We start from the raw sequence: 72,089 nt of genomic DNA, 5'->3' as shown, positions 1-72,089 counted from the left end.
CTTTAACCTAGGTTTCGACCTTTAGAATTTGCACATCAATTACCAATATCCATAAAAGGTTTTGTCCGATATACTTGGTACATTGTGATTTTGAAGGATTCTTTTTCAACAGGAAATATTTAAGTGTCAACTGTCGTGTCAAGAACACGCGTGTCACCACTAGTGACTGAATGGCAGGGAGAGCTACAATGAAACGAGTAATGATTCATGCAGCTGGACCCGCTATGTTTCCAAATACTATGTGTGTATCACTTTGTAAATAAACATATTAGTATGTTTAAATAATTAGATATACCGTAGTATGCTTTGATATTGGGTTTCAATCTGAAATGCGTATGAACATACATACACAATTCTTGCCTAGAGATAAAATAAAGAAAAGTTAAATGGGATCAGTTTTATGTAATACCGTTATAGATATTAGGGGCCATCCTTAGTATCTGTATAATCAATCACTAATATTTCAGTTTGATTAGTTAGGGTTTACCGTCCTATCACCATCTAAGGTCCTTTAAAGATGTGCCTCCATGTGTGTTGTGTACGCGTGCATGTGTGTATGTATCCTGAAGGCAGGGCATATCAGTGTTATTACATCGTTATTATAGCGCGGATCTGATAACGACTGTTAACTTGATAAAATATCATGCCAAAGTCACCCAGCTAACCATTCCGCCAGGTCACATTATACTGACAACCGGTATATCAGTGATCAATGGTTCTAGACCATATCGATTAACTTTTCAGGATAATTCGCTTTTTTTACATGACAGAATCAATATTCATCATCACAGATTGATACTTTTAGTAACAACGTTATGTAACTTTTCCGTTTCAGATCAATTAACAAAAGTCAAACTTGCCCTTGTGACCACCTCTATTAAAAGACAATCTGTGTTAGGAGACCACTTTACTGTTCACTATTGTAGTGATCTCATTGTTAATCAAACTTAAAGAACTCACTGTTTAGACTGCCCGGGGTGGTCTCTTAAATCTGGATAATTCTGGACCTTATCAACTAATATATGTAGTAATACTGTAGCAGATTATACACCATAAACAAACAATTCAGTATGACACGAGGGTATGTTTAGACATACCACATGAGTTCATGTGAGTTGATGGTGTTGCTAAAAATATAGGTAATTAAGTCATTTAGAACATTTGGAAATTGGTAATTGTAGGTGAAGCATCAAATCAATATTGAGAAAACATCATATATGTTGATCTGACGAATTAATCGAAACAAATAAAAGTCCTCAATAGTTATAATTTGTTTAATATGTTGTCGAGATTATGATAATGACCATAACACTTTTCCGTCGTCCTCTTTGGAAATCTTCGGAAACACTTTGCTTTTAGTAACAACGTTATGTAACTTTTCCGTTTCAGATCAATTAACAAAAGTCAAACTTGCCCTTGTGACCACCTCTATTAAAAGACAATCTGTGTTAGAAGACCACTTTACTGTTCACTATTGTAGTGATCTCATTGTTAATCAAACTTAAAGAACTCACTGTTTAGACTGCCCGGGGTGGTCTCTTAAATCTGGATAATTCTGGACCTTATCAACTAATATATGTAGTAATACTGTAGCAGATTATACACCATAAACAAACAATTCAGTATGACACGAGGGTATGTTTAGACATACCACATGAGTTCATGTTAGTTGATGGTGTTGGTAAAAATATAGGTAATTAAGTCATTTAGAACATTTGGAAATTGGTAATTGTAGGTGAAGCATCAATTCAATATTGAGAAAACATCATATATGTTGATCTGACGAATTAATCGAAACAAATAAAAGTCCTCAATAGTTATAATTTGTTTAATATGTTGTCGAGATTATGATAATGACCATAACACTTTTCCGTCGTCCTCTTTGGAAATCTTCGGAAACACTTTGTTATAAGTTTGACTGTCATCAGTCGACATGTACCACGACAGTTATGATGTTCGGAACAGGTTACTGAGTACCAACTAAGACATGTAAACACCGTAAGCAGAGGAATCAGGTGTGGTACTTTCAAGAAGGTTTATTCGATCGATGTTGTTAATACATTTATTGTTTCATAAAACAGCACATCGTATATGTATCTGAATTTAAAATTGAAGAACGCGGCTATTTTTTTATTACCAGTCCGGAGAAGCTCGTCAATAGTTTTAGCTTTATAAGAAAAAAAAACAAATCCGTCAAAAGATGGGCAAAGTTTCTTACCATAAAGTCTACTGGAAAATCTTGCCACCAATCTCAACAGAAATATTATTTACCAGGATCAATCAGTTTCATAATATTATACCGGTTACTTCTTTGTGGCACACAATATGCTCCAAAATAATGTACAACCATACAATTATCTCGCCGTTAGCCTTTCCTCGACAAGAAAGTTCTTATAATCAATTTTGATAAAAGAAACATTTTGCGGAAGAGGATTTTCAAGATGTTCAAATGACTTGAAACTTAATTTCACAAAATCCACATTCGATACGTTCCAAATATTGCGTATGCATGTTCATGATATGATTCAAATCTTTATTCAATTATGCTGAAAAGGGTTGTTTGAAGTTTGAATAATGGTTTGGTTGAGTAACTAGAAGAGCCATCGATAGAAACGTTGTTTATAGGAATTTTTGTGTGAAGTTTTGGAACCCAATACAAACGAGACAGGTCCGTAAGATTGTTATACAGAAACGTGATAAGCTAATATTTCAATGTGCTCTGCATTGCCACTATATAACCTTACTAAACAAAATAGAAAGATATCAGATCATAATTCTCACATAATTCATTTACAATTCTCGAATGGCATCTGTATATACACCAGGTTCAACGATATTGTCAGGTAGGGAAAAACTGGTAACTGGAAAAAAATGTACAAAATAGGGATTTTGTAAATATCATAATATATCAGGGAAGATGTTAAGCAAAGTATCAATCGCATATTGATTTAAAACCTAATCACTTTTTCAAAACAACGTTTCATTAATAAGTGAAATTGCATTAATTACTGGGCATATATATAGTCATACTTCTCACTTACGTATGTCGGGAATGAGGTAAATTACCCTTTGTGTTTTGTCAAATGTAATGTATTTACTCGACAGATATGAAAAAGACACTGGACCTTTTCTTTTCGATGTTTAAATCCAAAGTAAAAGTAAGAGGTAAGAGTCCTTAGTCATTTTAATAGGTAACCATAGTAACTGTCTTCAAGCCAAACAAAAATAGATAACTGGATCATAACACTTTTTACATTAATCCATATTTCTGGTTATTTCGGAAAATTATTAACGTTATCAATAAATATGTCGTTTTTGTAATAATGAAATGTAAAACACCATATTTCAATGCAAGTTTGATCAGAGTGCGGTAAGAAATTTTGAAGAATATATTATAGTATTTGATATCATGATAAGAATTTCATATTCATATTACAGAATTTCTGTATTGAGCTACTCTATGTTAAATATCTCATGCAAATAATTTCTTATCAGGAGAAGTTCAACAAGAGGAAATACCTCGCGAACAAACTCGGGAAACTTTTTCCTCTTCAGGAGAAGATAAACCCAAGGAAATAACACCTGAACAAAGCAGCGTTATAAAAGCAATTATGCACACCAAAATAGATTCCGAATGTACTGAGGAAGTGAAGGGTTTTGTCACAATCTATGACTTTGGAGGGGAGAAGGTTTTCTACAACACACATCACTGTTTCATGTCAAGCAACATGGTCTTTGTCCTGGTATTTGACGTGGATATGTGTCTGGACCCGCACACACAAAAGGATGGTTACGGTACCGTTTAATATTAAATTAGATGCACGTTTTCATTATACAATATCTATAGTACCCAGGTAAACTATTGACACAGGGCCTTTCTGTTTCAACATAACCTTAGCGTATGTGACCATTTTAAGAACTGAAGCAGAAGATAGGTTGATAATTTACTTACGGGTCGTTCGCTTTCATGCTTTTGCATTATGGTGCAAATTACTATCTGTGAACCATTTATTGACTCAGATATGTTTCATGTCCTCTAACGTGTCACCAAGCCACTTTGGATATAATGTATACACAGATTACTGACTGAAGTACCTCTTTGGACAATTTTAAAGAGTTGTATTTTCAAATTGATTCGAAGTTGAAAATATCCAACGAGAACTTTCCCCAAGTGATTTATATGACCGATGCATGTTATATTAATGATTGATTCAAACAGGTATAATATTCCTTTCTCTTAGTCAATGATTCACATAACCCTTACATTCTGAATTTCACGAAACCATTTTAACTGTTTAGTCTGGGTCGGATGAAATATTGGTACACGCCTTATTGGGTCCTGTAATGACCTTTTTGTTATTTCATTTTCTATTCTTTTTAACAGAGCAAATCGAGTTCTGGCTGAGGAATATCGCGACCTATGCCATCGACAGAGCAGCACGCGGTAAAGGAACTCCTCCTATCATCCTTGTAGGATCTCATTTGGACCTTGTTTCTAAAAATGTAAGAATATTTAAGCGCAAACAGCATAGTATATATAGATATTGTTAATACAAATTTTCACTTTTTTATTCTATATCATATATCTTGTGTTTGGAAAACTTTAACGTACCAAATGTCCGATATTTATTGGACTGTCTCTTCTTGTTTTCAAATTCCTCTTATTTCATTTATTTATTCTAATTACTTTAATTGTCATGGTAGATACCTCCCTGAATTAGATACAACTATCCTTGACAACACATACATATATATATTAATAAATGTTTAATTTAACGAGTAGGTCATATTGAATATAATTCGATTTTAATGGCTTGCTGTTGATCAATCAGACAAACAAAGATTGAATAAGATTTCCAACAGTCCTGTGTGTTGTATGATTTGAACCGCGTAATATGATTCTATCATGTCAAGTAATGAACAGTCATTTTCCAATTAGTATAATTGAACTGAAAATAGCAATTTATTTTTTATATTCCACACAATAATGCAACTATATAAATTAGCATATACACCACCTTGGGGGGCTGTGATCCGTATCCATGAAAAAATGTTATCTTGCTCACAAGCATGGTCTTTGTGCTTAAGCAAACTTTATTTTAACTTGCTAAGTTACTTGGCGCGGTCAAAGCGTCAAAAGTATAAACTAAAGTCAGTGTTCGTCCTTCATGACACTCTACAAATCTTCCACGTCACTTTCAAAATACAAACTGTTAGTAACTTGTCATCAATGTATTTCCATGCAACAGAAACGAAACGCCGCCTTTTGAGACACGTGTCATCGCTGTTCAAATTTCGTGTTTTGGACAGTTTAGGTTTTTGTATCGCTATGTTTCAGTACAGAGGAGATCTTTCTCAAATTTGACATAAAGGTTCCCCTTGGGCTTTAGTTTTTTTGAAACTGATCGAAAAAACTAAATAGCTGAGAGTCGTTTTATAGTTATTTCTTGTGAAGTACTCAAGGGATCTTTCTCAAATTTCAATATAAGTTTTCCTTGTTCTACAGTTTTGCATTTTTACCTTCGAGACTGACCAGATATACAAATGGACCGACAGATGAAAAGTACTGGAGAGTTCGTTTTCAATTTTGATTTACAATTTCCTCGTGGACCCTATATGTACATATTTACTTTTGAGACTGCTTAGATAAGCAAACTGGCCGATTGGCGGTCATTTTAGATTTTGACAGTTGTAGTTTGTTATCGTAATTTCTCAGAAAGTACTTGTGGGATCTTTCTCAGATTTAGTATGCAAGCTTCCCTTGGTCTTTAGTTGTACATTTGTTACATGCTAATTTTTGAGACTGATCGGATAAACAAAATGGTCGACCGTTAACCATCTTAGATCTTGATAGTTTAGTTTTGTTATCTCTATTTACCAGAAAATTTGATATTTATGTTCCCTTGCTTAAAATACTCCTGGTCCTAATGATGATTTATCCCTCATTGACAGCTCCCTAATCATGTAAGAATTACAAATTTCAACCTTTTGCATATTTTCATGTAATTCTTATACAATAACATTTTTCATCGTAGCTAATTATACATTACAATACGAGATCAAAGTTAATGTTCAGGTACCCATGGCAGTGACTGGGTAAAAGTATCTGTAAAGTAAGTGTAAAAAGGTAAAAGAATAGTTTTTGTTTATCTGATTAAATGTTTTCTTTTTCATTGTGGACACAAAGAACCTTCTAGGATTTTTTTTTTATCTCGTACTTACGACTTTTTCTTATCTTTTTTTGTATGACTTCACTTCGTACGTTCGACTTTTTATCTTGGACATACGACATTTTAACTAGTTCGATTATTTTTTTTAACTTGTTTCTTACGACTTTTCATCTCGTTTTTTCGCCTTTTTATTTCGTTCATACGACTTTTTAACTCCAACTTACGACTTTTATTTTGTTCGTTTAACTTTTAAACTCGCTCCTCGTTCGACTTAAATATTTTGTTATACTTAAATTTCGTAAAAACTACACATTCACTTTATGAATGAATAAAAAGTCCATTATATACCTTATTGATATTCCTTTGTTGTACTGTAATAACTGTGACATTTCTGTCTCAGCAATAATATTCAGCCTGATTAAGATAAAAGCAAGTATGGAAAAAGCTGCTCTTGTGGTGGGCAGAAATATGTCCCTTCCCTTTATTTCATCTGACGTTCTTAGAAAAAGTCCAGGTTCAATTCCTATATGTCTTATATTCTTTCGATACAATAGTTGCTTTATATCTTATACTGACAGCAATGGTTAGTCGAAAGATTTACTGCTACTATTAGTATTGTTTAGAAGCATATTTTATTGGGAGTCCAATGCATGGTATTTTACGCAGGAAGAAGAACAGGAAAGGTTGTTTGCCTCTGTATTAGAAAAGCTGTACGAGAAACCTGAACTACGTGAAGTTATGGAAACCCACGTCCAGGAGATGTTCCCAATTGCAAATCTAAACGATTCCTCTAAAACCCAAGACGTGTACCAGCGGGTGTGGAACAGGATAATAGAAATTGCCCCACTGCAATCTCAATGGATGAAGCCAGTACCTGCAAGATGGGTTGCCTTGGAACACGAGCTGGTGACAACGAAGAATGAAGGCCGGATAATCCTGACATATGCCGATTTGTTAGAAATCAATAGCAAGCTAGCAGTGCCTTTAGCAGAACATGACATCATAAACTTCCTGTGGTAAGTAGAAATCATACTGTATCGTTTTAGCATATAATCTACCTAACTTTGCTGTCTTTTTGAAATGAAACTTGTTGTTATTTTTAGGAAACTGAAGTTCTCCGGATCTTTCCTGATCTTTGATATTCATAGCAAGAGACCGTTCATCGTTCTTCAAGCACAATGGATAATTAATGCATTCAAAGCAATCATCACTGACCCCAAATTCACTACCAAACTAACGACGAAGCAAAGACTGCAATGGTCAAAATATGAGAAATCCGGTATTTTAACATTAGACTTTATAAGGGAACTTTGGGGACGGTACAAGGAATTTCGGTTCCTGGAAGAGGAGGAAACACTCTACATTGCACTCGAAACTCTCGGTTTACTTTCCAAACCACTGTCTGTAGATTCGGAGGTGAATTACTTCGTAGTACCGAGCATTCTCCAAACTGCAGATCCCGAGATTATTCGTCAAGTTATTGATGATCCTGACACTGTCACAACCGTTGCTCTTTGCCTCAAGTTCGACAATCCATTCATCCCACAGGCCGTGTGGGACAAGATGATTGCCGCTTGTATCCACAGGTTTCATCGACTTGAAGAACCCGGTCAGGATGGATCAATATTCATCCAGCGTGGATTTGCTTGCCTGTCTGTGGATTTCCTGTGGAACATGATCATCAACTGTTGCAAAAATGGTATGAAGATCATTATGTTCAAAAGGGACACAGGCCACTCAGTACCATCAGGAACTGGAATTAACCTTCTCAACATTCTTGAATTTCTTCTCCAAAGGATTCTTGAGTTAAATCACCAAAGTCATCTACGGTACCAATTCTACCTCCACAACGACTACCGGTTCACAGCAAATGAAAAGATGGTAAAAGTGGACAATCTTCGACAGACACGACGTCTACAATGCTACGGCTCAAATGGAACTGGATGGATAGACAGCGACGACCTCTACATCTGGTTCAGGAACCCAAATCAGAAGGTATACAAAATATGCATTATTTTCGTATAAAATATTACATATGTCCTCGAAATACACGGATATCATGAAACATCAATAACCTATGTTCATCAGAATGTCCGAGGTTAAGGCGTCTTACATTCTGCTACCACTAGCCCTCCATCACTGGGTCGCAGGTTCGAAGCCTACGTGGGGCAGTTGCCAGGTACTGGCCGTATGTCGGTGTATTTTTATGAACGTCGGCTTTCCTTAATCACCATAACACGGCACGTCCTTACATGAACTCATCTGTTAATAGGACGTAAAACACAAACAAACTAAACCAAAACTGACCATTACGAGACACGCCATGACATGAATACTTCCTAGGTAAATATTAACATTGGTTTTAATGTAGCCCGTTATAGACACCTTTGTTTTACTAAGAAAAACCGACACACATGTTGGAAATACTTTATAACTGTCTTAACTATAATTAAGTCTCCTTTTTGTTTATTTAAAACTAATTCCCTGTGCAACGTTGATATAGTAAATTCATGTAGACAGGTTTTCCGAAGGAATATTCTATTGGTGTTTTTCAAATGTTTAATAAACTTCAAAAGAAGGAACATATATAGCTATGGACTCTCTTCTTCAAAAAGGTAACTTCGGTAAGTGTTTTTTTTATAATAATTTTCGATAACTGATATTTTGTCATCATGCATTATACAAAATACTGCAATCATATCTGTTTAACACTGTGTATTGCCGTGTTTCCTCACAGGTACCTTTACCAGAGATATAGTATATTAAAGTATACGTCTCATGTAAATTGTAAGAATCTTTACTCTGGAATGTACTGTCCGCATGGTGACGTCATATGTATGAATATGTATATTTTTCTATTTGATAAAAAACACATTTTCTTTGAACACACAAATTAGCAAATATAAGGGGCACAACCTTGACTCTCATGCGTTGTTTTCGAATCCTAGGCAAAAAACTTGTATACAACTAGTTATATGTGTTGTTACCTTTAAAAGTGGTACAGTTATAAGTATGTATATTCTTAATCCATATCCTATCAAACTGTATGATTGTGTTCGCTTTGGTTTGCAGACAAAACGGACTCATATGCGTGACGTTGGTAAGTCTATATTTTTCAACATACAAATTGCTGTTGATGCCGTTTATGAGGACTATAACTGGATATATTGTTCCACTTATTCGAACTCGGAAATAATTTAAATTGTACATATATTCTGTTTAATGTGATTTAAATCTATACAATATGAAATACATGAAATATTTCTGGAACAGTTAAAACCGGCCATGCCTTTGATGGGAAATTAAACAGTCATACCACGATGAATTATTTTGCCTTACAAGTCCAACCAAACAATGCTGACAAACAAAGGTAATATAACGTATTGTACAGTCCATCTAATCCCTTTTTTTTTGTTTTTACGTTATGACTATCAGAATGATGCATTTGTAGAAAACATGTTAACAGATGATTTGTAATCAGATGTCGCATGTAACTTTGGTTGTTCTTCCACAAATACTGAGTAACTGGTCTTGTGCAGTCAACATTATACGGTAAATATATATGATATACGTTTATTTGTAATGTTTAAACTATGCTATGCTAATGGTATAATACATTTTACAGACTTGACGAAGGCTTTACCGGATAGAAGGCTATCGTTCAAAGAGATTGGTAGAGTCTCGAGATATATCGGCAGTACATACCAAACCTTCTTTGCCGAGCTGGACTGTCCAGTCGCGCTAGTGGATCAGGAGATGGAAGAGCACCGTCACCTCGCCTTTAGATCTCGCATAGCAAAGATATTCGTTCATCTCCTCAAAACGAATGCTGATACTGGATTCCTTTCTATAGCAGAAGCAATGTCACGACACGGGATGGACCCCTCCATGCTCATGGACATTCTGGACTCCAACAGGAATGTGATGTTTATAGGTGTGTAATGCTGCAGTCTCTCTGTTTGTGTCTGGAACCTATCTATCTCCCCTTCCACTTTTATTTGTGTTTGTCTGCTTTTTGTCAGCAATAATTTCTCTGAATAGGTTTTTCTATATATTTAATCGTCTATGACATAACTCTTCCTTAGACATATCCTCATAGTCCATGGGTTTTCGCTTACTTAGGTTATCTACACCCTTTGCTATTCTATTGGTTTCATGAAAAAGGTAAAAATAACTGACCAGTTGCTTGGTTGACACTTTGGAATGACAGAGGAGTGTCTTCTGGATCTACTGCCAGATATTAGATGCTATCTATATGGTCGACTTGTAGAATCCACACGATGGCTTCGATTTTGTCATGATATATTACGCGGGTGGAGAGACGTAGGCGAGTATAGCCACACAAATGTACTTCAGATACATTATAATTTGTGTTTCGTTTTTAGGAGGGAATTCAATTTTTTGTGTCGTATGTTGTGTCTTTTGTTTTCCTTTCCATTCTTTTTTTAAATATGTACTGTTTTTAAAGTTTTCGAATACGTGTTTTTCTCTTACTCTGTCTCTGTTGTTGTCTTTCATTTCTTTCTTGGCCTCTCGATAGACGATTTTCAGTCATTTTATTTTTATTTGTTTTCTGTTTTTTTTTCAGACGAGACATTGCCGGAAAAATGGTTAAATAAGTACTTGTCTGTCAATGATGTTCCGATCATCGCTGATCACGTAGACATCAAATCATATTTCAATCTGTTTCTGGAACTTGGATTCACGCCCAAAAGAGTGGATGAGTTTGACGACCACTACAGAAACAAGGGAACTCCAAAGAAAATCACTGCTTTGCTGGAAGCGTTCATTAAAGGGACCACGCCATGCCCAACTGTGAATACATTACTCCTGGCGATGCAAGAATGCGACATGGACACCGAATCTCTCATTGAAACCCTTAAGCCATCATAGGTACTGTATTTGTCTTTTTTTCGAAGTGAAATTATATGTTTAAACTATCATGTTAATTACTTCTACATTTTCCTGGAGCTCAGAGTTCCCACTCTTTTACTATAGAGGACAGTGTGCCTTATTAAATCAATAATAAACCATTCACTCCGGGCAATCAAACATTGTTGCTTCTAGCTATCATTAGTAAGTATTCAACATCAAAATATCTACAAGAAAATTGTAGTTATAGTATGTTCTTTGTTAATTTTTAAGATCAATTATGGCAATAATAAATTCAATTTGTTAACATGTGATCATACGACACTTTATGTTTAAGTTCTTGGCACCGTAATTCGAATATATTTGAGATGTAACAAAGCATTTGCGTGGTCAATTGATATTACCTGCGACGGTATAACAACGATAAACCGTCAGTAAAGTTCTGATTTGCATACCATATTACCATTGTAGGTTAAGGACTTCAACATGGTTCTAAAACCCAAGAGCTGGTGTCTGCTATCATATAATTGATGGACTGCTCTAATTGTCGCTGACTGGTACTATGCGAGCTTTTTCTCTATCTGCGCGGTTTTAAAAGACGTTGAACTAAAAACTGTTTCCGAAGGACTACTTCTAGAACAATTTTAAAACGTAGTATTATCATTTTATCAAAGTCAGTATATTATGTTTAGTATATTTCAAATTACTTGCGATTGTGGTATGTCGTAAATGTGACGTTATTGTCGATGGATGATATTTGTATTTGCTGTAAAGGTTATACAAGTGTGTGCTGCGTGACAAGGATGTTTACTAACCAGAGATGTGAATACAGGTAACATAAATAAGGTGTTAGTGCGTAATGACAGGGAGACGCAATGATGTTTAGTGTAATAGAAAAAAATACTGGAATATAAATACAGACTACATAACTAGGATGTTTTCTGTATTATAACAGGGATTACATACAGGCTACTAACTAGGATGTTTACTGTGTTATAACAGAGATATAATACAAACTACATAACTAGGATGTTTACAATGTTATAACAGATATGTAATTAAACGCTGTATAACTAGGATGTTGACTGTGTTATACCAGATATATTAATAAAGGCTACAAAACTAGGATGTTAAGTATAGTATAACAGTAATGTAAATACAGGCTACATAACGAAGATGTTTACTATGTTATACTAGATATGTAAATACAAACTACTTAACTAGGATGTTTACTGTGTTATAACAGTTATGTAAACAAAAGGCTACATAATTATGAAGTTTACAATGCTATAAGTGTGACCTGAATATCGGCCTAGGAATTTTACTGTAGTATTACTAGGATGTAAATGCATGCTACATAACCAGGGTGTTTACTGTGTGATAACACATATGTTAATGAAAACTACATAACTAGGATGTTTACTGTGTTATAACAGATGTGCCAATACAGGCTAAACGACTAGGATGTTTACCGTGTTGTACCATGGATGCAAATACAGGCTACATAACTAGGATGTTTACTTTGATATAACAGATATGTAAATACAGGCTTCATAACTAGGATGTTTACTTTGTTATAACAGAGATGTAAACATAAGCTATATTACTAAGATGTAACTATAGTTTTTGTTTAGTTATTATAGGGATTTAAATATAGGCTATATGAAAGACTTTGAGTGGATATAGTTCGTCATACATAAATGCTTACAGAAAGTTATTTACCAAATAACCATTTTTTGTAGAGCTGCTTGTTTTCCAGAAGAACACATATTTGTCAAAAAAAAATCGATATATATGATATCATGATTTTTATTTTTTTTATCGATTTTATTTTATTTGTACAGTTTTTATTTGTATTGAACGTAATCACTGATAATACAAAGTAGATATTTAATGGTATAAATCTGAGGTATGATGATGCAGAAAGCCAAATAAAAGTATACTAGCAATATGGCTATGTCTTATAATTAGGATTAATTAGCGTTACCAAAGATCCTAAAGAAATATAGAAAATTATAATACACTTTTACCTGTGTAATGTAAGGAACTAACCATTTGATTTCAAACCTATGAAACAAAATGGGAAGTATCATTGTTAGTACTTCTTATTAAGAACGGTTCTTGTTATTAACTGTACATTTTAAGTCTCAAGGTCAGATGAAGTGACGACAGCATACATAATTGCCTTTGGTACATCTTCGCAGAATACGTTGTGGTGTTTATATAACTAAACAATTTCAGAATTTCATTGAAAACTTATTTAAAATTGCGTTCTTCCTTGTTAAAAATGACGTCTTTATAACCTGGCATGACTTACTACCATTCTACTTAACGACTTTTTCTGACGCATCAATATTTGCGACGTGCTGACTTTAAAAATGGAATGCATTAAACAATGGCAATCCCATTGAATACCAGTTATTTGTCACGAGTATAGTAGAATATTCCTATTATTTCCACGAGCGCAAATATCATTCACTGTCCATCACCATACATAGTTCTGTAAAACGTATATTGCACCGCCTATGAGTATTCAGATAATTTTTATGCAACATAACTGATGACTTAATTTGATTTCTATTGAAAATCACCGGTACGATCTTGTCTAATCATGTCTAGTCTGTTTTTCAAATGTATCGACATCGCTGTAGCGGTCTTGATTAACGAGGATCAATGACGTTTTGTCGCGTAGTTACATAAAGCAATATGTAGTTGTGCCATCTGAAATAAATTTGCATTCCGGACCTTTTAAAGACATTTATGCTCATTAACGTAAAAAAACAACATTTTGGTCCGGCTATTCATTTCCTTATAATCCAATACATTTCTTTGACATTTTAGTGTACCAGATGTAGTTTAGCCCCATGAAATAGTTTTGAGTTTCAGACCTTTTTATTAGAGTCATGCCCCTTTACACTCTTTTTAATATATTTCTTTGAAACTTTTTGTGCAGTGACAATACCATGCAGAGGTGCCAATCCTTCTTTTTTTGGCCTAATCCATACGACTATGCGAACATACGAAGAACGCCTTCCACCATTGCCTATTCACTGTATGATTTTGTTTTTTTTCCCCCGAATCCGGAAATTCTGCCTGTTCCAACATCGTTTAATTATAATATCCTGATAACAATCTTCTTTGTGTTTTGAATAAGCCTAGAAACTGAAGCGTAATTGAGACTGTGATCACACTTCCACTTCCTTTAACGAAATAAAATGGCGGGAAAATGTGCTCTCGACGAGAGAGATAAAATAGATAAAAAGTTCAGGAAGCCCGCTCAAAAGAATGAAAAAGAAACTTAAACCAGAATACAAAGAAGACATTTTCATTGACATTATACAACGTACTTCTATGTTGGGGGTATACGTGTCACCCCTTCCACTAGGTGACAGCTCTTGTTGGACATGTAATAGTTAAGAACATTTAAAACAATTCAGATTATTATATTATTCTGTGTGAGTTGTAACAGGGCAGATAATTATATTATCATATATAAATTGTAAAAATTCATATATTATAAATTATTCTGTATAAGATGTAATTGTTCAGATTAGTATTTTAATCGTTATAAGATGTTTTATTTCAGATATATATATATATATATTATTTTGTATAAGTTGTAAATGTTCAGGTTTATATATTATTCTGTATAAGTTTTAACAGTTCATATTAATATATTAACTGTATAAGTTGAAACAGTGCAGATACATTGTATTTATAAGTGTAAGTTTTAACAGTTCAGATTAAAATATTACTCTATATCAGTTACAGCTGTTTTAATTAAATGCTACTCTTTATAAATTGTAACAGTTCAGATCAAGATACTATGTAACCTTTCAGATTAATGTACTATTCTGTATAATTTGTTCATATTAAAAAAGATAATTGTGTTAAGTTTTAACAATTCTGATCCAAACATAATCTGTATCAATTTTAACAGTTCAAATCAATATATAACTTTGTATAAATTGTATCATTTCTGATTAAAATATTACTCTAAATAAGATGTAACAGCTAAGATTATTATACTAATCGGTGTAAGTTGTAACTGTTCAGAATAAGTTTCAACAGTTCAGATTATTATATCAACTGTATCAGTTGTAACATTTCAGAAATAAATATTAGTACCTATAAGTTTTGACAGTTAAGATTAATATATTAGTCTGTATAAGTTGCAACAGTTAATATTGCTATATCATTCTGTATCAGTTTATCAGTTTAGATTAAAATCTTTTTTTCTGAATAAGTTGGAACAGTTAAATATGTTATTTTGTATAAGTTATTACAGTCTAGATAAGTGTATGGTTTTGAATAAGTTGTTACGGTTCAGATTCATATATTATTATGTATACATTGTAACAGTTCCCATTAACATATAATTCTGTATAAGTTGTAACAGTCCAGGTTTATTTATTATTCTGTTTACGTTGTATCAGTTGGGATAAAAACATACTATGTAGGTTTTAACAGTTCATATCAAAATACTACTTTGTATCAATTGCAGCACTTTCGGTTCAAAATATTACTCTAGCAGGTTTAAAATTTTCTGATTACAAGATTATTTTATGTAACTTGTAACAGCTCAGATTTACATATCTTTGTAGAAGTTTTAACAATTCCGATTCAGAATATGATCCTTTTTAACCTGTGACATATCACATTATTAGCGTTTTAATGTATCAGCGGATATAATTGGGATTTCTGAACTTCCACTCTACTAGTTAAAACACTGCAAATTAACGAAGACTGTATTAACTAAAAGAGTTATGTCCTTCGATTTTTTTTAAAATCAGTTGTAACAGACATTCATGTATCGTTCACATATTTTTGTTGTTGTGCAGAACGGATACAAAGCGTCTGATATTACAAACGAATAAGTATTCGTGTATTCATTTCTCCATTGTCATTATTATAATGTTTGTCTCTTGATATCATATTTTAAATTGATATAACGGGATGCTTTTATAATATGTGACATATGACATCCGCGTAATGTGCATTCGTGCAATGAACATCAATTCCGTCATGATCACGATTTTGAAAATATGGTGTAATGTGAGAAATATCTCCAAATCTGAAAATATTAAAACAGAAATTTTAAAATGTCTGCGATATCATATCTAGTATTTGTATCTGTTGATGTATTTTGCAGAGAAATGAATGTAATAATACATTAATGATTTCTTAATTGAGATCAAGAAATAGAACTTGATGCGACTTGTTTGTGTTCTATTTCTAGGAACATATGCATTAAAAGCCATTTATATAAATATATATAACCTTTATTTATTTTACAACAATTATGAAACAAGTTATTCAACTTATATTAATCACTCTTTCTGGCCCGGATGTTTGCGCGTGGGGGTCTTTGTGTGGGTGGAAACCGGAGTACCCGGAGAAAACCCACGTGTTCGGGCAGGAAACACCATACCTTTTCACGTCCGATTGGGGAATCAAACCCCGGCCGCCTTGAAAAAAAGCAAGTGCGCTATCCATTGCACCACCCGACCACCTAAACTACTACACACAAAAGCCATTTAACATGAACATGATGTGTGTATGTGTATTTGCGTAAATCTATTTAAAATAACGGTGATAATATAACAATGATTAAATCATGTGTTGAAAAAATGACTTAAAAAATGTGGCTAATTACTGATGTACTAATACAAATCATCCCTGAAAATAACATCTTTACTGCTTGAAATGAAAAGACAGGCAATACAAATGTGGTTTCAAATGGTCACAGTAATAGTTCGAGTAATCTTTGTTGGTCAATTTCATATATTATCTAGTGATTTCTTGGTGCTGTTTTTAGGGCATCATTCGGTACTTTATACACACAAATAGTCTGTTCTTCACATTTTTTTTATGTCGTTATCTACAGTTAAAAAACACTAACACATTAAAGACAAATGCAACTCATCTTCGATTTCATTCAGTTCACACATTGGTTGTTTATTCAGACGCCACCAGCTTTTCTATATAGTTCGGTACATCTACATAGATTTATGGATTATTTAATTATCTTTAACACAGAGGAGTGGATTGTTATACAATTGTATCTAAACAAATTAAGGAGATGACTTTCATGATTATATCGAATAAACTTGATTTTTAAATCTCAATTAAAAGCTTCTTAATTTGTTCTGTCAGCTTTAATGACAAGAAATCGCGGATATCAAATCATCAATATGCACAATATACAAGCAATGGTAACTTCTTATTAAGTTTGGATTACACCTGTTAGCTAAACCCTCAGGTAAATATTTATAACCAGTCCCCCTCACGTCTATAGCTAATAGAAAACACAATCTTTAACACCTGTTATCATGTAGGCTTGTCATCGGTGTACTTAAAAATATTATTTTAAGTTTTTAAACATATACAAGTTAAACTGGCACACTGTGACCACTGGCTGCAGTCAGTGTCCAGAGATTGTGCCATCACATATAATATCGGTTTGATGATGAAATGAAAATTAGGCATTACGAGGCACAAGAACAACCTAATTTAAATATAGCCTCATAGGCGCTATATCGCACACGAACTTATATCTAATAACACTTGTTAGTTCATACAACTTTTTATACATTGATTGTTAATGTTAAAGTATGAATTAAGAATGGAAAGTGTTGGGAAAATATTTAACTTAGGCCGATGCGATCTTCGCTATTTTTTTCCGTTTCATAATTATGGCACCAATGTTGATTATTTCTTAATTACCAAGAACAATGTTTAAGACATGGTCGTTAGTTTTCATACGTTGGGAAGCATTGCCATTCTAATAATACACTCACCAAAGACGATATACAAATGTGATATTGATTTCCTATAGACCTAATGAAATTCATAGACCTGACTTAAACCGAGAAAAGTTTACCAAGCTTTATTTAGTTCTTTATTACATATGAAAATTAAAAAATATTGATATAGAAATAAAGTCATTTTCATCACTTTATCCCTCTCATTGCTTACATATACCATACATCTCATTGAATCATACACATCAAGGGAAATAACTTCATGCACAATCTCGTCACTAAAGTTAACAAACGTACAGACCTACAGTGTTTTTCGTGGTCATCGTCTGATAATATGAGAATAATTCATCTCATACTTGCCCGTGAAAATCAGGAATTCACCCGCGAAAAGATAAACTTGTCTTTCCCGGAAAGACAGCCCACATGCATTGTGATGTCGTAAAAGACATGATTTCGCACGCGAAAAGATGTAATTTGTCTTTCCCTCGGGAAAAAGACAGCCAACACGCGCTATTACGTCATGACGCACTTTTGCATACTTGACCTCTGACCAAAGATTGTATTCTCAGTTGTTGTTTTGATTGCATCCTTAGTACACATGTAAAATGAATTAGTTTTGTACTTATAATAAAAGATATTTGCTGATATAATAAAGTTGTTGGATATCAAATAAAGTAGTATTAATTTTGTGCTTTAAATGGATTCCTGGTTTTCATGTTCTTAGTTCACCAGCCCTATGAAATTAACATTATTTCATTCATGCGTGGCTGTCATTGAATACAATCATATGGACACGTGTAGATTGTTGACACTAGCATGTTTATTTCGGGTAGGGGGGAACAGAAAACGTTAGTATGGCCTGTGGACAAGGATACCTCGACCATCGGTAAACAGTTCGGATTAGATCTTACGATTGACAGCAAAACCCTTACACTCGGGCTGAGAACTTGCGCTGGACAGCCAAACCCTTACACTCGGGCTGAGAATTCCCCGTCCACTTACTGCATTTGAAATTATATTAGTCCACACAACAATTAAGTTGATATGACGATGCTCAAGCCAAATCATATGTACATTGATATGACGATGCTCTTCACACAACAGCTTATATGAAGACTGTGTCCGCACAGCTATGTCACAATCAAGACGAGCCCAAACAACAACAAAGATTATACAAGGAAAGTATCCACACAGTTCAGGTAATATGGCAATGATTGTCATACGAAATGTAAGTTGTTGTGAGGAAGGAGTCCACACAGCAGTTTAGATGATATGGCAATGATTGTCATACGAAATGTAAGTTGTTGTGAGGAAGGATTCCACACAACAGTTTAGATGATATGGCAATGATTGTCATACAAAATGTTAGTTGTTGTGAGGAAGGAGTCCACACAACAGGTTAGATAATATGCCAATGATTGTTATACAAAATGTAAGTTGTTGTGAGGAAGGAGTCCACACAACAGTTTAAATGATATGGCAATGATTGTCATACAAAGTGTAAGTTGTTGTGAGGAAGGAGTCCACACAACAGTTTATAGGATATGGCAATGATTGTCATACAAAATGTAAGTTGTTGAGAGGAAGAGGTCCATTCAACAGATCAGGTGATATGACGACGTAATCAACACATCAGCTGAAATGATTTGGCAATAACGTATCCACAGCAACTTAGACACAATGGTGATGTCCATAAATCCATGTTAAGTTTCCCTCATCCTGAATGTTTCAACTTTTACACGGTAGCATATGTTACATGTACACATACAGCAACCGTTCACGTTATTTTGATAACGGGTTAACGCGATGTCCCAGATAAGGAAATACCGAAACAAAATGCAAAGAAAATTTACCAAAAAATAAGTTTATCATTTCTTCGTTTATTTTTTTTCTAAATAAATGGGAGACGCGTTTAAAGGAAATACTGATTTTTCTCGTTTGTAATCATATGATGATATGTATCACATCACATCTCCAGCAAACAGTCAAGCATACACACATAGGGAGATATTAGCCAGTTGGAATAGGACTAGTAGCTAGTTCCTGATAAGGCAGGTTCTATGAATTCCTCAAAATTGTATTGATTCATGCATACGCTAATTGTATTAATTGTATATCTATGTACTGTAAAGCGCTTTAGAGTGGCTTTTGTTAGCTAGATAGGGCGCCAAATTCAGATGTTGTACAACAAATTAATAATAATATCTGATCAAATATTATAATGACAAACGCTTATCGATACATATCAGCAACCACACTATTTATTACAAGAACTTTAACACATTACATTGACTGTTCAGGGATACCCAATACAAAATTCAGTTTGAATCCGTTTGTCAGCAGTTAAGGGGTAGGTTTTCATGCAAGATGGGCAAAAAACCGGAATAAAATATTCGCCCGCAGCGCATTTTATTCGTAAACGATGACTTAAAACTATTTTAAAACAGAAATCAAGATTTCAACAGCGCACTATAGTATCTGCATGCTTATCCTAAGAGTAACGTAATTTGACGTGAACAAAGAAGTTACATAATTTACTTGTTAGCAACGCTTGAAAAAAGTGTTGGAACACAATAAGTTCAAACTAACCAATGTACTTTTATTGGATTCTGCGACTTATTGAATGCTTAAGGAATGTTTTAACAACGTTTAGCTGGTTTGATGAGCTAGCATCACCAGGAATATTGGCACTCGTGTCCTGTTAGCACCTGCCAGAACCTCTTTCCGTTATGGAGGTTAATTTCCTAAAACTTTGTTTAAAGAAAAGATTATTACATGAAAACAATCAGCAATGCCTATAAAATAACATCAATACTTACAATGACATGTAGTTAGGAGAAATATCCACCAGAGAAAACAACGCAATGCTGCGTCCATTACTGCTTGCTGCTTGAAGTCGACTCCGGTTACGGTCTATCCGTAAATGATTAAGTGACTGCAATGACCTTGTCTATCTATTGAGACTCTGCATTTGAATAATTTATAAAACTTATTTTGTGATGGAGTGTTTAATGAAACGTGTCTGTCATGATTAATTCAAGTAATTTTGTGTTGCACGAAATTGTTAGACTAAGTATGCAGTTTAACATTAAAGTTTATAGGTATGTTAATATTGACAGAAGGCAGTCATTCCTTCATGCAAGAAATTGTTGACATGTTGTTTTTAAAGATCTAGATATCAACTATGGACTTGTATTGAGGTGAATTAACGAACTAACAGGAGAAAGCGATATTTACAGAGACGAAGTCGCGGTTAGCATCCATTTTAAAGTCAATGTATTCATACATTTGCATATTCACCAGAAATAATTCCTTTATTGTCATATTATCATTAATCAGGATGAATCGTTAGTAAATCGTGAATAATAAAATATATTACCTGTAACTTAGCGAAATCGGGTTATCTCAGGCGAGGGTTAAGATTCTGTAACCAAAATCACAACGGAGGCGTAAGCCGAGGTTGGGATTTTACAGAAACTCAGCCCGAGACCGAGATAACCCGATCTTGTTCAGTTACAGATTATTATTTTTTTTCTCGCACCTTTTATTTCGAAAAAAACTTTTCAGTTTTGCTAAAAACTACAAGTATCCCACATTGAGCCTCAAATAATGATTCCCTCTTCACTGCTTAAGCTACATTTGAATGCTTCCGCGTAAAACGTAGTCCGTCCTTACATAGATTACAACGTATTTCATAGTGTAGATTATATGTTATCTACAACATCAAAACTATACAATAACGACAAAATAGAACATTTATAATGCAAATTGTCAATTTCAAGCAGTTTACGTGCGGATGAATGCATCGTAGTATCAAAATTCCGCGAAATGTCACGTATAGGTACAAGACAGATCGGACGAGATAGAAAAATCTAGTAAGTGGTATGACGTGGGATATCTGTGTCTGAGGTGCGATAATAGAAAGTACTGTATTTAGCAGAGATAAATGTGACGTTACATTTGAGGGTATGTGTTCATAAATTCTTTGTGGAACTTTTTTCAGCAGCATTTATAATAAGTAAACGAAAAGGTCAAGAAATTACTGTTAATATATTTTTAATTATTAAACGTTTTAATTTCACTGAAATCAACACGAGGAGGCATATAGTATTATTTCACACATGTGTTACCTTTTCGGTATTTAGTTTCCTATCTATCATGTCTTCTTTCTTTTTCTATCTACTTTCTGTTTTAGGCGGTGTCTGCATATGCATCCGTCCTTATATGACCATGGCTGTTTGTAGGACGATACACAACAAACAAAACACTCTCGGGAGTACTATTGTAATTTAGTTTGATTTTCACTAAACGCAGTCATTTTCAGATATGTCCAATCCAAAAAGGTCCTTTACAGTGCTGTGTCTCATTATCAATAACCTATTTTGTTTATTTGGAGAAGTAACAATCGTTAAGTCCACTGAAAAAGAAAATCTAACATAAGAAAATTTAATAAACAGAGACGGAATCCCATTTTATACAACAATGACAATCAATGGAAGATGGCTATTCTATTCATTTAAAAAACATACACGATAAATACACTTATTTGTACAAATCCTATTGAGCTCATTTTCGAAGAGGAAGAAGATTTTTTTGCGATATTACGCGAAACGTTAGCAATATAACGCTTACTCTTTTTATACGTACTTTATCTAAAACAAAGTCTGTATGTTAAACACTTCGGGGAAGATTTTGATTTTTAGTTTTGCCCATGATCCATTTCTTCTTGACAAATCTCCTTTTGAAAGAAACTATCTGAACTTGTGTGTATGGGGTTTAACGGGGTTTTTCGCGTGCTGATTGGCAAACTAAGTAATACTTTGAAATTTTAACAAACAGTTTCAATTTATTCCACAATTCAGTATCAATAAAATTGCGTATGATTTGTCTAAAGGGTGAATTAATTTTATCAATAGAAATCTGAGCAGAAAGTTAGATTTGAAACTGTTTCGATTTTTTCCCTGAAACAAATTTCGCGCATGGATACATACAGTGAACACCGTGAATCCGACCTTGCCCTCTACGAGGGAGTTATTTTTGGAAGTTAGATGAGCAGAGACAAAAAAAAAACGAATTTGTGAAGAATCGAGGCGTGAGTTTTTTTGTTGATTGTATGGGAATCTGACTACAGTCGTTAGATTCGACAATGTTTATTTACATTGGATATTGTAGTTCCGGTCGGTGTTGTATTATTACGCTAAGAACTATGTCTCGTGGTGCATGGTAGCTAAAGTACCATCAACGACACAACTTTCAAGTAGCCTATACAGTGATAATGCCATGCACATTTAAATATTTAAGCACTGAACTGTTTTTGTATGGTATATATGATCTATTTGAATGACACAGCTTTATCAACAACTAAGGGAGTTTATTCATTACTGATATTTGTGGTATTCATTGGATGGGAGGACACTAGTTGAGGTAGTTTTTTTCTGAAATCTTTTCAACAATTGGATCTAGTGAGTGGTTGGCTGGAAGTATTTCGCGCCGTTGATGGTTACTAGTAGCACATGCATTATAATTAGGTGGCAAGATGTGTGAATATTAAACCTAATGTTACCGTTTAAACCTGGCCCCTACGGAACAATTTGTAGCTTTCTTTCATTTCCGACCGTACAAGCGTACCTTTGTGAGGAGTTTGCTCGTGGCCTCATTACCTGTACATGTTTGAGCAAGATATCATAGCATTTCAATTATGTGCCTTCCTTCTCAAAAGCTTCTGTAGGGTTTCGCGTTTATGACTCTCCCTTCTCGTACTCCTTGGAACACTTCCGGTCACGGTAGTCGTCATTGCTGGTGTCCCTAAGTAGAAACTAGCACACACCACTAACGCCCTTGACATGTTTGAAGACTATCGCGCTATACCTAATGAAATGTATCTCTCAGAAAGGCAATGCAAATGAGGTGATTCCTAGATATTTCTCGAGTTTGTTTGTGATTCTCCTTGGACGTCTTTTCAAGAAGCTGCAACACGCTGTTGCCTCAAAAACCTGTAGATGTTTTTGTCTTGCCTTTTTATATGTACTGGTGTGTTACGTCTGTTCAGCCTACGTGTGTGTGTGCAATGTTTGTATCACTACTTGTCACTGATAGCACTAGCATTGGTATGATTGTTTCGAATTAATTTCCTGTGAGTAACAATACACTGAAGGAACTCGCGCGGAACGTTTTTTTGCATGTGGTAGCCATGCATTATGTTTTCACATGACAATTATCAGCAGTGCATATAAAATAACGTCAATACTTGTCACGACATTCGGGAATGAGAAACATCTACCAGAGAAAACAAAACAATGGCGCGGCCATCACTACTTCTTGAAGCTTGAAGTTGACATCGAATACGATCCATTCGCAAATGACTAAGAAGCTACAATCAACCTTGTCTTACATTTTGAAATGTTCATAGAATAATATTTGTGTAAGACGTTTCATGATAGTGATTAACACGATGATGTCTGTCGGTATTAATTCATACAACACTGTATTGGTGTGGTAAATTGTGTGGTAAATTGTGTGAAAATCGATAGACAGTGTACGTGGATTCAACAGTAAGAATAATAAAATCCATTACTTTTAACGAAGCGAGATCGGGTAACCTCGGCCAAGGCCTAAGATTATGTAAAATAGTAACGCTTTGGTTGGGAGGTTTCATAATCTTAGATAATCCGATCTTGTTCAGTTACAGATAACTGATTATTTTCTCGCACCTTTTAGTTAAAAACAATACTCAATTTGGCTATAGTCTACAAGTATCTGGTATTTGTACACTGGTATATTTATAAATTGTAATATTTTAAATAGTTTATTTGGTTTTACGGTGTTTCTATCATTGTACAAGATGGAACATTTAGAAACAGTTAAAAGAAAAATACTGCAGTGAGTAGATAGCAGTCAATTCATGAAGGCAATATTTACATATTTTTCTTCAGATATTTGCACCAATCAAATATTTACCAAAATGAGAAAAAAATCGTTTTGGTGATTATTCGTCTTTTCGTATTTTGTTTGCACTTATTTGGTACTTCGTTGGTCGTCTCTTCGTTATTTTGTTTTGTCTAAGTCGTCTTTTCGCATTGCATGTGTTACCATATAACGTTTTCAGGTCCCTATCAACACAGTGTCACAGAAATTAACGTCCTTTTTTTGTTATAATACAGATGTGTTATTGCACAACGTTACAAGATGTGCGGTATGCGCACCATATGCAAACGATAGAAAACGTGGGAGATTAGTTTGGTTTGGTTTGGGTTAGTATTGTTTAATGTCCTATCAACAGCTATGGTCATTTAAGGACGGCCTCCCCTGTGTGCAATATGCATGCGTGTAGTGTATTCATGTGTGTTTTGGGAGGCTGCGATATGTTCGTGTTTGTTCTGATGCCGATTTATAGTGCTACCACACTGAAACGTACTGCCGAAGACATCCAGTAGGACACCCCACCCGGTCACATTATACTGACAACGGGCGAACCAGTAGTCCCTCTCCTAAATTGTTGAGCGTTAAGCAGGAGTAGAAACTACCATTTTTACAGACTCTGGTATCTCTTGGCCAGGGAACAGAACCCAGAGCCTTCCTTACAGGTGCGAACGCTCAACTGAAGGCCAAAAGTGAGGCATTGTCAAGGGAGACATTAGGAAGAACAAAGTTGTTTAGAAAGAAAAGAACAGATAAGATCCCAAATTTAGTCGCCTCTTACGATCATACAATGGGGGCAGCAGGTACAATTCCTACCTTCAGGGCAAACATGGGTAATTAAGCTTCTATATAGTTGTGCGCACAATCAACGAATGGTGTGTGGTAGTAATCGTGGTTAGTGTAAATAGAGAAATAGCATACAATTTATAAAGCTGAGTGTACATGAACATGGGAGGTTTCTCGTCACCCCGAGGCAGTCCGAGGTGTGAAAATGTCAGATACGTCACACAGAGAACCTATAGTCCGACACAAATGCAATTAACATATCTGCAAGGTCGAGTTGTGTTTACATAACGGTCATATAGTATCACAGATAAGCTCAATGTATCGAACATAAGTCAAACAGAACTCCGGTCACTCTCATCAAAATGTTTTTTTCCTATTCTGTTTTTGAGAAGTAGGACTCCATCATGAACAGTTAAACAGTCTCTGTAATAGTGTGTAACACACATGATAAAAACGAACATCATACAAATGACATTGATAAGAAATTAAATAATACAATGTTCTATTTCACAAAAAAGTCTTCCGGATATTCTTCATTTCGTTATTGTTGTTATATATTTTTCGTTAATAGTATATAAATGTATGTGCGATAATCTTATTTAATGTTTTTTTTTCTTATTAATAATGAGTAATTCATATTCTATATCGTTGGTTTTCTATATGTATCTTTAATGTTATTATCTGCGCGATGCATACGGTTGATATTCTAAAACCTAATGTCATCACCATATACAAATGACGTCATTAAATTGACCGTTTGTTCAGCGGCCCATACACAGTTGGTCTCTTACATCGCCTCACGGTACGAATACAAAGGCCTGAAAGAACATTTAAAAAAAAAGTTTTTTTGTGTATGCTTAATCACCTGAGAAGTATTTTCGAAATTTCGACTTATTCACATGAAATATCGAAACACTAACTGCAAATTTCGAGATGATAACTAGAATCTTCCTGGACACAAGTCTACAATACGATAATGCATTAAAAAAAGCTAAACTAGGCGATACATTTTCACCATAGTAGCACGGTAGTCTAGTGGTAGGATACCGAGCTCGTGACCAAAGGGTTGCGGGTTCGAGTCACGGCACGGCACTGTGTTATATATTTGAGCAAGATACCTTACGCCGCTCGTTCCAGTCTACTCAGCTGTAAATGAGTACGTGGTTAGGCAGTCCTAGAAGTGTAGAATGCTAGCTGTGAACGCCGAAAAGGCAGCACCGGCTGTATGCTCCCCAGGGTGTAGAGGAAGATGTTGGCTGGCTCGAAGGCCCTAAAACCACGGATGATAATTTGTTAACCACTTTGAGACGACCTACGAACTAGGTTGTGATAAAGCGGTATATAAGAACCTCAAATTATTATTATTATAATTATTACAAGCTAGCCAGTAATAAGATTTATATATACAGTATATATATATATTTTAAATGCCGCCTTGACTCATATTGTAACAGTGATAAAGACCTAACCCTCGGGCCTGGAAAGTTATCCCAAGCAGGAACTTTCTTTGAGGAAGCACTGGATAAAGTCAGAGTGTAATCAGCCCAAGAGAAATCAAGATATTGTGCATTAGTGCATTAAACAGATTTTCTGTTTATTGACCTTTGACAACTGGACCTGAAAAGTTATCCAAAGCAGGCACTTTCTTCCAGGAAGGACTAGATAAAATCTGAGTGTAATCAGTCCAACAAAATTCAAAAAACAGTGCACAGACAGATGTTCTATTTATAGTAGGTGACCTTGACCTTTGATATCAAAGGCTGAAAAGCTCTCCAAAGGCTAAAGCAAACATTTTATTACACTGGGAAAAGTATGAGTGCACAAGGCTCAAAAGAGCTCCAAATATTGTACATGGAATGTTTTCTATTTATAGTAACATTAACCTTGAAATTTGACACCAATGCCTCAAAAGCTACAATTTGTATCCTAAGCAAATACTTTCTAAAGTAACAATGACTTTAACCTTTGACCACCAAAGCACCAACGCAGGCACTTTCTCCGAGGTAGCACTTGATACAGCTTGAGTGTAATCATCCCAACATAATTCGAAATATTGTGCCTAAACTAATTTTCTATTCATGGTACAGTGACCTTGACCTTTGACCGCCGGGCCTGAAAAGCTATTCAAAGGAAGCACTTTCTTCAAAAAAAAACACTGGATAAAGTCTGAAAGCAATCCAACTAACAGTACTGAAAATATTGTGCAGAAATTAAACCAGAAGCCCATTGGGCCTGTATCGCTCACTTGCTTATAATGCCACGTTGAAGCTGATCTAGTTCATTTATGTGGATGATAAACTCATTACCACTTTATTCAAATATAGCACATTTTACCCCTTTGACCTTGAATGTAGATCAATGTCATTCATTTGAAGAAACTTGGTAGCCCTTCATTCCAGCATGCTACAGGCCCAATATCAGGTATCTTGGCCTCTTGGTTATTGAAAAGAAATTGTTTAAAGACGTTAGCACATTTGACCCATGTGACCTTGAAAGTCGGTCAATGTCATTCATTTGAACACATTTCGTAGCCTCTTATCCAGGCATGCTATAGGCTCAATATCATGATCATCTTAGTCATTGAGAAGTTGTTTTAAGATTTAAGCACATTTTACCTCTGTGACCCTGAAATGCAGGCAAGATAATTCATTTGAACAAACTTGGTATTCATTTATTCGAGCATGCTACAGTCACAATATCAGGTCTATGAGCCCCTTGGTTATTGAAAATAAGTCGTTTACACATTCTACCTCATTTAACCTTTGTGACCTGGAAAAGTCGGGCAAGGTCACTCATTTGTACAAACTCGATAGCCCTTCATCCCAGCACGCTACAGGCCCAATACCAGGTCTCTGGGCCTCTAGATTATTGAGAAGAAGATGTTTAAAGGGAAAAGTTGACGCCCGAGGGCCGGACGATGGCCAGACGCATCACCATGGTAAAAGCTCACTTGTCATTGGCAGGCGTGCTAAAAACAGATAAAAGGACAGACAGACGGAAAACCTGATTACTAAAGATGTACAGGGGTCCTAACAACAAATTGTGTAATTGAATTGGAAAATCCCCCTTTGAAACCCCAATCCTCCCCCTAGGGAGCCAGAGTATTATGAGAGAGGCTCTCTGTTAAACGACATGAAGTATTCTTAACTAAGTAATGCTCCAGACCATTGGATTAAAAACATTATCAAGCCATACAGAAGAACTTTAAAGGATGTACTATATTAGGTGAGTTATGTCCTTGCAACAGCCAGGGTCATTTGAGGATGGGTGTCAAGGCGACACCAATAGAAGAAAACCACAATTTGAAGGAAGTGGATGTGTTGCCAGCACGTGCAACCACACAATTAAGGGTGTCATTTTGAAATAGCATGGTCACGATAATGACCATATGAAAAGCATTATGCTTTCAGTTGCTTGTTGGTTGGTTGAGGGAGCTTAACGTTAACACAACAAATGAGGTCATATGTAGATGGTATCATGAGTGCATGATACGTATTGTGTGTGCCTGTGGGTTGCCTCGAGCAATAAATAGAATTTGACATGAGGATTGAACTCGAACTGAAATCCATCATTCAATAAAAGGTCAAGCATCAAGTTACGTATTGATGTGGCAAGTGGTCGCGTAAAAAAATACAGTTTACTAATAAGAATTTCCTATGTGCAAAGGGCTATAACTCCAGAAAAATTAGAACATTGACACTGGATTCAAACTGAGAAACTGTAATCCATTATACATGTATACTAAGTCACAAATAATATGGAAAACAGTTAATTATGAGAATTTCCTATGTGCAAAGGGCTATAACTCCAGAAAAAATAGAACATTGACACTGGATTCAAACTGAGAAACTGTAATCCATTATACATGTATACTAAGTTACAAATAATATGGAAAACAGTTCATTTTGATAATTTCCTATGTGCAAAAGGGCCATAACTCCAGTCAAAAATGGAATATTAATACATGGTTCAAACTCTGAAATCTACTATGATAAAGACACAAACAAAGTTTCAAATTGATATAGAAAGCGGTAGCGAAAATAAGTAAAAAAAATAGTTAATTTTGATATTTTTCTATGTGCAAAGGGCTATAACTCCAGCAAAAAATGGAAAGTGTTCGCCATGATTCTCAGGCGGCACTACAAATAAAGGCAGGACACTGAAGAAAGAAAGGAAATATTTAAGATCCCAATTGTGTTGTAATGGGGGCAGAAGATCTATTTTGGTCTGTTCAATGTCCCCAAAGTAGTAGGCATGAAAGACAATCCCCGATTCTTCAGGGGGCTAACTTTTAGCCCCAAGTAGCGACGGAAAAAAATCTACATTTGGTAGCTATGGGAGCACCATATATATGTTATAAACATAAAAATATTGATACTTTGCAACTTATTTTATCTAAAAGGAAACTGGGAACTTATAGAAGTAACAAACTATATCCGATATATAACAGAAAGGCATATGAAAAAATCGTGTGAGGGACACAACTCCCAGGAATATTATCAAAAGGAAGACAATCAATCATAACTGCACAAATAAAGAAAACGGCTTTTAAGCAAAGGGAAATTGAAGATATTATTTTCCCTATGCTATAAGTTATTCGTATACATTGTGTTTGATCCTTATTCATCTTTGAACAGCTTCCGTTCCTCTGTCATACAATATATGAAGATGTCGTTTAATTCATATGTATAATTATCTTATTTATTGTGACAAATGTTTTATTGTTTATGTCTTTTCTTCGATATTTTTGCTTCACCCATACACGCTCTGGATCTTATAAAGATAGCTACAAAGTGAAATTTCTCAGATCAGCACGGACTTATTTTTGGTATATTATTGCTTTGGAAGACTATTTAATACGGGGTTTTATATGAAAACAATGAAGATAAAATAAACAAAACATAATCATCGTAGGTGTTCTTAGTGCAAAACAAATCAGCACTGAAAGAGCAGGATCCGAACGCACGGCTTCATATTTGTATGTAATCGCTCTTATCAACTGCACTACTTAGTCAACGAAGTAGTGCTTGCCGAAATGCGCTACAACGTTTCAGTTAGGATTGGAAAAGGACAGGACCCTGAACCAAAAAGGACTTAAATCCGGATTATCTTTCCGGTTTCCGGTTCAGCGTTTACTATACTAGACACAGGCCAATATAGATGGCGGTAAACATAATTTGGCTGTCATATTGTCATGATGTTACCTATGTATGTAAAACAATGACAAACATAACTATTACTTTCTAAGCCTTGTATTATATTGTCAATCAGGAGTTAATTATTACAAGCCATGCCATCTACTGTGAGAATGAGACCACAGTGAGGAAAAGGGTCGTTGTGTAAACACACCTTACGGTCACCTGTTGCCTGAGTCATTGTTATTGGCCTCTAATTATTGTTATAAGTACAATTAGCGACTGTAATGAGGGAAAGTTTAGTTAAGCTACGCTTCGGAGCATCTCTCTGGTTAGTTTATGGAGACAGCCAACATAATTATCGACCAACAAAATGTGCAGGGCGTCAATAAAAAGGGGAAGGCGACAATAAAAAGGGCAGGACGCCATGCATGTTATAAACATTAAGGAAGGGTGCGGCGCCCTGCTATTCATTGCTAGCTGAAACACTGAGTTAAACGAATTATGAGTAGTGTCCTTTGTAAACGACAATTAAGATGGAATCTCCGGTGTTTTGCTTGCAGTGTGACAGGGATACTTTAATCAGATAATTGTTATCATACATGTCTTTAAGTTTCAATAATTTCCCTAATAATAATTATCAACTCGTTCATTGTGGTACAAATCCAAAAACTAAATTGTCCACTGACCTTTACTGTTTGTAACTGTACTGCTTATCGTTGATTAAAGCTAACAAAACAAAAGGTAAATTCACGGGCCTCTTACAAGTGAACGGCATTGCTCAGATGGAAACTGGTCAGTGAATTTGGAACGTTATTTTGAATTTAGTTATTACACAATTCTGAATGACGGCAGTAACATTAAATGTCATAATAGTTTGGTGGCTAGATTTGGGTGATAGGTTAAGCAATGCCATTGTATGTGTACACACTTTTCATACCTACATGGTGTGCTGACTTGATTTTGTTTCTGCCTATAATAATTATTTCTAAGAATGTTATGAGCATCAATCATTGATGATAAATCTGGTCTACAAACAGAAAAGCAGGTTTAATTATCAGAATGCACAAACGTATAGAGCATCGTCTTTTGTTAAAACAAGAAAATCAGTAAAACTGATGGATTATGCTTCCCAAATAGGTCTTCGGAACTGGAGAATAGCAAATGTGTTATATTTAAACATATGAATAATTGACCTTTAATTAATTAGAATCTGACATTGGACACTAGGACCATAAAACCGTATGCAACACAACGCCTTCCCTTTCTGCATATTTCTATAAAATTTGATAGAGCTATCTTTTGCATTTTTATCCTACATGCACATATATAACTAAAACTTCATCAAAATGCTAATTTTGACTTTTGACATTAAAATGACACTGTACCTTGACCTGCGTGTATATACCTAAATCCCAATTAAGGTATTGGACACATCGCCCAGGATTTTATACTGATATTTTGAGAGAGTCAGGCGTAATAGCCTGGACAATAAATTTGATCCTTATTCTCAGCTAGACCCTGATATTGACCTTGAGCATTCAGAACAATTGGTTGTACGCAACTCCGTTTTGCTTTAATTTCCTGAAGTCATCTAGATCAGCGAGATAACCATCACCATGTAAATGCATGTGAATCTGTTAGGATATACGCGACACACCGCCTTGCTCTTCTAATATATAACCCTTAAATTTGATTGACATATGTTCAGCTAGTCAAAAGTAATGCCCTGGACGATGCATTATACATTTAATCTCACTGTGACATTGACCTTAAGGGTCAGGACCCAAAAGTGATACATAACACAACGCTTTACCATTCTGCATATATAAGTAAATTGTTATTGAGTTATCTTCATCACGACAGAAATAATGATCCAGACAACAACTCCAACATTTGATCTCAATGTAACTTTGCGTAAAACAAAACGGTTGTGTGTAATACATCGCCTTACCATCCCACATATATCACTAGAACTTCATTTGGCTATCAAGTTCGAATTTAAGGTCCCGGACAGAGTGACGTCCAGACGTCCGGAGTGAGTGGCGAATAAATGTTCTCCAAATATTTATTTTTTTATTCATTAGAACGTAAGTTGTTGTAAACTTCAAAACATTGATATTCCTGCATGGAACATATATGAATGACAGTGGACTTTGAAAGAACCTAGGGGGATTAAATTTTGAATTGAGTTTATTTATGAAATATGATTTTTTTCTGAAACTCATCAGAAATGTTTATATAAAAATGGTGTGTCAAAAACAAATACAAAATACAAGGTTTTGGTCTTGTTGTCTGGTCAGTAAACAATAATACAACATGTGAAAAACGTTTGATATGTCATGCTTTTTTATGCTGCTTTACACTCCTGTATGCAAAACATTCTTTTTCTCAATCTAATGTTGGCCAAATCTGATATTAAAGAGGACCGACATGTAATAACTACTTATCTTGTGTGGGTTTTACAGATATTAAAGCAGTGCGTATCTACAAATATATTAATAAAGTCTAACTTAAAACGTGTTTTCAATAAATAAATGACATGATCCGGTTTATCAATGTACGCATAATCGGAATGAGATCTGTCCATTAGGAAAGACTGTTACGTTAAACGGTTTTGTTGACACAGGTGCACTGTTGTTGTTTTTCCGATCTTGGTTTAGACCCCTTTAACATGGAACCAATGTATGCACTAACTCATCGACAGTGTAAGCGGTATACCAATAACGGAAAAAAAGGGATATGATGATCCCCCACTTTTTAACAAAAGTGCACAATACTGGTAAGAAAAATATGGACATTAATTTGACGATATATACATGATAAATCTCGATTAAAAACTGTGAGTAATAGTTGTTTGTTACGAGGAAATCGATGATTAATTATTTTGGTTCTGCCGACAATCAAGGGGCTGTTAACGTGGATGGTGTATTCACAACTTCTCATAACCATTTTCTTGTAATCAGCTCGCGGTCTGGAGTTAGCCTGGTATGTGGTACGTTAACAAAATTACCGTATCAAATGACAGTCTTGAAAGTCGCAGATTAAATCCTTTATAAAGTCTCTGTCGTTAATGTTATGCCAGACTAGAAATGATTATTAAAGCTGGCCCACATGTTAGGATCGTGTGATCGCGTTACTGTCTGGTATTAGTTTTAACACGATCGCTTAAGTAGGGAGCGTATATACAATCCATTAACAAGTATATGGTGAAGGAGAGAGCTCTTGATTAAGATACACAATGTACGAGGGTATTGCTTGTTTTTACGCTTCCTAAACAGGAAGTTGTGACTTTTTGGAATCAGCATTGGAGATAGAGATACAAACATAAAGAAGCTAGAGGTGTTGACAATTGACAGTTTATCTTCGATTTAATCTGAAGTCTACAGGTATGTATTTTAAAAGGCAGTTCTGTTAATACGTAGTGTGCTTATATCCGAGATGTCGTTTGCGCATTTTCCTCCAAATAATTGAATTTGAAGATACAGACAGCACTTTAAAATTTATAGTATATACAAAAAAAACAAAAACATTTTCGATTAAAGCTAAATGCTTTTTAGGAAAACATCATTTTAGTGGTTGTTCGATTGTCTAACCACACTGAAGTTAGACTTCTATTTACTACTGCAATAACATTGCGGTATTTACGACAACATCAACGAGTATTGATATTGTTTTTTGTTAACGATATCACTGATTTTTTTTATTGTATTGGTGATATATGTAGCCAAAAACGTTACTGTACAAATTTATTTATTAATACTTCAAAAAATATCTACGAGGATATTTTCAAGATTGATATTCTCAGGAAGTAGTATGACGTCAGAAACTATGGCGTCACTGAATCGTTCATTAAAGCGATACCGTCATTCGAAACTGCCATAATTTAAAATTACTTAACTAGCCTTGCATTACATGCAACTTATTTTCAATTTATTAATTGAACCTTTGGTTAGTTTATTTGTCATCAAACACAAATTAATTCCCAGGTGAATCAACTTCAAAAGGTGTCATCACTGTTAAAGTCAAGTAACCTTAGGTGCATGTTTATTACTAGCACTCGTTCAGAAAATAATGCTGCAGCGACGTCATGCATTGGATTTGTAATAAATTGATAAGTCGAGTCAGGGTTTTGTCCTTTACATTGGCTAAGCTTGAACCAGCTCCTGCGTGTTCGATGTCTGATTTTGACGCTCGATCCTGAACATGTAATAATAATAGATAATTGAAACGTTAACACTTTCCCCATCGACGCGTCTAGTATTCACTGGTGTGTTGTCGTCAGAACATATTATATTTTACAATATTGTTTCGATAATGCTTCTTATTCCAATTTCTAAGATCCTAAGAGATTAACCACTCGAATGACACACCATCACACCAACCCCCCCCCCCCCCTTTCAACGACGCAAATGGTGGTAAGGCGTTAACGAGGACGTCCCAAAACTATACGCCTCCCATCATCAACTGACAAAAATAATCTTGATTCATCCTTATAAATACCATTGTTCCATTGGTCTTTAACGTTATTATAACTGCCATTTATCAGGTATTATATGACTATTTCCGTTTACACAACGACCAAGCTATGTCCTAACGTTTTCACACCCGGCTGGGCCTGGTCGCAAGTTGGTTGTCGATCCAATTTTGTTCAACCGATCAGAAAAAAATATGTTGTATTCGGACTGCAAACATTTTTTTGCAAATTAATGTTGCAGCACGTTGCTGTGCAGTAAGGCAACATCCCGTTCCCTCTTTACTGGTTATGCGATTTGTAACTAATCAGTACCTATCTGTATTTGGATACTCACATTATCAAGGGTTTTAATAACCCCCATTCTTTTTCAACAGTACACCAATTGACATTTCTAAAGGACGGAATAGCTGCGATGCATTTTAATTCATTTTGGCATAATGTACTTTTCTGAAAGCAAAGGCATAATGAAAATGAGTTTGTGTAATGCCTGGGAAAACTCACGAGGGAAAAACTTTTAGATTACAATAGACGTTCATGCTTGAATGGTTTTAATGAATATAGTGTCACTTGGTATGCGTTCAACTCTCATGCGTATATACTACAGAAAATGACAAACTAAATAAAAATATAGTAATGAACAATACATGTTTGTAGCATGTATATTGTGCAACAATTATTATAATAGTAGTGATTACATCATGTTAAGTAAACGCTGGGTATACTGATGTACGGTAGTGATTATAGTATGCTAAATGTGTGAATATTACAATGTGGAACTTGTTCGTAAAATGTTTTATTCACACCGGAATACAATTATATATATAGGTTCTGTGATTGTTTGGTAATGTTAATTAACGTTAAATAGGTTATAAAGCTAGAACTGCAAAGTTTGAATATTTTTTCTTCTTGATTGAGCATTACGGCTCATTGACTCAAAGTAAACAGTTATAAAAGTTAACAACCAATAAAATATATAACTAGACTTCTGTACGCAATTAAATGTGTTCATCCCTGTTGTCGCCACTTGTAAAGCACACTCACGTTGAATCTCCAATTCTTATTGTGTACGACTAATTTTCATATTCAGCATATTAGAAGAAATTATGTTATATCAGTCATATTTCTTTTGTGTACGTTTTATCGTTTTTCAAATACTAAAAATAGAGGTCAGTCCTTACCGCAAACTTGTATAAAAGACTGTTGGTGATAAACATTTTTGTTCTTCTTTGTGTTATCTCGGTTAAATAGTGCTGACGTAAGGTGGCACCTTAAATGTACAGGATGATTGGATATACCTGATTAGTAAATTGTTGACTTAATTGGTGATAGTTTGTGTAAGTAATGTTAACCCTTCTTTTATCAAGTGATACATATTTATATATATGATTATGTTTAATTTGGCCTTGCGTGACTACTTGTTAACGTTAAATTACCCTTTACCAATTAAGTAAATGGTTATGCTTACTAGCCATCATTACCAAGCGCTAACAGCTCTAGTACACCATGCTTTAGACAGATCTCTTGCGATTTAATAACTGCATTTTTTTTCTTTATACATAACCACATACATTAAGTGAGTTTATTCGATAGTTGCCATATACAGTCTGTCCGTCCAACCTCCCGTCCATATATAAAACTAATATACTTTGGTAAAAAAATGTGTTTCTGATGCATCCAATGATATTATGACAATAACTATGTGTAAAAGCAATTGAGATTGTCCATCAACAGTCGACATCGATATCGGAAGCCATGTAATTCGGAGCAGGTTCTTGAAAACAAAAACTATTACGCTTGTAAACAAAGCAAGCTAGTGATGCTGGGGTGAATCTGTTCTAAAAGGAGAAATGTTACGTCAGAAAAATTGACAAAGTCTAAGCTACCGTATAGTGAAGTAGTCAAACGTAATGTTTTCATAACATACGAAACCCAGGCACAAGGCGACTACTGTTTTATTAAAAAAAAGCATTGCTTAAAAAAAACAACATAAATGGATGTCGTAACGATTCTGCATCTGCAGTCTCTTGAGAAACACTGTTACTTAGTAAGTAGTACTGTACTACGCTGTACATAGCATACGTTAAAAGGTATTGACGTCAATTATAAGCGCGCGCTCACGGGATCACGAAGTGAGCTTCATGGGTAACACGGTAAATCCCTGTCAAAACCTACCATGAAATTTCATAGACTAAGCAATTAATTTCACTTGGGTAATTAGGAAAATCGCGCATGAACAAATTCCGTCCAGGAACATAGGGTCTCAGTTAATGTTTCTTTTTCATTCCATTTTTAACAATTTCTACAACACAACACCGGTTCCCATCAGTTAGTATCCTATAAACGTTTAACTCTAATAACAAGATAAACCTAAATGGGTTCGGGGCTTCGTAAAAGGAAAAAGGAAGGAGGGGTCTATATCTAAGAATGTTATTGACTCTACTACATCTCTGAAGACCACTGACAATATATAGTCTGCATTTTTTTTAATTTGCTTTTGAAACATGCTTTTTGTAATGTTTTTTGTGATGATTGTGTAACAGATTTCCAAAGAGTTCCGATTACCAATGACTGTTGCAACCCGATCAGAATGTATGAACAGAGATTTTCAAAATAAAAACAATTGATCACAGATTGTAGAATATCCGTCTACTGTGTCATCGTGTTGACCAAATTAACTGGTGTTAAGGATACGAAATCAAACTCAGATTGTAGAGTATCCGTCTACAGGGTCATCGTGAGGTTCACAATAAACGGTGCATAGAATGCACACAGGGGCTCAGATTGATGAGTATCTATCTTCAAAATCAGAGCGTGGATCACAATACACCTTGCGTAATATATACAAAAGGGGCTCAGGGAGGTTCCGTCTACTACGTCAACGTTAAGGGCTTAACTACCACTGTATGGAATACATCAGGGAACTCTTCTTGTAGAGTATTCGTCTACAGGTCATCGTTAAGTCCAATTAACACAAGTATGTGATTGATACATTGGTTATCATTGTTGCGTATTCAGCGTGCAGATACACATTTCAAGATATCAAGGTCTAAATTTAGAAATTTGCTTTTAAAATCATGATCTATTTTTAGGGCAATATGTGTTTTTTATGCGGCTTGCATGTCCTTCTAACTCTACTACTTGTATCATATAGTGTCCGTCGTTAACAAGGGGTCTCAGAAACGTGTGCCATCGGTTTCGCTCTTGACTAAATCGATGAACACCGCGTCAAAAGGGCAGTCGTCTGTTCTGACTCTTTATCGTTCCTTTAAAGTCTGCAGTAACAACTTAAAAATACTTATAAACAACATTTCTCTCTCCGCATATCTTGTATCTCAAAAGAGCGAAAAAAGTAATTTGCTATGGATTCTGAGCCACGTCGGAATTAAAAACAGCTGAAATGCATTAAACTCCGAGCAGACCAATATCAAACTGTCACATACAGATTTAAACCCTTTATACGATCGGCCACTAAAAGTGTATGGCAGCAACGATGGTCTCTCGAGATTAGCAACTACGGTTTTAAATGCATTATAAATTTATTTAAACCTCGTTGTCTGCCAAGGCGGAGTGACCGCAGATAAGAGGTTACTCTCTCTCGGCTCTGTGTCGGTCGTACTTATCTCACACATTCGTATCTACCTTATAGCGGCAATTCACATGCATGTCACATATGGAAGATCAAAGTACTCGGACGTGGACCCAGCTTTCATTGGGGCCGCTTTGATTGAGAGGATAACGTATATTGTGACGAATTTTTCGGATGTTTGTTGGTAAAACGTATAGCTCCGTTCGTTTCAAGTTAAAAAAATGAACAACGAACGTAAAATAGTTGTTTGCTTATTAATATAACCATAGTATAATCCCAGTAAAACACGGTTGATCCTTCCTGTATATTTTGTAACAAAGCACAACCACAATCCCCGAATTCTGAGGTAGGTATCTTACATATATGTATTACAAAAAGAGATATAACAGTTTCCAAGAAGGTATAAATTAGGCACGGACACACCACATTCCACAATATGTTCCGTCTTCAATACACCGTAAAATATGGTCACGCGTCAGGTTTCATGAAGGGTTGACTGTGACAATACACCTTATTTAATCTAAAGTGTTAAGTTCTATGCATATTCTATTTGTAAAGGGCAGACACGGATCTAGATGTTTCTTATCGGTAATGATATCCGTAATGCAACAACAATCCCCGAATTCTTTGGTACGTATCTTACATATATATATTAAGAATAAATACACCAAGAAGGTATTGATTATACACAGACACGCCAAATTTCGCAATATAATCCGGGCCTCAATACGCCGATAAATTTATGGCCATGCATCAGTTATAATTAAAGGCTAACAATGGTCATACATCTGATATTTCAACAATTCAATTTAGTTGATTTAATCCAAACTATTAAGTCACGGATCTAGCTATTTTACAATAAACGATCGAATGTAATAACTGTCATTCGGAATACAGATTTACAAATAGTTTATGTAATCGAGGTAAAAAAAAGGATGGGTAGTGCAATAATGCAGGTCGATTCTTAATATCAACGATGTTAATGAACATAACAAAAGTTTTCATTAGTCGCTAAATTACTGTTACTGTAATCCTTGTAAGACCTGTTTTAATGTTTTGAAGGTCTAAACAATACCATCGTTCGCACACTTCACACAAAATTGCATTGGCATGTGTCTGCATTGTTCTAACAATATTTTGTCTGAGTTTCGTTGCCTTTCCTTCCCTAAACGTACCATGGTAAGTATGAAGAAACCATTCTCATAATTATTTAATTTCGTTTCATTTGTTATGTTTTTTGAGCACTTATAATAGGTTGTAGGTGATAGTGATATTTACACCTGGTAACAGTTTGGCGGGAAAATTACAAAACTTTATTATGTAATGAGGAATTGAAATTACACTACTTAAAGGAGGATGTGGCAATAATCCCTTGGAATAGAGTGATTGTGACATTGTTAAGATATATTGCATGCACATGACGTAACGTTCAATGGATTCGTTGGTAAATTCTTCACAATTTAATGTTACAAAGTAACATATAAATCAGTTTCCCACTTGGTTCCCATTGAAATTAAAGTTGTTTTTTTTACCTGTTTATGAGAGCAAGGTATTAACTGAAAATGTCGTCCTGGTCCGAAAACACCAATCCTGTGTTTGCCAGGCTTGTGTAGAAAAAGTCTTATTTTCTTAATGTTAGTTGATTGTATATAATCATGATTCACCATCTTTTCATCCATTGCTGTCTTACTTCCTGGTATTTGCTTTATGGAAATAGCTAAACGTTATATGTGTGTATTTATATTATATATGTTAAAACATGTTTCAAAACAAGAACGAGTTCAGGTTATGCACTACCAGAGAAAAATCCGGCTGACGGTAACCGGCTACGATGTTGTCCCGCCAACCTTGTTTACCTGTCCATCAATGCATATGAAACTGTACATATGAAACTGAACATAACAAGGTCATCGTGTAGACGTGTTTCTACCTCTCTATGGAATACACCAGAATGCTTTGATAGTAAATTATCTGCCTACCATGTCAACATTTAGGTCTTAACTGTCTTTGTAAAAATACACCAGGGAACTCATATTGTAACATTTCTCCCTAAAAGTCAATGGTTAGGCATATTCCACTCTGTATGAAATACTCTAGTGAACTTTGATTGTAAACAGAAATATATATATACATATGTACAGCATATCAAACATTTAAATTGCCTAGGAGCAAGGTCGATTTTTTTCAATTATGATTTCTTGTATTGTTAATACAATATATGTTAGTCAAAAACAATATGTGCAAAAAATGGCAATAAGGAGTAAAACTTGGCTCGGAACATGTACTTAAAACATTAGATATATTTCCGCAGAAATACTTATTTTATCTCAAAAAGGCTAGTTCGACAAATTGAGTGGAATACAAGGAATAGCAGTGGATGGTGGTCGTACTAGCCCTCTTTATCCACGCCTTTCTTCAATATCTGTCCTCATCATTTGACAAAAGTCATACTAGACAATTTCAATTTCTATATATAACATGTATAAACGAAGTTTTCTGTAGCTTACAGCATACTTTTCTATATATCACTCCCTCGTATAACTAGCCTTCTCGCCGTACCCACGATTATATGTTCATTTCTATACCGCCCCTAAACTGGTTTTAAAAGTCAATTTAAATATATCGGTATGTGAATGCATCGTTGCTTGTTTATAGTAGTGCATTAAAATGTCTGTCTTAAAGCCTTAGCGACAATGTTTACACCGTTATGTTTGATGACATATTGGAGGAAATTCCTACGGCTACGTTTAAAAATAGCAATGCCGTATTATGATTATAGCGAATTATGATTAAGTAAGACCCTTTCCTGTTAATAATACGTTTTTTGTTTATTTTTGTAAGGGATGATTAAGCTGTCAGGATTCCGTATTGTATTACGTGTTTATATTAGTTTTGTATCACATTGAATAGAAGAGCGTTAATAATTTAGAACTATTGAAACTGGTTTTAAAAGTCGATTTAAACATGATATCATATGAACGCATCATTGCTTGTTGAGACTAGCGCATTTAAATCTCTGTCGTATAGCTATAGTGGCAGTGTTTTCAGTGACATGTTGGATGAGATATATACAGCTGTTTTTGGTGAAAAACAATCCGGAGTTGTGAAAATAGTGAATACACAGTTAAGCGTGCATACCTTAACTATATGTGTACCAATGAACTAGAGGCATTACCTAGTCAACATGCAACATTCAGTATCCTGTATATAGAGAAATTACAGAGCCCCGAGTGTGGAATAAATCTGTCTCCGCAGTCACCGCATATTCTTCAGGTATGAACATTTACAAGCAATACGATATCACTGTGTATGACTGACACCGGATATAGCAGGTACCGATGCGGTCATTAAAGCTGGGCACAGTGAAGTCATCCTGTTTTCTGATACTTAGTATATAGTTTTTAATCCTTTTCAATACAAGTAATATATAAATATAGTATATTTCCAGTCATATTACGAAAAAGGAATACTGCACTGCAGTTTTTTTTTATTGCTACGGTCTGCCATACTATGACACATTGCAAGCGCATGCACATATATGGTAATTCACTACCTACCCTGTGTACTAAATATCCTGAACAGAAATTGAAAAAAGGCATTCATGATCAATTGGTGAAAACTGCTGAAATATTATCGTGTTTAAAATTAAAGTTTATTTTGTTTAGTTAAAACCGAAAGAGATGTTAAAAACTTACTTCTTTAAAATTAATATTAGTTTTGAGGAACGATTGTGAATACGGCGCCGGATCATCCATTAACGACCCAGGCTTCAATTGCCCAACAACGTATTCAAATAATTTCGAAAATTGGCGTAACTGTGAAATGTCTTGGTCACTGAAAATCCTAAATATTAACACTGAGATCACATTGATATGCATACATTGAGCTTGATCTTAATTCATCTTTGAATAGATTCCGTTCCTCTGTCAAAAAGATTATGGAGACGTCGTTTAATTCCATTGTAACATTAGCTTAAATATTGTGGCAAATGTGTTTTGTTTATGTCTTCTGTACGACCTTTTGGCCCCCCTGCGGATCGTACAGAGATAGCCACAACATGTAATTTCTCAAATCGGCACGGATTTCGTTTTGGTAGATCATTTCTTGTAGAAAACTATATTTTGAGGGACTTTATATAAACGATAAATAATATGAAACAAGCACTGCCTATAAGCGAGCGCACATAGTTCAGTAACCTTTGTGATGATAGTGTATCGGCGCCCCAGCTAAGAACGTTAGGGTAACAAAAAAGGCTTTTTGAATTCCTTGAGGGAAATTCATGTTGGGAGTGACCAACAAATATTATTGATATATCAATTTTGGCGGGTACATAATTGTCTAACATACGGTATATATTGCTGACAATTTTCAGAATTTCAGATATAGCGACTTAGGAACTTTCCATCATTAAGAGTGTTTGATTCTAGCATATCTGGATCTTAAGAAGAAGATTGTTGACATTTCAGCCAATTTGCCCTTTACAGGCCCTCGGGAAGGGCCACGTTCTTAATTTTCAAAGCATCAAAATTCAGTCACATGGTAGTCATTCAATCAACTTTGAATTTGTACCCAAAAGTGTTATTTCCCCAAATAAACTACAGTAAGGCCAAAAACAAGCTTTACATATACTTCGCATAACCTGATCATGACATACCTTATTTTTTCCTGTGGACCTTAGGGAACATTTATCACCTACTGTGTATCCATGATCATTTTAATAGTCCGGCAAAAATCACATGCACTGTTATGGTCATGGGATCCTGATCACATTCTTGACAGAATAATAACAATTGAAATGCATAGAAATTAATTTTTCATTCATTTGTTACTACCCTGTAAGTATTCCGTCTTTTCTTTTTGCAGAGTTATCTGCTCTTGTGAGCAGGTATTGAGTGTTACGTCATTTGTTTGTGAGAGTAACGTCATCATTTTTTGAGAAAACGACGTAATTTTCTAAAACATTTTGATTTTGTTTTAACCTAAACATTAACCTTTTCTCAAGGAGGAATGAATGATCCAGATGTAGCAAAATATTCATAAATTTAAAATAGGCCTACATGACTTTCCATCTATGAAGAGTATTTGATTTTAGTATCTCTGTGCCTGAATAAGAAGACTGTCAAAAATTTAGTCAATTTTACCTCTCTTGGGCTCAAACCCCTGGTAGATTAGATCCACATGTAATTCATAAATTTGGTTTGCATTTGACCATGAAACGTTTCTTCAAAAATTAACTGAAGTGGTTTAAAGGTTAATATGACGAACAAAAGGCATTCACAAGAGGTCAACACCAGGACTTTGATAACTAAAAAAATCCATTTTCTAGCTTAAGTTCACAAATCATAAATGTAATACTCACTGCCTACCAAGATGTTCGAATATCCTGTTGTTGTATGAATACAGTAAAGAACAAATTAACAAGGATACATATATTTATATAAAATATACCAAGTAATGGGAAATGAGTTGTATATAACTAGCTGTTTATGTTTATATATGTTTGCAGTATTTACATAATTTCAAGTTGGACTATTATTTCCACCAGGATTTGAACCTGGGTCTTCCACCACAGAGTGGCGAGTGTGATGGCCACTACACTATAGAAATATATGTAGCACAACTGACCTTTTCTTTCAATATCTATTTCCATTTTAAAAATGTGTTAACCTTTGCATTTATATTTACATTCGCCCTCTGTTTTTCTTATCACATTGGAAATTAATATACTGGTATTTTGAACCAAGTTTATGCCAGGCTCAGAACTACAATTTGCGATGTGTAAAAAAGTATTATGATTTTTTTATTCCAAGATATATGCTAGTAAAATAAAAAAAAATCCTAAATTGTCCATTATTATTAATAATGATGCTGCAATATAATTGTCAAAATAAGATTGCACACATATACTGGTACATGCAATTCAAATATGTACATAAGGTTACACCTCTAAACCAAATTTCAATTTTATATTTGAAAATTGCTCGAGTTATGATGAATGGGGTACGATCGGCGGTGTGACACGTGTGTGTACTAACATGTACAGTTACGAAAGCATCGCCATACCATATCTTTAAAAGTAACTACTTAAGTAAGCGACATACGAGGACATGTTATTCATAAGACTTTTATTTGTATATATTCCAAATTGCAGCTGGATGTTTGAAAAAAGGACCGAGTTCTAATGAATTGAATGTTTACGATCGTCGGCGTGGTGTCACGCATGTGTGAGTAGAGCTCTAGAGATCCTGAAGCGTCTTCAAATATTACCTGTAAAATTAACCTATAAAGTCAGCGACATCAGAAGATGTTATTCTACAGGGGCTTGGTTTCAGGATACTTTCGGTTAGTATTAAACCTATACAAACCAGTAAATAACAGCAACATTTGTTATCGAATCCGGTGTTTATACACATTCGAAAACCTTATAAAACTTCAGCTAGATATTTTAAAAAAAATGACCGAGTTATGATAAATTGAATTTTTATGACCGGTGGCGTATGTAAATAAATCTACTGATCGTGAAGCGTCTATCTGAAACTATATCTCTAAAATTCTAAATCTAAAAAGTAATCTACATCTGACGATATGTTTTTGTTATTCAAATGACTATAACACACTTAATTGGATGCACAAAACCAAAACATCAAAAAGTTAAAAGCTTTTAAGGGTGTATCAGTTATGAAATTACTTAGATTTGCTCAAGGCAAATTTATATTAATGATTTCAGCTTCTTATACAATGTAACAAATCTGACGTGTTCACAGCTGCAAGGTTTTTAAATTATCTCCAATACAATACAGTCAAAACCTGCCATACTACATGTTTTATGATTTTGTAAATTATACACTTAACTTTCACACCTCGATGCGTAAGGCTATGAATGCAAATAGCATATTAAAGCAGTGCTCGTCCTTGAAGTTGTTTACAAACTAACAACTCAAATATGTAATTACCTCACAAATTGATTTTTTTTATCTTGACTGGACTTGATATCTGAGGAAGTGTTACGTCAAAAGTATAATGTAGGTGTTTGTGACCAGGTATCTCAAAGGTCTATGTTAATTGTTTGTAAACAGGTATCTCAGTGGTCTATAGTGCGAGTTTGTAACAAGGTATCTCAGTGGTCTATAGTAAGTTTCGTGTCAATGTATATCAGTGAACTAAATTTGGTTGTGATCAGATATTTCAGTTGTCCATTGGTAGTGCGTCTGTTACTGTTCGTGACTAGGTACATGTTACTTGGTGAACTATAGTCAGTGATTGTGACCAGGTATCTAAGTAGTTTATAGTATAATTAGAGTGTGTGACCAGATCAATGATCTATACGTTTGTGACCAGGTATAACAATGGTCTATAGCTAGTGTTTGTGACCACATATCCGAATGGATTATACATGTACATGTGGTTGAAAATTGACTTAAATGATACATGTAATCAGTTAATCAATTTTTCATTTTCATATTAATACAACTGATTATTTCGCACGTTTTCAAAAGTGAAACATAAAAAATAGTCAAAGTCATGGACCTAGGTCTAGTCTAATTCCTTGGTGAAATGACGAATCTTATATATCTACATGTAGCTTATTTTTCCAGATCTCGTGAGTTACGTCCCCTTAACACATTTCGACTCGTAGGTCAACCCACGGAATTAGATTGCTATCTTAGTCTGTGCTAGAATTGACAATTTTCAGCCAGTTAACTGGCTTAACTATTCTGATACCCAATGATTTCATCAGAAAGAACAATTAAAAAGACGATTGCCACTCTAAAGTGGTTTTTTTTACCTCGGGACATATACATATCATTTATAATTATTCATGTTTCATTTTTAGCCCATAACAAATTTGGAAAGGTATGCATTTATCATTTATTACCATGTATCATTTGTTTACAAAAAAAAAGTTCAATTAACGCATTCATTAGATACAGATACAATTCAAGGGTAGAACACATATTAGAAATAATAACGTTAATGGTAAAAGACATTGTACATGTAAAGGGGACTTAATGAAATGCTTGATGTTTGTCATTTTTTGTAAGTTTCGTTGTTTTTAATTAAATAGAAGAGACAAAACTGATGAAATATCTTGTAAAAAGAAACTTTTTTCAACACGTCTAAATACATTTTGTGCATTTAAAAAGTATGGCAATGTATTTTCCTTAACACATTACAAACTTCCAGCAATTGGCCTGTCGCCTTATTATTTATGAATGAATCTCGAATCCCCATCGACTTCCGTCCTTGAACCACAGCGGATCAATTCGTTACAAATGTCTGAAATATACCATATGCTATGCTGATATATGGGTCACAGCATTATGTGTGCTGTGACCAATATCAGAATAGCATGTGTATTTCAGACATTTGTAACAAACCCAGGTGTGATTGAACCTAGGAATACCCGACCTCCTCTGCCCCGGACGACGCAATATATAAAAAAAAATGTAAATTGTAATACGTTATCGCAGCTAGATTGAACCACAGGGGTTCGTTACACCTGTGTATGTGTATGTGTCCTGTGACACATATCAGTATAGCATATGTGTATTTCAGACATTTGTAACGTACCCCTGTGATTGAACCGACTGACTTGAAGAAAATCGCACTAGGGTAGGGAGGGGGACGGGGGAGTCATGTTGTGACCAGAGACAAATACAGCCAGTAGTATGTCATACGTCTCTGTTGACATCTACTTGGCAGTTGCGCCCCCCCCCCCTCCCCCGGGGGGGGCCTGGGGGTATACCTGCTGCTTTATTTTTGATAGTTTGTTCAGTTCTGTTTACTTGTACAACTGCACACACATCCACACAAACGCACACACATACCCAATAAAAAAACATGCTAACACAAGCAAACAGGTCATGTTTCTCGAACTAATAAAATCTATAACAAAAAAAAGTATTGGGACAAAAATTCGGCTCAGGTAGGATCGAAATTCACTCGAACCATCTCATAGAAAACACCCCCTACGTTAGACATATAACCAATCAAAACCGAGCTTACAAAAGCGAACAGGTCCTCTATCACGGCCTAGGCAAACATGTATAGCGTTGTTTTGTTTTTCAACAGAATCTAGCTCAGGTAGGATCGAAATGTTTACAACAATAACTCGAACCCGGTGGCTCCCTGGGGGCACCCCCGGCTTTCACAATAGCGTAATTTCAATCCAATACCCACTAGAACCTGACAAATTCAAAACAACCACTACTCTCGAACATTGAGCCGCACAATACATCTAATTAAAACATTTTTAAGAAAATATAAAAACTGTAAGAATCTATTTACAACGAAAAGATATGGCCCATCCCCTCCCCCATCCCGCCTCCTGTATATACCGAACCATTCTCATCAATCTCAAATCAATCAGGCTCAGGTATCCACAGCATAACAACATACCCCCCCCCCCTCTCATCAACTCCTGATCTAATAACTATACATGCACTAATATAACTCTATATAAAATCTCAATGCACAAACCCGACAACCCCCTCCCCATACCTGCATCTACCTAACTCTCCTCTACCTACTGATAAACTCTCACCAATGCACAAACTCGTCGCACCTACCTTTCCCTTCCCATCTCTCCAACAACTATCTTATACTTATACTCACAAACATAATTATAAAAGTCAGAACAGTGAACAGTTCCAGATGAAAGCCAAAGGAAAGGATTATAATGAAAGTGAACATTGGTATCGAAGGAAAGTTTTCCATAGTGTGTAAAGACTGGATACCGTTTCAAGAATGGACGCCAAAAAATAAAGATTAATTAGCACCTGCATGACTCTAACCATTCACCAATAACACAGAGTCCGGCGGAGGGGACTATAAATGGTGTCCCGTGTAGGAGGGTCGAACCTGCACGTAAAAAATCCCTCTGTGTATTGTCGAAAGAGTAGGCGCGTTAACGCCGACACAGAGGATAGGGATAGATTAGATAACATTTATTCACGACAATTCGACGGAGTTCCAAAATATAGGAACAAAACAAAACACAAAATAGAGTAGGATATAAGTAAAGGACAGCCTGGATACGGTACGCCCTCCTCCTAGACCAACGCCATGATATGATACAAACGGTGATCTCCCCATCCTTTTTTATGTAATAAAAAATCCAATAAGACACTTAGCCTATAAGCCCAACAACTTATATACCCCCATAGACCATCTACTAACAACCATTTTTTTTTTTTTTTTTTCATTTTATTTCTTAAAAAGACATACACCAAAGAATTAAGGGTAAATATCTGCATACACCATAGGGACCCCTCGGATAATCTCAAACTCCGGCCAAGTCTGACAAGGAAACAAAGTACTGTACCTAACGGAAACAGAGACGTTTCTCTACTGTCGGGCACAACCGGCAGTAAGAGACCCGAGGTACATAACACATATAATATATATACCTCCCCATAAGGACAGGAATATATGCAATAAATACACTTTAAAAATAAACAAATATTTTCATTTCTTATGTACATATATTCATTAATATAAGCCACATTGGCTAGTTTCGAATCCCCTCAACGACACAAATACATTGGTAAGAATCAACAACCAAAACTACATCATCCGGCACGATAAAACATTTCGGACCAAGGAGATAAGGAAAGAATAGAATAGACGACACCAACCCAGAACACTTGTGTTGATTTCTGTCGTAGGTTTTTAACATCATATTTTGTATTAATTAGCAGGGTATGACTTTCTTTTAAAACACGATAAATTAAAGTCATATTGATACCCAGAGAGGAAAAATATAAAACACAGTTGCAGTTTTTGGCCTTGAGACATTGATTCTTACTGAAAAATTTCATGGTTTTTACTTCGTTTGGTAACACCTCCGTACTCATTCAATATTGCCTCCTAATTGTGTCGGTCACAACCTCCAACATTTCGTTACATTATCTTGCCCGGAGTAACCTGTTTTTTTTCCTCTTTCATATCTACTCCCATTTTCTTAAATAACAGCTTATTGATTTCAAAAATACTTTCGGTTCATATTACGAACAAAACGAAACATAAGCAATTCCAAACACCTGAACAGTTGTAGAAATAAAATGATAATTGAGTGAGAAATAAGTAGACATGAATGTTCGACTACATGTAGAAAATACCGGACATTTTAAAAACTATGATGTTCGGTTGTTTGACAATAAAAGGAGCAAAATTCAGTTATATTCTACAGACTGTGCCTAGGTATTTGCAGTCTATACCAACGATGTTGATTTGTAACTCACAGACGGAGATGCATATATTGTAATTAACCTCAACAAACATAACACATGTGTAGTTGTAACCTCAACAAACATTACACACGCGTAGTTAACCTCAACAAACATTACACATGTGTAGTTAACCTCAACAAACATTCCACATGTGAAGTTGTAACCTCAACAAACATTACACATGTGTAGTTGTAACGTTGACAAACATTGCACATGTGTAGTTGGAACCTCACCAAACATTACACGTGTGTAGTTGTAACATCAACAAACATTACACATGTGTAGTTGTAACATCAACAAACATTGCACATGTGTAGTTGTAACATCAACAAACATAACACATGTGCAGTTAACCTTGACAAACATTACATATGTGTAGTTGTAACATCAACAATCATTACAATTGTGTAGTTAACCTTGACAAACATTACACATGTGCAGTTATAAATAACATCAACAAACATTATACATGTGTAGTTAACCTCAACAAACATTACACATGTGTAGTATGCATATATTGAAAATGGCCCATACTGGATTAATTTGTTAACTTTTTACTTTAAGCATGATTTTACTGTATAAGAAAATAGTTTTTATCTCTGTATTGAAGTTACTCACTGTTTTAAATGTTGATAGCCACATCTAGCCATTCCTAGAATGTCAGCCTTTAATGTCATAGTACACTCATTATATGCATTTAAACAATGTTTTATATAGGTTTGTTACCTATATAAGATTATACAAGAACATGTATTGTATGTTTCTCGATCATCAGATTTTCAGATTCCTAGAATATAATTGTTGACCGTATTCAATACAAGTAATATATATATATATATATATATATATATTTCCGGTCATAATATGAAAAAGGAATACTGCATGCAGGGCATTTTCGTTACTCCTGTCTGTCATACTATGAGTCCCGGCAAGCGCATGGACGTATATTGTCATTCACCCTTGTACGAAATCTCCTCAACAGAAATTGAAAAACAAATGCCATACAAAAATCAGAATCAATTAGTAAAATAAACTGCTGAAAATAGCAAGCAGTGTTAAACAGAAAATGGTTTTTTTTGTTCAGTAAAACCCGAAAAGAGATGTCCAAATCTAGGTTCTTGAAAGGACACTTCAAGAAACGATTGTGAAAACGGCGCCTGATCATCCATTAACGACCCGGACTTCATTTGTCCAATCAGTCCAAAATATTTAAAAAAGAAATGGCTTAGTTCTGTGCATTCTTGGTCACTTATATTGCTAAGTAAATTACTTCCAAGGTCACTTTTGATAGCAATGAACAGGTCATACACTTTGTTTGATCTGTATTCATTTTTGCCCAGATTCCGTTCCTCTGTCATTCAAATATGAAGATATCATTTAATTCCTTTTTATAATTATCTTAAAGTGTAACAAGTATTTTATTGTTTATGTATTTCTTCGAATCCTTACACCCATACACGGTCTTATAAAGACAGAGTAGACAAAATATAATCACCGTAGGTGTTCTTAGTGTAAAACAAATCAGCATCGAAAGACCAGGATTCATATTTGTATGCAATCGCTCTTATCAACTGCGCTACTTAGTCAACGAAATAGTGCTTGTCGAAATGCGCTACAGTATTTCAGCAGGATTTGAAAAGGACAGGGCCGTGAACAAAAAAAAAAGGGTTATGTTTGTGTATAAAAAAAAGGATTTATCTTACCGGTTTCCGTTAACAGTAAATTGTCAGTAACAGTAAACACAGTCCGATATGGATGGCAGTAAACATAGTTTTGGATGTACAAACACAATTCAGATTGTCATTATGTTACCTATGCAATGACAAACATATCTATTGCTTTTTAAGTCTTTGGTTTGTATTATATTGTCAAGGAGTTAATTAGTATCATACATGTCTTTAAGTTTCAATAATTTCCCTATCAAGGATTATCAATTCGTTCATTGTGGTACAAATCCAAAAAATAAATATTTGTCAATTGACCTTTACTACTTGTAACTGTATTTCTTATCGCCGATTAAAACTAACAAAACAAAGGGTAAATTCATAGGCCTCTTACAGAAGTGAACGGCATTGTTCAGATGGAAACTGGTCAGTGCATTTGGAACATTATTTTTAAATTAGTTATTACAAAATTCTGAATGATGGCAGTAACATTAAATGTCATAATAGTTTGGTGGCTAGATTTGGGTGATAGGTTAAGCAATGTCACTGTATGTGTACACACGTTTAATGCGCACATGGTGTGCTGACTTCATCTTTTTTTCTGCCTATAATAATTATTTCTAAGAATGTTATGAGTTTCAATCATTAAAGATAAATCTGGTCTACAACAGAAAGCAGGTTTGATTATCAGAATGCACAAACGTATAGGGCATTGTCTTTTGTTTAACCAACAAATTTAGTAAAACTTATGGATTATGCTTCCAAAAAGGCCTTCGGAACTGCAGAACAACAAATGTGTTATATTTACACCTATGAATCTTTGAACTTTAATTAATTAGAATCTGACCTTGGACACTAGAACCCTAAAACCGTATGCAACACAACGTCTTGCCTTTCTGCATATTTCTTTAAAATTGTATAGAGCTATCTTTTGCATTTTATCCTATACGAACATATTAAACTAAAACTGCATAAAAATGCTGATTTTGACTTTTGACATTAAAATGACACTGTACCTGTACCTCGACCTGCGTGTAGATACCTAAATCCCAATTCAGGTATGGGAGACATCGCCCAGGATTGTATACTGATATTTTGAGGGAGTCAGGCGTGATGGCCTGGACCATTAATTATGGTACAACTTTAATTTATAACCCATTAAATGGTTGCTTATTTATATTAAAAAAAGCTATGTGAAAATTGATTTAAATAGAGATTACCTGCCCATCGGTTTTTTTTCTGACGAACCACGGCCAACATGTTTATACAAATCAACCTGTCAATTGCAAAGACTTATCAATATTAAATGAAGCGTTATGCAGAGTACTGCCTATACTGTTCTGTATAACGTAATTTACATATACACCACACGTGCATATACACTATATATGCATGCAGTACCAAAGAGTTAGTAAATATGATGAGTATTTAAACCGATGGGACATGCTACAAATATTAAATTGTATAGGTAGCCATAATTGCTGCGCAGTCATTGCAGAGTAATTTTCTCTCCAAAGAAACCGCCTAATAGTGTTCTGTAATTTAAGATAAGCCTTTAAGAGGTACACGTTCTTATTTTACTTCCTGATAGGAAGTTATAACTTTTTAGAATCCGCCTTGGAGATTGAAGACTTGGAGACTTTAGGTGGTTACATTTTGTCTACGATTTAATATTTTAGTCCGGATGAATGTATTTATATAAGTAGTTCTGTTTATGCCTAGTGCCCATAAATCCGGGATTTGTTTGTATACGATTTATTCCAAGTAATTGAATTTAAAAAGACACACGGGCACTTCTAAATTCACAGTAAATGTTTTTTTTATTTTTTATTTCTGATAAAAGCGAAATAGTTTTGAACAAACCGCAGCACTGAGTAGTGATTCGATTGTTTAACCACACAGAAGTACGATTTACATTTACTACCCCAAACATTGCGGTAAACGACGTTATCACAGTTTATTTATATTGTTCAAGCTAACGATGTAACTGAAACACTTGTTTACGGTTGGGTGATGAAGCCAAACAGGTTATTGTACAGTTTGAATTGATGATGTTTCAGCAAAAATCTACACCAATATTTTCAGGATATACTACGACGTCATAACATATAACGCGACGTAATGTTTTATAAGAGCGATAACCGTTTTTCGTACCTGCCATAGCAATGTCATAGAGATTGAACAATATGCTCTTAAATACCACCGATATAGAATAGCATATTACTATGCATTTTTAATATTATAAATAAGTCATTTACTTCAGATGTAATACAGATAAACATCTTCAACATAATTGCACCTGTTTAGACTAAAGAACAGTATACACGTTTTTTTCAATAAATGATCCTGATTGTTTTTGATAATGGGCCGACTTTAACATCTCTTTGCAGGCTGACAGATATTTGTTTAAAGTTCCTTGTCATAACAACTTCATTAATTTCCGTTGCCGTTAACTAGAGAAATACAAAGTTGTTTACAAACTATTTTTTTTGGCAATGCCATTTTGACGATACTTTGGTAAACGACAAAAGGAACACGGTGCCGCGGGAAAATTGGTTTTGTTGTAAATTTTAATTTCTTCCAACTTATGCACTATAATGAGTCTGTAAACTACAATACTTGCTCTATGAGCATTCACATATTGACTCGGTCATATTGGAATGGGCTGTCAATGGCATACATGGCGGTCAATGGATTACATGGCGGTCTTCTATGGCACATGGTTGTCAATGGCACATGGTTGACAATGGCACACATGGTTGTCAATGATACATGGCTGACAATGACATACATGGCCGTCAATGACACACATGACTGTCAATGATACATGGCTGACAATGACACACATGGTTGTCAATGGCATACATGGCTGACAATGGCATACATGGCTGACATTGGCATACATGACTGTCAATGACATATCAATGGCAAACATGGATATCAGTGTCACACATGTGTGTCAATGGCACACATTGCTGTCGACGGAAAACATGGTTGTCAACGGCACATGGATATCAATGACATACATCGGTGTCAATGACACTCATGGCTATTGATTGCATGCATGGCTATCAATGGCACATGTGGCTATCAGTGACACGCATGACTCAATTATGCATACATGTCGATCGCATACATGGCTGTTAATGCACACATGGCTGTCAATGACACATGGGTATCAATGGCTGTCAATTGCATATATATTTGACTCAAACATGCATGTCAATGCCACAATTGACTGACAGATGGGTATCAATGGCTGTCAATGGCATATATATATGTTACTCAAACATGCATGTCAATGCCACAATTGAATGACACATGGGTATCATTGGCTGTCAATGGCATATAGATATATATATGACTCAAACATGCATGCCAATGCCATAATTGACTGACACATTAAAAATTAAGCATGTATACAAATGTCCTATTTCACAAAGCATATCACTTAACCTGACGACTAATAACCTTGTCCTGGAAGGTACGTGGTCATTGGCCTCTTGTTAAATGCTGGAATTGAAATATCGATGATAACATATTTAAAGGTCTGGAAACCATTAAAATGCACAAGAAGGGTGTGTAAACTACGTCGCATTACCTGTTCTGTAATAATCGCTCGCGTTATTGAGTTTGCCTCGGCATGTGGTCTGTAAACAAAAATTACCGTGTTATATGATAGACTTCAAGGTCGCTAATGCACTCTTATATGAAAGACCCACCGTCTTTAATGTAATGCCCGTCGAAACTAATTATCATATTTGTTAGACATATCAGGATGGTATGATCGCGTTACTGTCTGGCATTAGGTTTTACCGAGATCGTCAAGTGCGTGCATATACCTCAGAGCACCCACAGACGTATATATAGTGAAGAAGAGAGCTCTGAATAAAGACAACCTTTTAAGAGGTCCACGTTATTATTTTGCTTCCTGTTAGGACTTCCGGTTAGCGCCTGATAAGACTTGCTCCCGTAGGCTCCTGGCAAATTTTGTGTTTTTCACGAGTATACGTATTTACCAACGCTGGCGTAATTTCGTATATCAGAGGACAGAATTTTAGCCGTTGGGCGAGATGTCTACATTTGTTGTTGTTGTTGTGATGAAGTGACATCTGTAAAAGTTCTATATCATTCATTGAGCAAAATGTTTGATGCAACCCGTATCGTCTCTCAGACAACTCCTTCATAACTATAGGACCATTTTCAACAGAATCTGTACGCCCCTTTTTAACGGTGTTATGACCCTTTGTTGCAAAAAATCCTTGTCCTGACAACTTTTTCTAATCTTATGGGTTTATAGATATTGTAACTGCCCCCTGTTGTTGTGCGTCCAAGCAATAAGTTTTTTATTCTGACTCTTTAAAAGGAGTAATGGACCTTCATTGGACATTCCTTGTCCTGACAACTTCTAATGATCTATTAGGTCGTTTCCAAAAAAAAAAGATTATAGATATGGCAATTGCCACACGTTGCCCGTCTAAGTGGCATTGTTTTCATGATAACTCTTTTGAACTTGTTCTGTCCCCTAAACTGCTGGGCCTATTTCAATGAAAGTTTACAGATATAGTTATTACCCCCTGATTTTGTGCATTCGGGACATATTTTTTTTTCATTTCGACTTATTTTAAGGAGTTGTGGCCCTTTTTAAAAATATCTGTCCTGACAGCTCTTCCTAAACTACTTAGACGATTTCAGCAAAACTGGTTCATCATGGCTAACACTATTTGGTATGCAAGTATGTTTTGGCATGGGTAGATAGTACATGAATTATATCAGTGACCTATATACTGTAATACGTGTACAATTCAGTAAATACAGAAATTGTCAATTGCGTGAGACTTTAAATTGCTTTGCAATGCTTTGTCTTAGTTAGCCTTTTGCTTACAGTTCTGGTTTATATAGGATCGGCGGGTATTAGTTAGCCTTTGGCTTACAGTTCTAGTTAGTCATGAATTGTGATACATAGCTAAAGCAAATTATAAGAGAATATGCCAACAGCTTGTATTTCAGTTATAATGAAATTGTATTGGAAGCAAAGACACGGCTGGACTGTACAACAAAGAGATATATTTTACCGAGGATCTGAACACAATGTGCAATGATATGCTGGTAAAATATTGCTTCCAAAATAGTGGACGGGATTTCAAGGAAATAAGACTCCATGGGAACGTCATTCATATAGATTGATATTTGATCAGTTCATTAATAATGATGCTTGCGAGATTGCAACCTATGCTGATTCACGAAACACGGGTATACATTTGAGTTGACTTAAGGCTATTTCTACAGCGATTTTCTGACGTCAAAACATACCTATTGCTATTCTATTGAAATTATTCAAATGTTTAACTTCTTATCTTTAAGGATTCGGACACTGAACTGGAGCAGTCTGAAATTAAGTAATGGCGACAGGAGAGTCAACACAATCAAGTGATCAGGTTAGGGATACCTCAGTAAATTAAACAGTTGTAGAGAAAGAATATTTAAACTTCAGGCACTGTGTACAGCCTCGGGGAATAGTTTATCATTAAGGGTCAATGCGATGGCTATTTCCGTCGTCGTCCTTGTATTTAATGACTTTTAACTAGACTTATCCAGAATGATTACAAAATTGCAACTATATTAGTCAACATGGTTTTAAAATCATTAAATTTAGACTTAAATTGTAATCCTCAATAACATGTGTAAGTGTTCTATTAATGCTGCCAATTTTTGTAATATATAGATTGTTAGAAAAAATGCACAGGTTGTTTATGCCTGCCAACTTATCATCTTAATAGAAGCTGAATGAGATCAAACTAAAATTGAAGGAAATGCCAACTGTCTAAATAGATGGTGTATTTTAAAACACGGATCACGTATGCGGTTTCATGGGAGATGTTACACACTGAAATATATGACATTGCATAAAAAGGCAACAAGAACAAAATAATACTGCAAATGATTATCAGAAACATAATATATTTATACGAGTTCGTGATCCCATCAACAGAAGTGATCATCCCCACGCCGTTAAAGGTAATGTAACCCAAGAACATGATCAACGCATGACAGGTTTTTTACGAGTCAGCTCACTCGCCCAAACACTCCGGTCTCACCAATATTACTCTTGACCACTTATTTGGACAGGACGTACAACTTCAGTCGACAAAAACAACTCTTCTCATAAAGTCCACGGCTATATGAGTGTGTACAGTAATTTTTAACTTTTTTTAACTTATGGGTTAACATATTTTCCCGACAACCAATAGCTTCGCAGACGACAGAAATGTTGTACCGATAACACACTAGGTCACGAAAGCAAAACTTACCTATGTGAATAATGCCGTGGTAAACAGATGCGTAAACGGTACCTACATAATTCACAAGAACACAAAACTCAGAGGCGCATTATTTTATACAGTAACGCGAGTCATTTTGCGAACTTACTTTTGATCAACAAGGTTAGTTCATGACGCACATCTGTGTAACGAAAGCTAGTGGTTAATTTGAAAAATAAGAGCTTCCAGTATGAAAGTAAGGATGCATTTTCTTTTGGATTTAAGAATCAATAAAACCATTATTTAAGGTTTGTTGATATTAAACATAGAAGATAGAATAATTTCATTTATTTTTACCTGTAACGTGATGAACTATTAATATATCGATATCACCCGCAGTCGCAATTTTTGTTTACCGTGCGTTTTAACTGGGTCCTGACTTTCTGAAACCTGTCTGAGTTAATGATGTATAACATAATGCTGTACGTAACTTTACATCAATAACAAATGAGTGAGAAATGTACATTAACACTAATAACTCCATTTATCTAAAAGCAACACTAGTAACATGCACATGACTGTTCCTGTAGCAAAATATATATTTATTATAAATGTACGTCTTTCAAAACTTTTTCATTTTTAATTCTAAATATTGCATTTCTGCACTTAAAGACAAACATTTAATCAACAATCAGAAGAAGGGTTTACATGTTTCGTTGATTTTAATGTTTGGTGATAATGTGTATCAATTACAATGCTCCGAACATAGTATTGGCAACATACATAAAGGTAGGAATACTTCTTTGAATATTTACTCGGAATAATTACTTAACGGTTACGAAAGGAAGCATTTTATCTGAGGATAAACTATTTTGTACACCTGTGCATTTAATTCAAGCTAGTGTGAAAATGTTTTTTTTTTTATTCCCAAATCCAGGAAACACGAGGTTTTCAAGCAAAGAAAGTATTTCAACACATGTTGACTAAATGTAAATTGATCAAAATAAGCTACATTAAAATATCACACATATTACCATGTTTTAACCATACATATGAGTTGCAAAACATTAAATACTCACTTTGCTTACATGTATAACGGAATGCAAGAAATAAAGATTCGTTTAAGTGTAGCGCCAATAAGCAACATATGCATATTAAATTGAATTGTATACTGATAGAAACATTATAAATGATTTCAGCCCTTGACTTCATACTCTTGGGCATTTGCTACCGTTATGGAAACAAACATAAGACCTTTGGAGAAATAATCCTTTATCTCTGTAGTATGTATCCAGAACTTGTCAATAATATATTTTATTTGATACACAAGAACAATTGTCCCTGTTATACAATCAACATATATATAAATCAACATGCGTCACTAGTATTTAAATAATACTGTGAACAGGAACATTAACAATGTGATAGAGGCGAATACGTGCTACCAGTAGATACTTAAATTTTGTACTCCGTAATAATTGCTTAAGTTTTCATTATATGATTAACAGTGTTATTATTCTACACAAAAATATGTGTTACCAGCGTGTTGTGTAATAATGAACACTGAAACACTATAATCAACATGTCATTGAGTACTTACACGGAAACAAGTGTTGCCAGTACATAATCAAATTATGTACGGAGGACCTTGCCTTACCAGTATATAATTAATACTGTACATAGAAACACGTGTTAGCTCATATAATCAAACATACGAGAAGACCTATACAAACTAGTCGGCAGGTTGAAGGTAGAGTTTCCATTGTTTTTCATTACTATGCTTACAGACAGGAACCATGTCTTCATCTATACCACTACACAATGCCGTTCGTCGGAGAAATCTCGATCAAGTACAGGAGCTGGTCATGTCTGGGGCGGACCTTGGGGCCAGGGATGGTAAAGGACAGACCCCTTTGATGTGTGCCATAGCTTCAGACTGTAGACTGGCCGCTGATTTTATTGCCAAAAAGATGACTTTCCAGGACCTGAATGTGGTAGACAATGATGGTTACAATGTGTTTCATATGATGGCTTTCTTTGACTGTCGGTGGTCACAGATGATGCAGGACATATCTGATGTGTGTCCGACTTTATTTCGACAGAAGGACAGAGCTGGACAAAGACCAATAAATATTGCAAGTGTTAGAAGTCGATATGTTTACAGAATTCTCGGTAAGTTCACTAAGTGATATCTATATGTTTACCATCATCTATTTACATATTATGTATACAGGACCAAGCCCATAACTAAAAACAGTTATTAGTGGCGTTTCAGTGTTAACCATTGTTTCATAGCCATTACATTCTATAAAAATCATGATAAGAAGAGTCCGCTAAACTTACCAAGAAGGTTTATTGAAATTGATGCCATGTGATGACGAGCTAAATCGATACATTTGTGTATTTAATTGATTTATAATAAACATCTTGAATAACGTTTTGTTATCGTCTGTCGACCGATTTGCGACTGGAAGTTATAAAAACAGTCCTTCCTCAACATTCTCATGTTAAACAAAAAGACAAAAAAGGAAAACTGTCCAAAGGTTTTGAAATTATAACAAATTGCCCAATTTAAATTATGAGATCGTCTAAGTCACCTCGCTTATCAAAGGCGTATTGGTACTGAGGTAGACACAACAAAGACTAACGTTTTATTTTACTTGCTATGATATATTTAACAAACATGTATCTTGGGATTAGAAAATGTTGGAAAAATTATCAACTTTCACCGAAAGCATTTACAATTGTTCTCAACATATTCTGAACTTCGTTATGTATGCCACCGCAGTACATGCACATATACTGATTATTTCTTCTTAAAGCATCACATTGTTTTTAATTTCAAGAGTAATATTCAATTGATATATTTTGTTTATCTAATTAAAGTATCCATCTAAATCAATATTTAGAATAATAAGACTGATAGGTCTTAATGCGGTTCAACTATCTTTTGTATCAGATTTTGACAGTTTATGTGAATATCATTTTTGAAACTGAGGTATCTTTGAAATGAACGGAACCGATACATCTTGCAATGACAGCCAGTTATCTCCGATATTTTTATTACTAATAGGTGTGCATGTAATTGTAGTATGAAAAAAAAGTTGAATAAAAAAATAAAAAAAATAAAATATATATATATATACTAATAGTTGTATATAACAGCAATGCTGAATGACATTTACGGTTACCCTATACTAGTTGTGTCTCCTTTTACCGGTGACCATACCTTATTAACATACTCCTCGTGTTTGATTAATTAAACATTACTTAAACAACTTTGCTCGTTCTGTTTACTGACCTCGTAGCAAAATTCCTGAAATTTAGACAGAAATTGGCTTATCGAGTTTATTCGTGCGTCTTCTATTCAGAGGAAATCAAGGACTTCAGTAGTATCGGGTGTTATTACATCCGGCAGTTGAATGATTATATTCCGTCGCTTCCTGTTCTTGACGCTTAGATAATTTCTCCGAATAGCATACCCGTGAAGTTTTGCTATCAAGCAACACATTGATACCCGGTCAAATGCTGTGCTTAAATTCAGGAATATGTAGTCTAATTATTCCAATATGTCCAATGATTAAGCTCTATATAAAGCTGCTTTACCTTTGACACAGACGAGAGGGAGACGATAACTAAGATTATGATAACCATTATGCTCCTGCTGTCGATATTGAAATGAAAAGAACAAATATGTGAAACCGTTATAACAGCTTTAATTAACACCTGAGGCATATTGTAGCCACACAGAATGCTATAGTCATATAAGTTTATGTCAATATTCTTAAATTAAATATCAGTAATGATAACTCACTTTCCAATAAAACACTCTGATAATATGACCTTTTTACTCAAGTTTATAAACATATATTGATACGAACAACATATGGCAGCTATCGTTTACGATGCGTTTTTACCTATTTTCATATTCACCTACGCCTCGCTTAAAATTCTTCTAGCAACGACTTTTTATGCAATTATACTTGGCAGACACATTCGCATATGCGTTCTGCACAAGTGCAAACACTATAGCATGTCGCGACACACGTTCCTCGACACTGATCAATTTCCAACGTCACTCTTGAATTTAAACACAGACTAAACATGGTGGATAAACCGAACTCTATTCCAATATGGATCTTTGTCTAAGTCGGCATTTTTTTTTTATCCGGACTCCCGTCTTACTTGTAGAGCGGTCTCGTGTTCTCGGAACCACTCCACATAAATGCATAAAATTACCGTCAGAGCAATTATTACGTATACTAACACATTGAAATATTCTTTTGTATGTAACATGTTAAATGTAAGTACAAGTCAGGTGTTCTGACATTGAATGATACGGAATATACTCATCTTAAGAATTTTTTTTTCTTTTCTTAGTTTAACCGCATGTTATGTCACTTAATCATTACATGATTGTTTATAGATCAATATCAGCAATACAATCCACATTTAAATTATAATGTATCAGTATCAAAAAGCTGATGGTTAAGCAGACTGTCTACAATCCGAAACTTTTTACAAACTGGTCAGGTAGTAAGGTTCCAAGTAGTGTCCGTTTTAGACTGTACTATCAAATACAGAATACTTTGCACACTGTTAAATTATACGATATTGGTGTTTTTTTTAGAACAATTCGAGAGAGAACAGCAGAAAAAGCAGCAGCAGCAATATACGACAGGAATAGCTGAAAATGAAGAACACCCTTGTAACATTACTATTACTGTCGTTGGTCATAAAGGGGTTGGCAAGTCATGTTTCGTCCGACAACTCAAAAAGGAAAATATCCCAGAAGGCGGACCTGGCTCGACGGATACCGCTGATGTATTTGTAAATTATGTTGGCTACAACCCGAACACAGGATTCCGACAACAACTTAATGATGATGGGGAAGTCGAGACTGGTCGTCAGCGATTAAAACGGCTCATTGATCAACACCGGAAAGAGCAAAATATCGCTGTTAAACCGTCTGCAGATACATCAGATCGACTTCCTGGACAAAAAGAAGGGTCTGCCAGTCCACCAACTCCACCAACGGTGGATGCGTCGGTGTTGCCAGCCAGAAACAAGACTGATAAAGGTACAGAAACATTGAAAAAGGGCTTTTGTAAATACTATAATCTTCAAGGAAGATGTTCAGCAAAGTACCAATCGCCTACCGCTTAAACGCCTGTCACTCTATTAAAACAGGGTAGCATCAATATATGAGAACGGATTACGTAGTAGTCATATTGATAGTCACACGTTTACCTTGTGTATGTCAAACATGACATATATAACCTGTGCGCTATTCCGTCACTGAGGTAATCATTTCAGGTATCAGAAACCAACAAAAATTATAGTAAAAGTCAGATTCCTTAGTCATTTAACACAGTAAACGTAGCAAACCTACGTTATACCAACGAGTGACATGATTTGTAGCATATTTTAAACGTCCGGCTCATAAACATGATAATTTAAAAAAAAAATTACAATAAATATTGCGTTTTCCATTTTAAACAAAATATGTCATACATTTTTATTCTGATTTGATCAGTGTACGGAGCTGTGGAGGATATTAATATATAAATAGTTACAACTTCATACCTGTATTACAAAACCTCATTTTCAATATTTCATGAAAATGTCTCTTTTTAGAAGAAGTTCAACAAGAGACGGTACCTCAAGAACAAAGAAGAAAACAAGTTTCCACTTCAGAAAATACAATTCAAAAGAAAATACCAATGGAACAGAAGAAGGTTATACAGGCGGTAATGCGCACCAAATTAGATTGTGACGGTGCAGAAGAGGTGAAGGGCTACGTCACAATATATGACTTTGGGGGAGAGAAGGTGTTCTATAACACTCATCACTGTTTTATGTCAAGCAACATGGTCTTCGTCCTGGTGTTCGACGTGGCTATGTGCTTAGATCCAAGCCGAGCAGAAGATGGTTACGGTACTAGTTAAACACCTTTTTTATTATTCAAAGTGTATTTGAAAAACACGCCTTTGTTTTACTTACTTGCACATGTTATGGAACTCATAAAGGCCAGCAAGTATAACTATTGTGTGACGTTCCGATAACTAGTACGATATTAAGTATATGACATTCAAGATGGCTCCAACACATGTATTAGTGAATATGACAAATTGAGTTTATGAATTGGTTGAAAACACCGAGACACAAGTAACGAAGGGAGGTGGATTTATGTTGCATACGCTGTCCGAGCCTACGACAGCAAATCGATTAGCCTACTATGAATTGTGTTAATGTATACATGAATAAGAAAGGTACATATATCATTATATATTAAAAACGTTACGTTGTGGTCTAAATGTATTAGAGTCGTTACAAGTTTGCTGTATGTTTCAGTTATCAAAGGTACACGCCTGTACGTCCCCTGTTAAAAACGTTTCTTTGGGGTGTTTTTTTTACAGAAAGAATCGAGTTCTGGCTGAGGTCTATCGCTACGTATGCTATTGACAGAGCAGCACATGGTAAAGGATGCCCTCCTATCATCCTCGTGGGATCTCATTTGGACCTTCTTTCTCGGAATGTAAGTATTTTAAAGAACAAATATCACATATGTGGATATTGAAAATACATGTGTTGACATTATATGTCTTATATGGCGTCTGCGTTAAACTTTAAAAGAGGTTTTATACTTATTTTCATTATAAAATTCAAAATATAGTTTTTTTGATGTAGGATTCGAATAACGAATCGGTCACACATTTATACCATATCATTATTCTCTATTGTCACCAAAATCATGCACAGTTAAGTTTGGGATGAAGGAATCGAATATCGTGTACTGCTCTTAGTAACGCAATGAAATGTACATTCTTTCAGATCATATGCAACAAAGTCAGTAACACATTTTTTTCACGTGTGTGTCAAATTTCCCTATCACCAGAACTCTTCACTTGAGGATATATCTAAAAGCGTTTAACAATGTTTAAGACTCTCTCCAGATACAATCAAATGTATCATAATCGATTTGAAATTCAAGGACAATTTTTTTTTAACAACAGGAGAATGGCGATTCGGTTATTAAAGCAGTCTTAATATTTCCAAAATAAAAGGGCGATGTTTCGTCATCTCACCACAAGTGTTTAAATACGAATGAAAAAATAACACTTTACATGTAACAAACGCCTCTGTAATGCTGTATACCTCGATACCTTTCTATTTACATATAAACTGGGGAACATCTGCATTTTATTCAGAACTTAAACGTCATACAAAATTGTATATCTTGCAACTCTGCAGAATTGCAAAATCATAAAGTATTAAATAACTCATTAAAACAGCATTAGGTCACGGCCGCCCATGTTGTGAGTAAGTTAGACCATTTCGTTCGTTCTGTCATTGAAGAAAAAAGTATATGTTTTGTGTCTTTATCTGAATTAAATCTGTGTGTATATCAAAGATTAATGCTACTATTAATATAACTGCAGACGGAAACATATTTGATGAAAAAATACAAATTATTGTATTTCACGCAGAAAGAAGAACAGAACAGGTTATTTACCTCAGTGCTAGAAAAGCTGTACAAGAAACCTGAACTACGTGAAATTATAGAAACCCACGTCCAGGAAATGTTCCCCATAGCAGATCTGAATGATTCTACTAAACATGCAGATGTGTACCAGCGGGTGTGGACCAAGATTATAGAGATTGCCCCACTCCAATCTCAATGGATGAAGCCTGTACCTGCAAGATGGGTTGCCTTGGAATACGAGCTGGTGAGACTGAAGAACTCAGGCATGGCTATGTTGACGTATGCCAAATTGTTGGGAATCAACAAGAAGTTAGCAGTGCCTTTAGTAGAAGATGACATCAGAGAATTTCTATGGTAAGTAGCAATCAGTAGCATTCATTTTATCAGATATGCTTCTTTAATTTTGTACTTTTTCAAACAGATACTATTCTTTTGCAGGAAACTCAAGTTTTTCGGATCATTCCTGTGCTTTGATCTTCATAGCAAGAGACCGTTCATCATTTTGCAACCACAGTGGATAATAAATGCATTCAAATCCATCATCACCGATCCAAGGTTCATTACAGAACTAACAATCAAGCAAAAACTTGAGTGGACAGCATATGAAAAATCTGGTGTTTTACCAGTAACATTTATCAGGCAACTTTGGGGACGACACGAGGAATTTCGATTCCTTGAAAAGGCAAAATATCTGTATATTGCATTGGAAACTCTCGGTTTACTGTCCAAACCACTGTCTGTAGACGCAGAGGTGAATTACTTCATAGTGCCTAGCATTCTTCAAAATGCAGATCCCAAGATAATTTGTCCAGTTCTTGATGATCCTGACACGGTCAAAACTGTCACTCTTTGCCTCAAGTTCGATAATCCTTTCATCCCCCAGGCCGTCTGGGACAAGATGATTGCAGCCTGTATCCACAGGTTTCAGCGACTTGAAGAGCCCGATCTTGATGGTTCAAAGTTCATCCAACGAGGATTTGCCTGCCTGTCTGTGGATTGTCTGTGGAACATGATCATCAACTGTTGCAAAGATAGCATGAAGGTTACTATGTTCAAAAAGGATACTGATCACTCAGTTCCAACAGGAACTGGGATTAACCTCCTCAATATTTTAAAATTTCTTCTCCAAAGGATTCTGGAGTTGAATCACCAAAGCCATCTAGGATACCGTTTCTACCTCCACAATGACTTCCGGTTCGCAGCAGATGACAAGATGGCGAAGGTTGAGGACCTGCAACAAGTACAGCGCCTGCAATGCTACGGTTCAAATGAATCTAGATGGATAGACAGAAACGACCTCTACATCTGGTTCATAAACCAAAATCAGAAGGTATACAGACTACGCATTTTTATAACAATATTAGATATGCTTCAATAACACAACAAAGCAAATAATAGTCCAATGCACAATGATCATAGTTACTTACCAGCTATTTCTTCTTGTCCAGAAATATTTGTCATTTACAAGTTTTAGTTCTTATTGCTGCTTTACTTTCTTTTGTAAATGTTTTCTTTTATGCTGTAAATTACTAAATATTGTTTCATAAATGTATGTATTGTTGTTTTAGATTATGCTATATTAGCATGTATTCTGTACATTTTTAAGTTTTTGCCATATTGGCATATATGTACATTATACTGAAACGTTTTTTATTATTGTATCTTATATATTGTATAGTCCAACTAGTAAGTTAGGTTACCGTCAGAAGAGACGACATTTACGATCAATCGCCACCTTTTGCAATTGCAGCCCTTTATCGACAAAAGTAATACAAAGTTATAAACATGTTAGAACTACTTAATTATTTACTAAAAATATCAAGAAGTCTTCTTAATGTGTATCTAAATCTTGCTCTCAGTAAAAGTATGATGCAGTGTGTTTACAACTGTGAATTCTGAACTTCAAAAGAAGAAACATATACATTTACTAGCTCTTTTTCATTAAGGTTACAATATTAAGTTAGCATTCGTGTTGAAACTTCATATACAGAGCAGATGTTAAGGTTCATATGTCAATATTGTTACTTGTCATTGTTTTAACGTCGCCGGGCGTCAAACAAAATATTGCAACCTTTGAAAAACTAATCTGTTTAATAGCTGTTCTTGCCGTATTTCCTTACAGGTAACTATACCAGAGATATAGTGTATACTATTTTTTACTCTAGAAATGTACCGTCTCAATCGTGACGTCATTTGAGTGTGTTTATTGCAACTAAGGATATTTTCTACGAATACATTATTAAGCAAATATAAGGGGCACAAAATTGACTCTCATGCGTTTTTTTGCGAATCTACGGCAAAACCCTTAGTATCTTACTATAAAAATGATTCATATATTATGTTACCTGCGAACGTATTGTAGTTATATGCATGTTTTCCCCAATCCATTGTCCATCAAAATGTACGGCTTGTTCGCTTGTTTTACAGACACAACGGACTCACATGCGTCAAGTTGGTAAGTCGATGTTCCTCAACATACACACTTCATAGTATGACATTTATGAGGTGTGTTAATTTAATTTTATTTCATTCATTTGAATTATAATAACATCTTGTTTAATGATGGGTTGTGTTGTGAATCCATACAGTATGAAAAGTATAAAATGTTTCTTGAAAAGTTAAGACCTTCTATTCAAACTGGTTATGCAGTTGATGAAAAGTTATACAGCCATACCATAATTAGTTATTTTGCTTAACAAATTCAACCAGTGCATCAATTTAAACTAATATTACGTCCTTTACAGCCAATCGTATACTTCATTTTCATTTTTTGACTATCAGAATAATGCATTTGATTTAGAATAGGCTATCACAAGTAGCTTTGAATTAATTCCCACTAACACTGAACTGTTATTGTGCAGTCAGCATTATACGGTAAATATATAGTATATGTGTTTGTTAGTTTATGTTTAAACCATGTTATGTTGATGGTGTAATATATATTACAGACTTGACAAAGGCTTTACCAGATAGAAAGCTATCGTTTAAAGAGATTGGTAGAGTCTCGAAATATATCGGCAGTACATACCAAACGTTCTTTGCCGAATTGGATTGTCCAGTCGCGCTAGTGGAGCAGGAGATGGAAGAGCACCGCCACCTCTCATTTAGATCTCGCATAGCAAAGATATTCGTTCACTACCTCAGAACGAAGGCGGATACTGGATTCCTGGCTATAGCAGATGCAATGTCGCGACATCGAATGGACCCCTCCATGCTCATGGACATTCTGGACTCCAACAGGAATGTGATGTTTATAGGTACGTAATGCTTCAGTCTCACTGTTTGTATCTGGAACCTATCACTCTCTTTTCGTCGTTAATTATTATTCTGAAAAGGTTTTGTTATATATCATTCCGTCAATGACATACCTCTTCCTTAGACATATCGTCATTGTTCCAGGGGTTTCGCTTTCTTAGGTTCTCTACACCTTTAGCTATTTGATTGGTGTCAGGTTTAAAAAAACTTGACCAGTCGATTGGTTGGTACTTTGAAAATTACAGAGGAGCGCCTTCTGGATACAAAGCCCTTCAACTTCACCGTTACATTGCCGCACAATTAATTTGATGTAATCCAAATGATCGGCTTGTACAATATGGCTTCGATTTTGTCATAATATAGTACAGGGGTGAGGAGAACGTAAGTCAGCCACAATAATTGCAATGATACCCTAAACTTTGTGTCGTATGTTGTTTGTTTACATTTACATCTTCATTTCTCTCTTGATTTTTTTTTTTTCAAATTTGTGCATCTATGCTTTTCTCTTTTTTCTGTTGCTGTTTTAAATTTCTTTCTTGGACTCTCGATAGACGAGTTTCAATCAGTGTTGTTTTCTTTGCATGTTTTTCTGTATTTATTAGACGAGACATTGCCGGCTGAATGGTTAAAGAAGTGTTTGTCTGGCGATGATGTTCTGATCATCGCTGATCATGTAGACATCAAGTCATATTTCAACCTGTTCCTCGAACTTGGAGTCACGCCCAAAACAGTGGATGAGTTTGACGTCAACTACAGAAACAAGAAAATTCGAGCGAAGATCACCGCTTTACTGGAAGCTTTCATTAAAGAGACCAATCCCCGCCCAACTGTAAATGCAATTCTCCTGGCGATGCAGGAATGTGACATGGACACACAATCCCTTACTGCAGCACTTAAACCTGCATAGGTACTGTTATTTGTTCTTTTCGAAGGTATGCTTAAACTATCGTGTTAACGTTTAATCGAAACATAGGTGATATTAATGTCTTCTAAACAGTATGCATGTTTTCCAGATCAGATGCTACAACATTTTAAACTGACTACTGGTACACGCCTAACTTTCTAGGGAATATGGTTCAACGTTTATTTAAAATGTTTACACCGTTTTCCTGTTGCTTCATTGCATTCCTGTTATTGTTAACATTTAACATTAGAGAATACTATGGAATTTATACAAAAATGTCTTAGTTATATTATGTTTGTTTGTTATTTCCTAAGGTGCATTAAAGGTGCATTACACCAATAGTATAACCCATGTGGTTACATTTCACAGTGTGACACGTAACTCGAATATGCGTATAACCACGACAGTACTTGAACCGGCAATATGATTATTAATGACGTCCTGAGCAATATCGAGACTGCGAATGGACAAAATAAGTCTACTTACTTCGAATATTGTCGTTACCATCACGTGTCAGAGTAGCCTAAATTTCAAAAGGAAACGCAATTCTAGTTGACATTAATTATAATAGGAATAATTGCATTGCATTTGAAAATCCGTATCGGTATATCTTGATTATACTATCGCAGATATCTGTTTCACTTGCTCCGCTCTGCGTTGTATAATCATAATACACCACCGCAAATCTCAAAACGCTGTAGTGTAACCAAACCATTGTTGTAAAAAATACCTTTCATAATTTTTGATTGTATTTCCATTGTAGGTTAAGGACTCAAGCATGGTTCTAATACCGGATAACTGATGTATGTAACCTTATAGATGATGGTCTGCTCTGTTTTTCGCGGACTGGTCCTTGTGTGGTTTTTTCTCTCGGCGCAGTTTTAGAATATAATGGAAAAAGACATTTTCCGAAGGACCACTACGTGTACAATTTAATAAAAAAATCATTTCATCAAAGTCAATATTCTATGTTTATTTTATTTCAATGGGCGATTAGTGACGTGTTGTACAGAAACCATCGGATCGAATTTCAAATTCTATTATGTAGATAGCAAAAAGCATTAATTTTGTTAAATACTGATTACGATTGTCGTATGCATTTAATGTGACATTAGGTGTTGAGAACATAAATGATATTTATATTTGCTGTAAATATGATGAAAGTTTGACAAAAATGTTTATTAGCCACAGATGTATATATATATATATATGTATGGTGGTAGCATGCTATAACACACAAACAAATGTTTACCGTTATGTTATAGCAGATATATATATGTATACAGGATACATATTTATTAGAGATGTTACCACAGGTTACGCTTACTGTAGATACAGGCTTCACAACTAGGTTGTTTACTGTGTTATTCATCTGTAACAGTGATGCAACTACTCAGTTGTATTCATTTGAAAGTTCAATGTATCACAATGTATTTTATTCCTTGACATATTTTTTAAACGCGATGATATTATACAGAAAATACGACAAGTATGCTTCAGTTAAGCATGCTTCAATGACAAACATCAAATAATATGAAAGTGTTTTCTAAAAATATCACACCAAGCATATTTTTTATTCAATGTTAACGTTATTTTTGGTAAAAAGTATTTCACAACTATACTTCAACTCCAAAACGATTAGTTTAACAAAGATTGTTATATAATGAACATATCAAAAAAATAGTATTGCAACAAGTTTATTTCTTGAAAAATATTTTAATATATTGGTATTGCAATAATTATAGCCTAATTTTATTACAATAATTGTTTCTGTGTTAGATAATAGATGAAAATATGTGCTACATTACTAGGATGTTTACTATTCCATAAGAGTGACCTAAATATCAGCTTCATACCTAGGATTATTTACAGAAGTATTACTGGGATTTTAATACAGACTACATAACTAAGATATTTACTCTGTTATAACAGAAATTTGATTATAGGCAACATAACTAAGATGTTTACTGTGTTATAACACGAGATCCAAATACAGGCTACATGACTTGGATGTTTACCATGTTGAAACAAATATGTTCATACAGCCTGTATTACTAGGATGTTTTCTGTATTTTTTCTATAGCTATAATCGGGATTTAAATATAGGCCATATAACATTGAGCGAATATGTTTCGTTAAACAGAAATGATCAGAGAAAGTTATATATCAGAGAAATATTTTTGTGGAGCTTTTCATTTCACCGAAGAAATATATCTGTATATGAATTTATTAGATACTTATGTGTATGATATCAATTTGGTATTTAATTATTTATTTTTTTAATTGCGGATTTTACGCACAGAAAAACTTGTTTTACTGCTTATCATTTTACACATGTGTATGACTAACTGTGATTATAAAACTGACACGCCAAAGACACGCATCCCCCTTAAATGTCCATGATTTTGTAATATTAATAAATTATCGTTATTGTTGAATAGCAAGGTATCATATATATTCACCAGAAATTTTACCCGCTCTGTACCAGGGCCTTCTGGATAAGTGGCAGAACATCCCCATGGCAGAAATAAATTGTCTTATCAAATGTATGTATAGCAGAAGTTGAGCAGCACAAAAATGC

The 72,089-nt window shown here is 34.9% G+C and overlaps 2 protein-coding genes across 5 annotated transcripts; both read left to right on the top strand.

Moving 5' to 3' along the window:
• The first annotated feature begins 2,811 nt into the window (after positions 1 to 2,811).
• Positions 2,812 to 14,637, top strand: LOC110446362. The gene is made up of 10 exons (XM_021491479.1): positions 2,812 to 2,843; positions 3,106 to 3,165; positions 3,496 to 3,795; positions 4,385 to 4,503; positions 6,837 to 7,186; positions 7,274 to 8,165; positions 9,243 to 9,270; positions 9,796 to 10,104; positions 10,759 to 11,063; positions 11,514 to 14,637. Exons 2-9 carry the CDS (start codon positions 3,108 to 3,110, stop codon positions 11,061 to 11,063), a joined length of 2,361 nt encoding a protein of 786 aa, XP_021347154.1. The 5' UTR covers positions 2,812 to 2,843; positions 3,106 to 3,107; the 3' UTR covers positions 11,514 to 14,637.
• A 19,117-nt stretch (positions 14,638 to 33,754) lies between these two features.
• LOC110446360 lies at positions 33,755 to 70,693 on the top strand. Of its 4 annotated transcripts, none has more exons than XM_021491476.1 (12): positions 33,755 to 34,034; positions 56,968 to 57,041; positions 59,651 to 60,035; positions 62,494 to 62,943; positions 63,501 to 63,800; positions 64,283 to 64,401; positions 65,354 to 65,703; positions 65,788 to 66,679; positions 67,777 to 67,804; positions 68,298 to 68,606; positions 69,207 to 69,511; positions 70,272 to 70,693. In XM_021491476.1, exons 2-11 carry the CDS (start codon positions 57,006 to 57,008, stop codon positions 69,509 to 69,511), a joined length of 3,174 nt encoding a protein of 1,057 aa, XP_021347151.1. In that variant the 5' UTR covers positions 33,755 to 34,034; positions 56,968 to 57,005; the 3' UTR covers positions 70,272 to 70,693. The 4 variants fall into 4 exon arrangements, with proteins under 4 accessions (XP_021347151.1, XP_021347153.1, XP_021347150.1 ...); XM_021491478.1 differs by lacking the exon at positions 33,755 to 34,034 and adding an exon at positions 41,772 to 41,981 and having other exon boundaries at positions 63,504 to 63,800; XM_021491475.1 differs by lacking the exon at positions 33,755 to 34,034 and adding an exon at positions 41,772 to 41,981.
• Positions 70,694 to 72,089: the final 1,396 nt, after the last annotated feature.

The sequence above is a fragment of the Mizuhopecten yessoensis genome, unplaced genomic scaffold, assembly GCF_002113885.1.
Source record: "Mizuhopecten yessoensis strain PY_sf001 unplaced genomic scaffold, ASM211388v2 scaffold2681, whole genome shotgun sequence".
Classification (NCBI taxonomy): Eukaryota; Metazoa; Mollusca; class Bivalvia; order Pectinida; family Pectinidae; genus Mizuhopecten; species Mizuhopecten yessoensis.
Note: the sequence above shows the minus strand (reverse complement) of the source record. Positions and strands in the feature narration are given on the sequence as shown.

Bases quoted from the DNA above. Each gene is read 5' to 3' on its own strand.
- LOC110446362 (XM_021491479.1), top strand. From the start codon at position 3,108: ATGAAAAAGACACTGGACCTTTTCTTTTCGATGTTTAAATCCAAAGTA. The intron at 3,796-4,384 runs GTACCGTTTAAT...TCTTTTTAACAG, and splicing joins CACACAAAAGGATGGTTACG to AGCAAATCGAGTTCTGGCTG. The intron at 8,166-9,242 runs GTATACAAAATA...TTTGGTTTGCAG, and splicing joins TCAGGAACCCAAATCAGAAG to ACAAAACGGACTCATATGCG.
- LOC110446360 (XM_021491476.1), top strand. From the start codon at position 57,006: ATGGCGACAGGAGAGTCAACACAATCAAGTGATCAG. The intron at 60,036-62,493 runs GTAAGTTCACTA...TGTTTTTTTTAG, and splicing joins ATATGTTTACAGAATTCTCG to AACAATTCGAGAGAGAACAG. The intron at 63,801-64,282 runs GTACTAGTTAAA...TTTTTTTTACAG, and splicing joins CCGAGCAGAAGATGGTTACG to AAAGAATCGAGTTCTGGCTG.